Here is a 71,634-nt window from a genome sequence, read left to right as displayed (position 1 = left end):
AGAAACTAATAAAAAAAATAAAAAAATAATCGCAGTCCTTGGGCTTGGCTAATCAAGTGCCTATTCCTATCGGCTTCCTTCCACTATAGAGGCTGTGTAGCCAAATATCCACCTGTTCAGCTTCTTCTACAGCTGTGGGGACACATGACATACTGCTGGTCAATATGACATAAGCCAAAGCCAGCTGGCAGGAAGTTTTTGCTACTCTAATAACAAGGGCAGCAGTGGCTGGAGCTGCCTTTCCTCACTTTGTCTTGCGTTGTACATATAAAAAATTAATGAACAGAAACCTCGATTAAAGGGAGTCAAGAGACCAGAACGGGGAGCCCTCACAGCCTGTGATGGTAGCAGAGCAACAGGAAGAAGAAAGACTCTTCTTCTCTCCTAGCAAGGACTCAGACAATGAAAAACCACGGACATTTTGTTTCCTACAGCCCTCCCAATTCCTTCTCCTCTCTATAAAAGTGTTTTCCTTTCCTTGCTGTGCAGGGAGTTGCATGTGGCTCACCGTGGTTGCGGACCCCAAGTTGCAATTTTCTGCCGATTCTGAATAAACCCATCTTTGCGGGAGAAATATCTAGCGGTCTGTTTACTTCAGGTCAATGAAAACAAGCCTGATGCTTGGAGCATGGACCGTCTTGCAACCCTGAGGGAAAGGCCAAAAAAATCATCATGACATTAGCTCTGACATTGTTAATCAGCTGAATTCCTGCCTTCAGACTTCTTCCTAAAGAGAAAAATAAGCCTCTATTGTTTAAGCCACTGCATTAAATTCCCTGTTACTTGCAGCAGAAAGCATTCCTGACTGCTGCACCTCTCTGTCAAGTCCCCATAAAATCTCTGGGAAGGCATCACATTGGCTCCAGTGGGGTCCTGTTCCTACTGCTGGACCAACCGTGGTGGCCGCAGGGATGGGATATTGCCAGCTAACCACCCTGGAGGCCACCTTCACCACACAGGTTGAGAGTGGGCAGCGATGGCTCCCCCATGGGTGAGTGGGGGGCTGTCAGCAGAGGAGGGAAATGGTGGCTGCTCTCCCTACACCCCAGGATCCAGGGAGACAACAGACTCCTTGTTCTTTTTTTTTTTTTTTTTTTTGCGGTATGCGGGCATCTCACTGCTGTGGCCTCTCCCGTTGCGGAGCACAGGCTCCGGACGCGCAGGCTCAGCGGCCATGGCTCACGGGCCCAGCCGCTCTGCGGCATGTGGGATCTTCCCGGACCGGGGCGCGAACCCGTGTCCCCTGCATCGGCAGGCGGACTCTCAACCACTGCGCCACCAGAGAAGCCCAGACTCCTTGTTCCTGGTCTGAGTTTCCGTCCATTATTTCCTGGGAAATGAGGGAGATAACAGCTCGTTTATCCTGCAAATGTTTTTTTGGGAAGATGGAGGGAGGATAATGCAGGGCAACTGTCCAGATAGGGCATCTTCCTGGGGGTAAAGGACAAGCCGTAAAGCGTGTACAGGACCAGGCTGTGGCCTTCCTGAATTCATCTTATCACATCGCAATCCTTGCGTTCCTGAAAGTAGAGGAAGACAGTCCTTTCCCTCCTCAGTCCTCTCCGCTTTCCCTGTAAGACTTCTGAGCCAGTCAGGCCCTGGGCCTCACCTCAAAGCACCTGCATCTCCAGCATGGGGGACAGAATGGCCATTCGGTGGAGGACGGCATGAGAGACAGTGGCTGGCCCCAGTAGCCCTGTTCCAGCAGCAACAGCCGGTGCTTTCTCTGCAAAGCCTTCCCTGACAATCCTAGAATCCCAGGTAGAAAATCTGCTCCCACCAGAGGCAGGAACCACCCGGCGGTAAGCAAACCCAGGCAGGTGGTGAGGCCATATTCCCCAGCCTCCTTTGCAGGTAGCAGGGGGCGTGTCACTGAGTTCCGCTCCACCACACGCCTTCCCCTTCCGTGGGCTTGATGCATGCAGGCCTGGAGACCTCATGGTGGAAATGGTGTCTCACGAGATGGAAGGAGCTTGGGTCCTGGAATCATTGCTGGTGAGAGCCGCTCACTCATTGGGAGCATCTATGGTGGACTTCGGGTGAGTGAGAAATAAACCTCTATGGTGTTTGGTGCATTCTGTCTCCTGGGCTAACGTTGCCCTCACACATCCACTGCCCGGGGGTCCTGTAAAGTCTGTGGGGTGGGAGATGGACGGCCAGCCACGGAGGGCACACCATGTGGGCGCCAACGAAGTCGGTGGGGCAGGTGAGGAGGCCCAAGGAGCCAGCGGTGACCACATGGTTTGTGTTGAGACCAGACTCTCCTTGGGTCCTCCTCCCTTGACCGCCAGACAGCAGCCCATGACGTCAAGCCTGGCGTCGGGGTGAGAGACTAATAACCACAATAATGAGAGTTGCTGCCAGTGTTCGGGAGCGTCTGCCGCTTGCCAGGCGCCGGGCTCATGGCTTCCTAAGCCTGATCTCATTTCAGCCTCATGATGATGACCCAGCAAGGAAGGCACTGCCCCATTTTACAGATGAGAAAATGGAAGCTCCTTGGACATTCCAGGACACCTTGCAAAGGGCAGCATCTTTGGAGTGCAGCATTTTTCTGAGATAAGCTTCCTCCCCACAGCACGGCCTTTCCTTGGAGCTTGTGCCTTCACTCATTATGTGAGGGGCAATATTTATGGAGCTGAGGACATAGCAGTCAACAAAATAGGGGGAAATCCCAGACCCCATGGAGCCGATACCCTAATGGGGAAAACAAGCAATAAACACATAGGCCAAGAGATAAATGATGAGTTCAGGTAAGGATGAGTAACAGGAAGACAGTAAGTCAGGAAGATGTGGGTGGGTGAGGGGAGGAGGCAGTGCCCTGAATTCCAATGTCAGTGGAAACCTTCCTGACGCTGAGCTGAGAGCAAAAGGAGTGAGCCCCCTGAAGATCTGGGAAGGGTGTCCCGGCAGAGGGAACAGCACATGCAAAATGCAAGTGCAAAGGCCCTGAGGCTGGAATGAGCTTGCCACCTTCAGGGAACAGAAAGAAAGGCAGTGCAGCTGGAGTGGAGTGAGCAGGAGAGGGCGGGGTTGATGAGGCTGTGGAGGGGGCTGGGATGGGACAAAGGACGGGTTTGGGTGGGCAGTGGTGGGGGAGGGTAGAGGACTCCCCTGGAAGGGCTCATCTGGGTGTCAGCTCTGGGGTTGCAGGGAGGGGGTGTCCAAAGGAAGAGAGAAGACAGGATCTCAGCCCAAAGTTCTCTCTTCTGCTCCACTTGACTTCTTTTTCTTGTCACATGTGGAGGCTGGATCCCTTGGGAAAACGAGGCCCGGGCTTGAATCTACAGGCCCTTGGAATGCCAGCGGCACCCTCCTGCCCTCCTGGACATCTTGACACGGAGCAGAGGACAGGGACAGACAGCCCTGAGAGTCAAGCCCTCATAGCCTCTGCCCTGCCTCTAACTTGCTGTGTGACCTGGGGCTTGTCTCTGCCCGTCTCTGGGCCTCCCTTTTCTCCTCTGTTTGAGGAGGGGCTGGTCTGGCTCCACTCTTTTCCAGCAGTCGGTCCTTGGGCAAGCTATTTAACCCCCTGTGCCTCAGTCTCCTCATCTGTGCAGTGAGGACGGCCCAGTCCCCAGGGTTATGATGAGGATTAAATGTGCAGTGACTGGTGCTCAGTAACTGCTGGGAGTGACTATTATTACTCTATTGCTATTGTTATTGTTGCTATTAATATTAATGCAGATCCTTTCTGAGGCCCCTTCCAGCTTTCAGACTGACCTGGTTGCTGCCTATACCTCCACACCTCAGCCAGTGTCAAGGGACAGTGTTCACCTACCTCACTGGTGCTCTGGGGAATGGGGCTTGACCTCCTCTCCACGAGAGGGACCCAGTCCCTCCCTTCCTGCTCCAGCCTTGCCACTCTCCTTGTCCCAACTCCCTTCTGCTGGGACCCAAGATTGTTTCTACCATGAGGAGCAGTCAGGACCAGAAATCATCTCTGAGGCCTAAAGGACCATTCAGGCCAATTTCCTGAGAGCCTGGAGGGAGCAGGGAGGAAGTGAAGATGAGCCCCAAGCCCAGCTTTGCCTCTGGGAGGTCTTAGGGCCCAGGGGACCAGGTTCCCCACATTCTCTGAGCGTCCCTACCCGACCCTGGCTGCAGTCCCATCCTCCCACCCTTCCCTCCCCTTTCCTGAAGGGATTCTCCTTCTCTCCCCTGGGTCTTGCCCCAGCCCCACTGGAGAGTAGAAACTTGGGCTGGTCTCTTGAAGCCCCGCTTGATTAAAATGCAGAAGGCACCTCTGTCCAGAAAATGAGACTAGACCCTAATGGCTTCCAGTCTTGGCTGAGTGGCCACCGGCTTCTGGCTGCCCTCACCCAGCACTGGAAGGGGCTCACCGACAAGGGAGCAGAGGTCAGAGTTGATCACGAGCCAGGCTTCAGACTCCTGGCTCAGTGCTCAGGTTGGGTGGGAATGGAGGCTGTGAATGGAGGGTTGTGAGCAGAGGGTGTGAGTGGAGGGTGAGGTGGGCAGCCCATGGGTCACTCCCGGGCTTCAGTTTCTCCATCTGCAGAATGGGGATGATAATGTAAGATTTCATGCTTAGAACCTTACCTGACCCACTGCCGGCGTCGATCAATCCTCCATAAGACTTCAGCCCTCAGACTCCTGCTGTCCCCTCATCTTGGCCATTTCGCCACCTCCATAGACCCAGCTCTCAATCAGGCACTTGGGGCCACAGCGTAGGGAGGGGCTGCCGAGGGCCGGCCCTCGTCACAGCTCTCCCAGCTCAGCAGCCGCCAGGGGATCAGAACGCCTCCGCCCGTTTCAGTTGAGCCCCCTCTGTGTATTAGGCACAGTGCTGCCTGCTCTCTCTTTCTCTTATTCTGAGAAAACAATGACTGATTCAGTGAGGGAAGTTCTAGAAGGGTGTAAAGCAGAGTTAAAATCCTGTCAGTCGGTCCGCTCACGGCCCCCTTCCCGCCCCCACCAACTCTGTGCGCACAGACCCCACCCCTCCGCTGTTCCCGGCGCACGCTGCCCCGAAGCCCCTTTGACCAGCGCACAGCGGGGTTGGGACGGAGTCCCGGCAGCGCAGGACCCCTGTGTCAGGCTTTTCCACCACGATGTAGTTGGCCGCAGTGTGGCTGGGCCGCGGTCAGTGGGGCCAGTGCCCCTGGTGGACCTCTGGGCTGCAGCCCAGCTCCTTACTTGTGAAAGGGCTGCAGGGTCAGCCCTCATTCGTGTCTCTTTATCCACACGGCGCCGTTTCTCTAAGGCAGATCCCTGGACACCAGGCTGACGTGCTCTTAACACGTGCGGATACCGTCAAATCCCACCTCCCCAGCAGGCTGCTCTAGACTGGCACACTCACTCACCCAGCCTGTGTGTGAGGGTGACTGTCACCCCCACCCCTCCACCCTGGAAGGCCCCAGCCTCCCTGCCTCTCTGGCTTTCTCCTTAGCTTCAAGGTGACCAGAGGTCGAGCATCCTCTCTTGGCTGTGCTGTTGATGCTCGTCTCTCAGTCAGCCATCATGGGTTGAGATCAGTGTTCATCTCCATCTCAGGTGACACTGTCACAGGCACCCACAGGAATTGGAGATCAGTGGAGAAGAGGTTTGGGTCCATAGAAGTGGTGTAGGGAGCGCTTTGGAGTGGGGATTCTGGAGCCAGGTGGCCTGGGGTTCAAATCCTGGCTATGCCCATTGCTGGCTGTGTGACTTTGGGCAAGTTATTCAACCTCTCTGATCGTCAGCTGGGTCATCAGGAAAGCCAAGTTAGTAGGAGCATCTAGCTCTGATGGTTGTTGTGAAGAGTTAGTACGTACACGGTGCTCACAACAGTGCCGGGCACATTAGCTGTTGATATTTGGGCACCTACAGTACAGGAATGAAATGTGGAGGGGTATCAGGAGACAAGAACAGTTACTGTTTTTTTTGTGTGTGTGTGCTGTACGCGGGCCTCTCACTGTTGTGGCCTCTCCCGTTGCGAAGCACAGGCTCCGGACGCGCAGGCTCAGCGGCCATGGCTCACGGGCCCAGCCGCTCCGCGGCATGTGGGATCTTCCCGGACCGGGGCACGAACCCGTGTCCCCTGCATCGGCAGGCGGACTCTCAACCACTGCGCCACCAGGGAAGCCCAACAGTTACTGTTTATTGAGCGCTGATGTGCCGAGTGCTCTGTATGAACTGGCTTATTTAATCCTTACAGCGACAGGAACCCAAAGCTCTGAGAGGTAATGGGACCTGCAGCCTGGAACTGGAAACCCACCTCCTGCAGCTCTCAGGACCCTTGTTCAGGTCCTGGTGGGGAGGGTGGCTGGTGTGAGGGTGGCCTGGCCTGGCTGGAAAATGGGATTTCCAGGGCTGGAGACCAGTCCAGAGCTTGAGCCTTGATGAGGAACAGATGCACACAGAGTCCGGGCCCCGCCCACACTCCGCTGCAGCCCGGGGTGGGAGGTGGTAATGGCTTCCAGATGGGCTCCGCTCCGAGCAGTACCTTAAGTGACTCGGTCTGGGTCCCTGCGGGGCAAGACTGCAATCCTCCTCCCTGGCTCTTAGCCCCTCTGGTCCTGGTAGATACCTGACAATGTACCTTGGTTTGGGCCAGGTGACCTCAGGAATGTTGGCCCTGCTCAGAGCCTCAGTTTCTCCTTCTGAGAAGCAGGCATTCTCCCTCAGCAATCATTCTCCATCACGCCGGCCTGGCAGGGATGTCCTGTGCTGGGAAACCTGAGGAGGAGCATGAGAGGGTTTCCCAAACTGTGAAGGGCGGTGCACCTGGGGCAGAATCTTCCAGACCGAGCACCCCTGGAAAAGTAGGGACTTTGAGTTTGGCTTTTATTTTCTATTCATACTTATTTTCTGAATGTATAATTCATATCCATAGTACAAAATCTCGAAGGTACAAAAGGAAGGGGACATAGTGAAAAGTGAGTCTCTCTCCCACCCCCGTCCTCCAGACACCCAGACTCTCCTTCCCCAAGGCAACCCTGTCACCAATTTCTTGTGAATCTGCCCAGAGATATTTTATGCATTTGTAAGGAAATACACGGGGTTCTTTTTTTTTACCCAGCGATGGCAGACTTCACACACTATTCTGCACTGTCCTTTTGTTATCTAAAACTCCCTCTAGAGGTCTTTCTACATGCTCCATGAAGAGCCCCTCCTTCCTTTTTTTTTTTTTTTTTTAGATGTTGGGGTAGGAGTTTATTAATTAATTAATTTATTTTTGCTGTGTTGGGTCTTCGTTTCTGTGCGAGGGCTTGGCAAGTGGGGACCACTCTTCATCGCAGTGCGCGGACCTCTCACTATCGCGGCCTCTCTTGTTGCGGAGCACAAGCTCCAGACGCGCAGGCTCAGTAGTTGTGGCTCACGGGCCTAGTTGCTCCGCGGCATGTGGGATCTTCCCAGACCAGGGCTCGAACCCGTGTCCCCTGAATTGGCAGGCAGATTCTCAACCACTGCGCCACCAGGGAAGCCCCCCCTCCTTCCTTTTGACGCCTGACCAAGGTGATAGTCAAAGTTTCATACAACTATTTAGCATGGACACTGACAAATCAGAATGGAGTCCAGCAGTGCACAGCCCTTACACATGTACGGTGTTGGTGCTAGTGCCAGCTCTGAGTCTGCATAGTGTTTTCATTGCATGAGTGTGTCAATATATACTCAACCAGTCTTCAAGCGATGGGTACTTAGGCTGTTTCCAATATTTTACTTTTTCAATCAAGGTTGCAATTGCATTGAATATCCATTTTATACATTTGCATTCTGCATCCATATGTAAAAAAATTATTTTAACCTATACCTCACACCATACACAAGAATTAACTTGAAATGGGCCATAGATCTAAATGTCAAACTTAAACCCATAAAATATCCAGACAAAAAGTAGGAGAAAATCTTTGTGAACTTGGGTTAGACAAGGAGTTTTTAGACAAGACACAAAAAGCATGAATCAGAAAAAAAATAAAGTTTGACTTAATCAAAATTAAAAACTTCTCTTCTAATGGCACTGTTAAGAAAATGAAAATACAAGCCATGGATTGGGAGAAAATATTTGCAAAAGTAGTATCGGATAAAACACTTGTATTCAGAATATATATAAAGAGCTTGCACAACTGGATAATGAGAAAACAAATAATCCAGTAAAAATGGGCAAAAGATTTAAAAAGATACTTCACCAAAATATAGATATTGATGGCAAATAAGCACATGAAAAGACACTCAATATCATCAGTCATCGGTGAAATGCAAATGAAAGCCACAATGAGATACCACTACACACCTGTTAGCATGGCTAAAATTAAAAATACCACCAATGCCAAGGGCTAATGAGGGTACATAGCAACTGGAACTTGGGAAAACAATGTGGCAGTTCCTTATAAAATTAAACCTACAATTACCATAGGACCCAGCAATACTACCCAAACTTGATATCTACCCAAGAGAAATTAAAATTGTGAAAAAATCATGCACAAATAGTTATAGCAGCTTTTTCTCATAATCACCCCAAACTGGAAACAATGGTCCTCCAACCGGTGAATGGATAAAAAAATGGAATACTACTCGGCAAGAAAAAGGAATGAACTGTTGATACGAGCAAAAATACAGATGAGTCTCAAAGGCAAGATGTGGGGTGAAAGAAACCAGACTTAAAAAGCTATATACTGTGTGATTTCACTTCCATGACCTTCTGGAAAAGGCAAACCAAATGGACAGAGAACAATCCAATTAGTGTTTGCCCAGGGTGGGTGGGGGAAGGGGGAGGAGATCAACTGAAAAGGGGCAGGAAAGAACTTTCTGGGGTGATGAAACAGTTCTAGATCCTGATGTGGTGGTTACATGACTATCTGTTTGTTAAAACACAATAAACTTTACATCTCAAAGGGATGAATTTTATTTACTGGAATAAATTATATTCCAACAAAACAGTAATAAATTCAATAATGAATATTTTAGTATTGAAAAACATTTAAGAAGACCATACATATGTTTGTAAACTTAATAAGTACTTCAAATGCCCCACAGAGATAGAGGTCGTACTGGTTTGTTTACCCTCCTAGTGTGAGTGAGGGCAGGGCTCTGAAGGGCAGTAGGGGTTGGGAAGCGGGGGGTCACTGACCAGACAAGGCTGTGTTCTGGGGCTTTAGGGCCATGGCTGGACGCTGATCTGCTGCAACCCATGGATGGCACAGGCAGTGGCTGCTGACTCAGAGCTGAGTCAGACCCAGGCCTTATCCTCATGGGGCTCCCAGTCTAGGGCCGAGACAGACACATAGAGCAAGGAACCTCACAGGGAAGTTGGAGCAGAGCTGATGGGAGAGGCACCTGGCCTGCCTGGGGGGCTCTCAGGAAGGCTTCCAGGAGGAGGCAGAGTCAGAGCTGAAACCTCTAGGATGATGGCTTTAGCTAGGTGAAGAGGAGGGGGAAGGGGGCTGCAGGCAGAGGGCACAGCTGTGTGAAGGAGGTGAGGGGTAAGATCGGGGTGGGGCCTTTCAGGGCCTGGTTCGAAAGTTCTGCAGCCACCGGCTGCTTGCTCTCCCTTGCGGTCAGGGTCCTCATTTGGAGAATGGGGTCGTTACCCAGCCTCCGAAAGTGGGCAAGATGATTCAAGAGGATATGTGTAAAGTGACTGATGTACAGTTAGGTCTGCAACAGTGATGGGGGGAAGAGGAGGAAGAGGGGCATTTGGGGGCCTGGAGGAGGGGGAGAAGGGGGAAGCCCTGGTGGCAGCCTTTTGAAACTGGGTCAGAATCCAGGTGAGGGGGGAAGATGTAAAGAGGTCAAGAATTAGATAAACAAGATCCTTTAAATCACGATAAAGGCCATGAAGAAAAATGTCAAAGGTACTAAGTAGAGAATGACTTGTGGGGAGGGGCATGGTATTTAGATCAGATTATCAGGGAAGGCCTCTTTGAAGAGGTGCCATTTGAACTGAGAGACTTAGAGGAAGAGAAGGAGCCAGCCATGTGGAGATCTAGAGGGAGAGCATTCCAGGCAGAGAGGTTAGCAAGTGCAAAGTCCCTGAGGCCAGAATGAGAGTGGTGTGTTTAAGGAACAAAGGAAGCCAGTGTGGTTTAAGTGGGCAAGCACAAGAGGGCAGGAGACAAGGTCAGAGGGGGCATGGGGGCCGATTAGGTTGGGCCTTGGGGCCACCGTGAGCTTGTTTGTAGCAGCCCTGACATAGCGCAGGGTGTCCTCCGGATCCTTATTCCTGGTTGGCTCTTGGTCTCTTGCTTCCTCCTCTGTTCTTGTCAACGTCAGTGGACACGTTGGCCGTCCCCAGATCCCTCTCGTGCCCCTCCACCCGCCCCGCTCATCCAGCAGTGAGGTCCACCCTCCCCGGACCCCCTTTTCATAGGCTCCTCGATCCTCTTGCCTGTTGTTGAGTTAACACAGCCATCGCCCCTGACCACAGTCCCCCAAGACCATCAAGGAACCAGCAAACATTCATTGACTGAGTGGGCTATGAATGCATTGTTGCCATTGTTAGAGAGGTGGCCCAAGGGAGGGCTCCACCTTCTACTTCCTGGGTGCCTGAGCCTCAATTTTATGACCTGTAAAATGGGGGAGAATGTAGCAAACAAGTGTGTGAATAAATGCTCGTAAACCTCAGTAGTAATCACAGAAATGCAGGTTAAATGGTAAGAGGCACATCCCCTCTGCCTATACCTATCCGACTGGCAAAAATTAGGAAGTCAGGAACTCCCAAGTTAGTGAGGGTGTGGGAGATGGGAGTTTCATGTTCTGCTGGCACTTGGACTGGCACAGTACCTAGGGACAGTAAGCAGGAGAGACCCAGCCACCCGTCTCCTGCGTATAAAGTCCAGAGAGATTCTCCCGCAGGCTTAGAAGGGGACACTAAGAGGCGATGGGTCTCTCTCCTGTGCTGAGACGTGAGGAAGGGGGCAGTCAACGATAACCTACGTCTGATGCCAGGGTAAGTGAGGTGTAGGGGTGCAGCTAAGAAACACCAGGCGGATGAGGGGGAAAAAAGAAGATAGACATCTGTAGCACGAGGCCATTTCTGTAAATGAAAAACCACACAAACCACAAAACATCCCACGTGGTTCACAAGGATTCATGAGTATTCAAGGACACAGACAGGACTCATGAGAGTGGGTGCCTGTGTGGGAGGGGAAGAGGAAGTGCAGGAGCATCAAGAGGGAAATTAAAAAGAAAGAGAGGGGTTTGCAGGAATGGAGAATGATTAATGCAACTTCCTTGGCACCCACACTGTAAAAAAAAATGAAAAAGAAGATAAAGTGGGCATGATGGAAGGCTGGCCATAGCAACACCTTCCTGTAATGAGATAAAGCGGGCAGGGTACTCAGCGCGGTGCTGGCACATAGTCAAGCTTCATAGGTGTGAGCTTTGCAGCCACTGGCCCTAGAAGTCGGGGCCTTACTCCTCTGTCTTCCTGGGCAGTGCTGCCCTCTCGTGGCCAAAACAGTTATAGGACTCAGGCCACTCCCAGGGTATCAGACAGACAAAGGGTGTGGAAAGAGCGAAGGAGGGCGTCACAAGAGGCAGGGGACTTCCAATTGGGGAAGGATGGATCAAGTGAGGCTTCCTGGAGGAGGAGCATGTATGCTGAAGGAGAGATACTATTTGGAGTCTGGGATATTGATGAGCAAATGAAAGATTGTATGGAGTTATATTATCAAAAGCTACCATCACTAAGCCCTTCTGTGGGTCAGGACTTTACATACCTGATATCATTTTATCCCCTACCACCCTGGCAGTGGGTGTTACTGCTTTTGGCTTCATTTGCAGCTGTGGAAAGGGAGACTCAGGGGGCAAAGTGACACACCCAGAGTCCTGCAGCCTGCTGGGCACAGAGCTGGGATCTGCACCCAGGTCTGTGTAACTTGCTGGTATGTTCAATCATCCCCACTTTGGGGTGGATCAGAGAACTCAGTGAGCCCAGGCATAATTCACTCCTGAATCTTGGTATCTGAAAAACTCCTTAGCAGAATTTCACACCAGGTTTGCACAAGTAGTGGAAATGGAACCCTCAGAGACAGGGAGAAGCTCGTTGTGGGTTGCTGTGCAGGGGTTCACCCCGGAAGCTGGCTCTCGCTCTTTGGCAGGCAGCTGGGGCACCCACACTTGTGGGTGAAAGGTGGGGCCTCACTCTCCAGACTCAAGGACATGTCTCTAAGACACTGTCTGAAAAATGCTTCATTTCAGAATTTATGTCAAAGCCATCTGAATTTTTATTAGGAGTACTTAATGACCAGTTTGCACAATGTCTCCAGAGTATTTCATTTTTATTTTTTGGACTTGGTTATATATTCCCATACCTTAAAAGTCAAAAGGAACAAAAGAGAAAAGCAAGTCTCCTTTCCATGCCCTTCAACCCCAGCCCTGGTGCACACTGCACACTGTTGTGCAACTGGCCTTTCCTGGGTAACAATGTATCTTGGGATTGCTCCAGGCCAGCACACCACCCACTTCCTCAGGCTTCTGGGCTGCGTGGCATTCCATCACAAACTCTGCGATTATATGGTAAACAGATCTCCTACAGATGTTCAGGATGTTTTCAGATTTTTGTGATCACACACAGGCTGCAGGGAACAGCCGTGTACCATGTACACTTGTCACTTTGCATGTGAACGAGGCTAATTAGAGGATAAATCACTAGAAGTGGATTGCTGGGTCAGACACGTGCATTGTAATTTTGATAGAGGTCATCAACTCTCTTTGTGGAGGCTGGGCCATGTCCTCCCCTGAGGAAGGTAGGAGAGATCTCCAGAGGCTTGCCCACAGCCTGGCTGAGGCCCTGTGGTTTGAAATTCTGGCTCTTGACCAATCAGATAGGTGAAAAATAGTAGCTCTGTGTAATTTTATTGTCATTTAATTTGAGTGAGGTGGACCATCTTTTCCAGTGTGTAGGTAAGAGCCATTTGGAATCCCTATTCTGGACGAATGTTTTTGCCGTAAGGGAGCAATGATGAGTGGGACATGCCTCCATGGGTGTCTGTGCATGAATGAAGTGGCCGCCTGGTGGAGGGCAAAAGTTTGAGTTCCCATTCCACTACTTACTTTCTGAGCCTCAGATTCCTTGTCTGTAAAAAATAGGAATAATAATAAAATCTACTTCAGAGGGCTCTAGGAACCTAGGATGAATTTACGTTTTTAATGTTAAGTGCCTGGCACAGTTCCTGGCTCAGACTTAGTGCATAAGAAATGTTAGTTGAGTGAATAAACAAAATATATGTCATAATAAAAAATTTATTGAGTACTTACTGTGTATATAAACCCTTGCTCATATATTAACTTATTTAAACCTCACAGTGACAACAGGAGGGATACTCTTATTTTCCCCTTTTACAGATGAGGAAACTGAGGCACAGAGAGTACAGGGTCTTGCCTGAAGGCTCATAACTTGCCTGAAGGTCAGAGATGGAGGTGGGATTTGTGGCCTTGCCATCTGCCCCTCCACCCTAGGAGAAAGGTCCCACTGTCAACCCCTGCTCTTGTTGTCTATTGCTACAAAACGTCCCAACTTTAGAGGCGGAAAGCAACAACCATTTTATTGTGCTCATGAGTTCTGAGGATCAGAGTCCAGACAGGGCAGAGCAGGCCCAGCTTATCTCTGCTGGGGCCTTGGGGCTGGAAAGGCCAGGGCTGGCAGACCCACTCCGGAGATGGCTTCTTTACCGGCAGGTCTGGCTGGATGATCTATTCTGCCTTGTGGGTGGCAGGTTGAATGGAAAAGCACTTCTACAGGTGAGGCTTGCAGTCATGGACGGCAGGGTAGAGAGCCAGCAGACCCCAAGGCTGTGTCCCCGTGTTCCAGGGTCTGACAGCGTAAGAGGCTTAGAAAGTCTAAGCCCCTCTGCACCTGCTGTTTCCTCAAGCTGGGACCCTCCTCACCCATCTCATTCACACTCCCTCATTCTTCAGTTCCCAGCTTGGCTCTCTGGTGATGGGGGTGGAGCTCCCTGATCCCCATAGGCTGTAGGCAGATTAGCTGTCCCTCCTCCTAGATCCTGTCCCCTGTTCGGGGCCTTATCACACCATTGTATGGACTTGTCCACAGGGTGACAGCTCCAGGGACAAGGTCTGAGTCCTTATCACCAGCACCCACCACAGGCACTTTATACATATTTATTGAGTGGATGAAGAGATGAGATCAATGACTTTTGAATGACTTTAACTTGAGCCTCAATTTCCTCTTCTATAAGTTGGCTTTCAGGGATGCTGTGAAGGTGGCAGGAAATAAAGGATGTGAAAATGTATGTGCATAGGAAGCAGTCAGAAAAATGGGAGTTGGTATACTGCGGAGAGAAAAGCAAGGAAAATGAGATACTGCCCCTAAAGCACTTAGCAGTGTCTGGCATTATTAGTCATCATTATCATTATCACTATTATTTTTGTTATTATAAGAATGCACATTTCCTGAGCCAGAAGGACCACATAGGATGGTTTTCATATACGTGGAAAGGGAGATACATGAAGCTCCACGAGTGGGGGGCGGGGGCGCCGTGGGTCTTGGCAGGAGGACCATAATTGCCGCCATCATGGAGACTGGCTATGGGATGCTGGGCGGGGGTTCTCCGCTGAGTCGGTTACCCCTCTGTGCAAGAAATGGCCTCGGCCCTGGGCCTCTGAGGTCTGACCCTTTCCGCGCTGCGGCGAACGCCTGTCATCCGAAGCCACCATCGCAAGCGGTGTTGCTCGGTTATGAGCGTGTTCCTGGTTGGGTGACGCCCTCTAGTGACAGAACGTGGGTAGGACGGGCACCCTGGTGCCCCGTCAGGCAGGTGCGGAGTGAGCCCAGGCGGATGCAGAGCCGGGGCGAGAGGGCTTTAGCGGGCCTAGCTGGAGTGGGCCGCTGGAGGGGTCAGGCGGGAGCTCCTAAACCTGGGCTAAGCTGTTAATTCTCTGCCACTGGGGTAGCATCCAGAGGGGCCAGAAGCCGGAACCTCCCCCGTACTCTGCCTGACAGTCCTCTCTTGCTCGGTGGCCCCATCAGTTTCTTTCTTTTTTTTTTTTTTAACATCTTTATTGCAGTATAACTGCTTTACAACGGTGTGTTAGTTTCTGCTTTATAACAAAGTGAATCAGATATACATATACATATGTCCCCATATCTCTTCCCTCTTGTGTCTCCCTCCCTCCCACCCTCCCTATCCCCTCTAGGTGGTTACAAACCACTTAGCTGATCTGCCTGTGCGATGCGGCTGCTTCCCACTAGCTATCTATTTTACGTTTGGTAGTGTATATATGTCCATGCCACTCTCTCGCTTCGTCCCAGCTTACCCTTCCCCCTCTCCACATGCTCAAGTCTATGCTCTAGTAGGTCTGTGTCTTTATTCCCGTCTTACCCCTAGGTTCTTCATGACCTTTTTTTTTTCTTAGATTCCATATATATGTGTTAGCATATGGTATTTGTTTTGCTCTTTCTGACTTACTTCACTCTGTATGACAGACTCCATCCACCTCACTACAAATAACTCAGTTTTGTTTCTTTTTATGGCTGAGTAATATTCCATTGTATATATGTGCCACATCTTCTTTATCCATTCATCTGTTGATGGACACTTAGGTTGCTTCCATGTCCTGGCTATTGTAAATAGAGCTGCAATGAGCATTTTGGTATATGACTCTTTCTGAATTATGGGTTTCTCAGGGTACTGGGATTGCTGGGTCGTATAGTCGTTCTATTTGTAGTTTTTTAAGGAACCTCCATACTGTTCTCCATAGTGACTGTATCAATTTACATTCCCACCAACAGTGCAAGAGTGTTCCCTTTTCTCCACACCCTCTCCAGCATTTATTGTTTGTAGATTTTTTTTTTTTTTTTTTCGGTACGCGGGCCTCTCACTGTTGTGGCCTCTCCCGTTGCGGAGCACAGGCTCCGGACACGCAGGCCAAGCGGCCATGACTCACAGGCCTAGCCACTCCACGGCATGTGGGATCCTCCCAGACCGGGGCACGAAGCCGCGCCCCCTGCACCGGCAGGCGGACTCCCAACCACTGCGCCACCAGGGAAGCCCTAGATATTTTTATGATGGCCATTCTGACCGGTGTGAGATGATATCTCATTGTTGTTTTGATTTGCATTTCTCTAATGATTAATGATGTTGAGCATTCTTTCATGTGTTTGTTGGCAATCTGTATATCTTCTTTGGAGAAATGTCTATTTAGGTCTTCTGCCCATTTTTGGATTGGGTTTTTTTTTTGTTATTGAGCTGCATGAGCTGCTTGTACCCATCAGTTTCTGAGCTTCTCTCTGAGTTTGGCCTCTAAGAGGTGGTTACCTGAGAGGGTCTCCTTCCCAGTAAGGGGCCTAAATCCTCGGGAGAATGTGGGAGAGGCTGGGATTGGTGAGGATTAGGAGCTGGGGGTCAGGGAAACATCTGAGATCCAAAGGTTAGAGGAGGGGCTTAGGCCCTGAAGAAACTTTATCTCCTAATTTGAAAACGTTTAGAAAAAATCTTGTCCACAGCCCCCAGCTGGGGCAGAGGACCAGGCCCCCTGAGGGAAAGAACATGGCCAGGCGATTGCAGGACTGGAACTTTCTATTCCTATCTTTGTGTCTTAGAACTGTGGAATTTAGAACGTTCAGCATCCTAGAATTTGAATCTTATCAGAAAACTCCATGTAGAATATAAACTTTGTAGAATCAGATTATTGAGCCTCGAGGTCAGAATCAAAAGTGCAGCCCCCTCAAGTTTAGACCCAGTGATCTGGGACTGGAAGTCATCTGAGAGCTGCCCCCTCCCCCGATCTTGTCTTGGAATGAACGTTTGCTCTCACTGTCTGTTCCGAAATTTGTTCACAATTAGTAAGTCTGGGTGGGGCCCCGAAATCTGAATTTTTAGGAAGCACCCAGAGGATGTTGTTGGGCCACCCAGGCTGGGCAATGGATTTAATCCAGTTATGCCTCGTCTTCATCCATCAAACGGAGGAACCGAGGCCCAGAAAGAGGAAATGATTTGGCCTTGGCCCCGCAGATTGCCGATGACAGGCTGGGACTTGGACCTGTGCCTCCCAGTGCTGAGGCCCCTCTCACCAGCAGCCCAGGAAGTTTAGATGGCTCCGTGCAACTGTCACACCTCCTAGGTGTCCCTGACCCCTCAGACATGTCATATAGCACACAGATAGGTTCCTGGGGTCTCTCCTGTAATCTTGGGGCTGAAAGGCACAGGGTTGCTCTCTTCTGCCTCTGGCCGAGCCCCCTTCTTACAGGAGGCCTGGAGGGGTTGAGGGCCCAATTCTCCTCTCCCCCTACGCCCCCCACCCAGTCCCTGGCACACCCTGGCCTTCTTGGCCCCGGGCATTCCAGAGAAAACCACCCCACATCATTTAGGTTCGGCTACTCCAGACTCATCAGCATCATGATTTCGTAACACCTGCTTGATGCCCAAGAAGCATTTGCGAGTTTCTTTCTTTTCCCTTTATTAAAAAAAAAAAATAGTGGGGTATTGAAACAACAACAACAGAGCATTTCAGAGGCACAAACTTTTGCAGAAGAGAAGCTGGTGGCCTGGCCAGGCAAGGGGCTCTTGCTGACCTCAGGGAGGTGAGAGGGGGATTGAGGCCTGGGAAGGGGCAGGTTCCTCTGAATCTGTTGGAGGCAGTGCTAGGGGATCCCCATGCACCAGGCGGAGGGAGGCCTGCAGGTGGGCGCTGTCTCGGGTGGGGATGTGCTACTTCATCACCTTTAGCCTCTCCTCCAGCCGACAGCCCCAATTCCCAGGCCACCCTGGGCCCCTGGGGTCTCACGCTCTCCCTGCTCTTGGCTGCTGGAAATGCCAATGTGAATTGGGAGCACCGCTTCCTGGGGAGTCAGGGGAGCAAAGGAAGAAGGAGGCACTTGACGGCGGGACCACAGGCAGTGAGGAGATGCCTCCTGCTCTTCCGGCTGGCGTGCGGGGGTCGCAGGCTGGGGTGTCGGGGTGCCGTGGGTGAGTGGGGGGATCTTCCCCTGCTCCTGATCCGACAACTTCCCTCCTCACCTCCCCAAGGGCTCCCAAAGTTCCCTCTCAGCCGTGGGTGTGCTGAGCAGGGCAACCAACAGGTGGAAGGCACAGCCCCTGGGTTCCCTTTGTGACCTTGGGCAAGTCCCTTCTCAGGCCTCAGTTTCCCCAGCGGTACAACAGGCAGGAGGACCCGGGGGGACAGAGTGGCCTGGATGATCTCAACGTTCCTTTCGGCCTCCATGGCCTCTTCTAGGATGGGCTGGTGGTTCCTCCAGGGGTGACAGCCCCACCTGATGCAGGACATGGGTGTACCGTGGGCTCAGGACGCAGGGGCCAGGGAACCGCGAGAGGGAGGGTGCTGAGGGAGCACTGATGAGTGCAGCAGGCAGCTCCCAGGAGGGTGACTCTGCGCCACAGGAGGGCAGGGGGCTGGTTGACCAGCCAGAGGCCCCTTCGTGGCTCCTCCGTGGCCAGCTGGGGCAGCAGGAAGCCCTGAGACTCTTCCAGGGGCTTCCCAGGGGAGCTGGTGGCTGAGGGCTGTGGAAATGCCTCCAGGGATTGGCCAGAGCTGGAGGCACCCACAGCTCTGGGTTCTGGGGTCTCCTCTGGAGCAGAAGCGGGCCTCTCAGGACTCAGTAAGCCTGCCTGGGCTGTGGCCTGGGCCCTGCTCTTAGAAACACCTTCTCTGCAAAGGGGTCGGGGAGGGTCTGGGAAAGGCCTAGAAAAAGATGTTTGTTTTCTTTAAGGAGAAGACAGAGAGCGAGGGGGTGAGGGGTGGAGTGCACAGGAGCTGGTCTCTTAGTGTGTGTGTGTCGGGGGGCGGGGGGTGGGGGACGCAGTGAAGAACAGAAGAAAAACAGGAGGAAAGAAAAAGATAAAAGGAAAGAGAGAAAGAAGAGAAAGGAGGGGAGGGAGAAGGGGAAAACAGAAGTGGAAGGAATGCAGGAAACAAAAGAGGAAAAAAAGAGAGGACAGGTGGGTGAGAAAGAGAAGAGAGAAGGAAGAGAAAGAGCAGCAGCAAGAAAGCGAGGGGCGCGCGAGAAAGCTCGGAGCTGCCGGCGGTCTGGCTGCCGGCGGTCTGGCTTCGGGGGGCGTGCCTAGGCGGGCGCTGGGCGGGGCCTCCCTTCCCCTCTGCCGTCCAGCTTCCGGTCCTTGCGCGGGCGCCGGTCTTTCCCGATCTTCTTCTGGTTGGGCTTGCTCTCTGCAAAGAGAGCGCGGGGCGTTGTTGCTGAGGCCATCCTGACAGACGAGGGTGCCCCCCGCTCCCCACAGCAGGCTCGGAATGACATGGGGGTGCTGACCTGACAATCACTCCTTTTTGGAGTTGGGACGGCGGCATCACTTACCCCAAACCGGACACTCCTCTGAGTTCCTCGGCGGGGGGCGGGGAGGGCGCTGACCTGCTGAGCACCACCCATGCTGGGCATCTGCCCCACCAGGCCTGGAGGTCCACTTTTGGGACCCCAGTTGGGACTTACGGTGGCCTCGAGGGGGGCCCATGACACTCCCACGTGCACTCACTGCGAGGTTTACAGGGCTCTTCGCGGGAGACTCAACACCTTTCACCTGGGTCCCGGCACCAACCTTCCCACTCAGCTTGGGCCCAGCTCTGCCCTCAAAACGACAACAGTGACGTCAGTACTTAGCTGATGCTCCCGCTGAGTATGTCACCCTCACAACAGCTGGGAAGCAGGCGCAGGCCCACTGCCCCATCTGACGCCGTCACCGGGGTCTGTGCCTCACCCAGTTCCCACCATGGGGAGTGGATGCAAACCCCAGACCTGCCTCGGGATCCTGACCCCATTGCGCCCCACTCCCCATCCCCCGTGGAGCTGGGGTGAGTTTCTAACACAAACATCTTATCAACTCCCATTTCTCAGGTGAGGTGACTGAGGCCCAGGTGGGGCCTCGCTTAACTCAGTGGCACAGCCTGGCCTGGAGTTCTGGGCATCACTTTCAAGTGACTCCTCACTCACTTGGAGGAAAAGACCATGTTGTCTCTGTGGCCTCCCCCCACCCGCCTCAGCCCCCTTGCTCACACCGTACTGGCCACTGGCAGGTTCATGCCACCTCCACACCTTTGCACTGGCTTTGCCCTCCGCCTGGAATGCTCTTCCCATTGTTTTTTGTCATTATTATTATCAACAGGTGAGAAGACTGAGGCATGGTTGGGAGCAGGGCCAGCCCCAAATTTCTGTTTTAAAAGTGTCTCCACATCCAGGCCATTTTCACCCATCGTTGGCCCCATACTCTTCTCCCACAGGAGCTGTGTGCCCCCTTGAACATGAAGGAACCGAGGCTCAGGGAACCACTTCCCAAGGTCACAGGGTGAGGCAGTTAGAGAGCTGGGAGTGGCAAGGGGAGGGCAATTTATTACCTGAGTATCAGCTGTGTGCCCGCCTCCTCTGGAGTCAGGGCTCCTCCCTTCTCAGGGTCATCCCCTGAGACCTGGCTGCCCGCTTCTGGGGCCCCCTACATCCACTCCTGGGCCCTTCGGGGGCGCTGAAGCCAGGCACCCCTCTAAGCTCCTGCTGACTGTGTCAGCCCTCAGGGGAGGACAGCATCTGGGGGATGGGGTGGGGGGCTGCCTGAGGGGCCCTTGCCAGCTGTGAAGGTGGGAAATGGGGTGAGAGGCTTTGGGTCCCCACCCCTTCCCTAGGCCTGCCTACCCACCCACACCTGCCATCCACAAGTGTTGACTGAGCACCTACTATGTGCCAGGCCCTGTTCTAGGTGCTAGAGAGGGAGCTGGAAATAAAGCAAAGAGCTTGCTTTCACTGGAGGTCCCACTCTATCGAGGAAGACAGACATTAAACAAGCAAAGAATGTGCATGATCATTTCAGGAAGATTTAAGAGCTGTGACGTGATATGATAGAAAGTGACTCTTGGTTGGGGGAAGCTCACGGAAGGCTCTTTGAGGAGGGACATTTGAACAGATGCCGCAGGGAGCCCACAGGAGGGCTGTTGTGAGGATCAAAGGCATCATATTTACAAAGCACTTAGCACAGTGCCCAGCATGTGGTCAGCGCTTTATGGATGTTTGCTGCTGTTGCTATTGTTGTTATTATTCTTATCGTTATTATCTGGGGGAAAAGCTTTCCTCTCTCAATGCCTCCACAGCCAATCAGCCACTAGCTCTCAGATGCCATGAGAGATGTGGCCATAGTGCTACGGAGACCTGTCCGTCAGTGTGGGTGCTTCCTCAGGTCTGGGGTCTCTTAGTTTCTCTGGTCCCATCTCAAACTCATCCTCTGTCCCCAACTGCCCACTATGGCCCTGAGGTGCCTCCATCTCTGTTACCTGCACTCCCAACCCAGACACCACAAGCCCTTCTGAAACCAGGGGTGCCCCTGGGTTTAAGTCCTGACTCCACCCCGACTCAGTGAGCCCCATGTGACCTGGCTCCAGGGCCCTCACCCTTACCGTGACTGTAGATTCTTCTTTGCACACAGACCTATGTTTGAATTCCAGGTCCACCCTTCCCTAGCTGTGTGACCCTTGAGCAAGTGGCTCAACCTCTCTGGGCCTTAATCTCCTCATTGGTAAAACTAGAATAATAACAATACCCACCTCATAGTGTCATTGTGCAGATTAAATGACTTAATGAATGTAGAGAATTATCACAGTGCCCTGTGCATAGTAGGTGCACAGTTAACATTAGCTAATGCCACATTATTACTACTCACTGTTTACATCTTACTCACACACTCTGCGGCCTCTCTTCTATTTAAATCAGTGGTTCTTCATAGCCCCTGGGGTATTCTGGAACTCTGCGGTGATCTCGGTTGTTACAACGAAGGGGTTCCCTGGGGCATTCAGTGGAAGGGGATGAGGGGGGTGCTGCATGGGACAGTCCCCCAGGAAGAAGGCCCCATCCCAGCCAGTTCTCTAACGGCTACTCCAGCCTCACGTAGGGAGCTCAGAGTCGAACTCTGTCTCGTGTGTGAATGCCAAGTGTTTGCGAACACTTGTCCCATTACTGAATATTCTAGGGCTGCCAGCGTTGTGTCAATCGAGAAGTCAGACAGTTTTGTCGGACTTTACTAAGAGCTGGTCGCCATCTGGGAATCTGCGTCTCTGATGGCAACACAGCCGTGCGTGAGGCCCTGACTGCGGATGGCTACCACTTTCACTGTGATTTGACTTCGGTCAGTACTCTCTGGTGTGTTGGGCCCAAGCGCTGCCATAATGAAATTTCTTTTATTTCTCTTTTATAGTTAAGCACTATACTGAATTAAAAAAAAAATGACCAGTGCAAGTGGGTCACATTATCCATGACTTTGTTTCAGAGTGTAAAGAGGGCGTCCCAAGTCCTTTGACAGGAGGTGTCAGTCTGAAAGGGTCGCAAACTCCCACTGGAAAGGGCAAACTTGATCTTCCCCAGGGGTCCGGGACTGACCCCAGTAGGAGGACACCAGAGGGGGCAATGCTCAAGGCACAGAAAGGTGTGGCTAGTGGGGGGCTTTCAGGCAGCCTTACAGGGACTCTTTGTGGGGGCTGTGTCCCAAGGCCACTCAGAGCCACCCTGGGCCCTGCCTGCTGCTGCCCCCCGTGCCCGGCCTGGTGCTCACCTCCTGGGCAGGGCCTCTGAATGGGACATTGCCTTGACTCAGACAGCACCTGGCAGGTGGCTGCCTCCTCCCGCACGGCCCGGCTGGCCTCCCGCACGCGGGTCTCCAGGCCCCAGGCTGAGCCGCAGGTCTTCCCGTTGTGTGTGCAGGGGCTCCAGCTGCCCCAGGGGCCCAGCTCACACTCCTCTGTGAGGTGGAGAGACAGACAGACAGATGGGGTCAGCCGGCAGTGAGGGTTCCTCAGCTCAAGGGCAGGGTCTGAGCGGTTCAGTTCCCTGAAGACACCACCTCCTCATGCAAAGGAGTCATAGGCTATTACAAGCAGCAGAGGGGGACGTTTAAACAGCTATTTGTAAGAGCCTGGGATGAGAGCTGTACTAGAGCAAGCACAGGCTGCTGCGAGCCAGAAGCCTGAGGGACCGGTTGTGTGGCTTTAAAGGGGAAGGCTTCCCTGAGGAGGTGACAAAGGAGCTAAAGGGAGAGAGGACTTCTTCATCAGGTTGTGATGGAAGGAAGTGCAAGCGGGGCAGCTGTGCACAGCCCGGGGGCCTGGCCGCCCTGTGTCAGGGACAAGGAAGCTGCAGTGGGGGTGGAGTGAAGGTTCAAGGTCAGCTGGGAGGCCCTCGGGGCCAGGACCTGGATTTTGAACTTGATCGTGTGCCTTTGATCAGCTGTACGAGGTGGGACCTACACTGGGCTGTTGTGAGGAAAAATGAAGTCATGGACATAAAAGGTCTTAGTAGGGAGAAATTTTCAAAATATATGAACATACATAGTATTCTTTCACATTTGATTCTTTTAAGAGTCCCTGAAAGGTAAGCAGAGAATAGGGCAGCTATTAATACCCCATTTTGCAGATTAGGACACTGAGGTCTAGAGCAGGTGAGGGGCTTGCTAAGGGAACAGAGAAGGAGCTCACAAGACAGAACTGCAAGTGTTTAAGATCCAGTTGGGCCCAGAAACCAGCTCTCCAGACCTTAGAATGATGGTCCTTCACAGATGCATTCATTTGGGAAGCAAAGACTGAGCACCTACTGTGTGCCACATGCCGTGCTGGGTGCCGAGGTGCATCAGGGACAAGACAGACCCTGCCGGTCTGTCTGCTGGTTTTGGCTCTGCCTCCCAGAGTTCACTGTCTAGAGCGGTCAGGCTGGAAGGCAGGGTGCTCTGACAGTGATGGGGAAAAACAGGCAGCTGTGGGAGACCAGAGGGTCCCAGCCTGGGTGACCTGGAAGGCTTCCTGGAGGAGGAGACTCCTGATCTGAGTCTTGAAGTAGGGGTGGGGAGGTCAGCCAGGCTCAGGGAGGGGAAGAAAGGAGGAGTGCTCCAGGTGAAAGGAATAACCCTAGCAAAATCCTCAGGATGACTCTGCCCTCCATGGGGAAGTTGGAGCATGGACTCAAATGGGGAAGGAAAAAAATGATAGGGGTGGAGAGGTGGCAGATGGGGTCCAGACTGCCCATAGCCTGGGGGGTCTACCTGAGGACTCTACCTGAGGACAATGGGAGCCACTGAAGGGCCTTGAGCAGAAGAGAAGCCTGATCAGATTGTCATTTTGAAATAATCACTCTTGCTTCTGAAATGAGCCAGCTGGGCTAGACGCAGTGAGACCAGAGAAAGGCAGGTAGGCAAGAGGCTGTGGCCAAGATCCCAGCAATGGGCAGAGGGTGGGGAGAAAGGGATCTGTGGGGATGGGGTGGGGAAAAGGGGGAAGGAGGGGTGGGGCAGGTTTGGGAGCTTTATTCTGCTTCATTTTCCCCAGAGTTCTTTTTACCACCTAACATCTGTATTTATTTTTGTGTGTCTTCCGTCTCCCCACTAAAATGTCACGTCTATGAGGGCAGAAGCTTTGTCTGTTTTGTTCACTGATATGTCCCCAGCAACTTTGAAAGTGCCTGGAGCGTAGAAGATGCTCTAGTAAATATTTCCTGAGTGAAAGAACGAGATTGGATTGGATGTAGGATGAGAGAGAAGAGCCCACAGTGATGCCCGGAGCTGGTTATTGATGGAGGAAACCCAAAGGAAGCACCAGGCTGGGGATGGGGAGGGAGGGAAGGAGGCATCCATAGAGGAGGTGAGGATGTGAGTCTGCTGCCCATGGAGAAATGCAGCTGAGGACAGTGAGTTAGGAGCCATCAGCTTTTGGAATGACTGTGAACATGTGCCCAGAGAGAATGTATAGGCAGAGTTATGTCATTTAGGTGAGAACACTGGAGAATAGCCTTGTGTAAGGACAGATCACAGAGGAGGGGCTCACACAGGAGTCTGAAAAGGAGTGGTGGGAAAACAGAACAGTAATGACAGCTAATATGATGTGTAATAATAATGACATGTATTGAGCATTTGCTGTGTTAGTTACTGTATTAAGTACTTTAAATTGTATTAATTTACCCCTTACAACAACCCTCCCCCATGAAGTAGGTTCTATGTTCTATTGTAATTTTTTAAACATTTGGAGAAACTGAGGGACAGAGAGCTTAACTGACTTGCTCAAGGTCACTAATGGTGAATTTTAGAGCTAGCATTTGAACCCAGGCCTTATTCCAAAATCCACGCTCTTCTTCTGTGCTCTGTGGCCTCTCTTGGCAATAATATTGATGTAGATGTTGGTAGTAATAGTAGTAATAATAGTGGTGCTTATGATGGGTCTAGTGTATTGAAGGGTTCATATGTGTACCTGACATGGTGTTGGGCTTCCCATCACCACGTGACATTCTCCTATGATTTCTTCCAAGTCTCCTGACACCCCTCACCAGCCCCTGCTCCAGGGAGGGAGGGGACAGGGCAGGGTGGGGGTGCCCCCACTCACCCTGGCACTCCCGTGTGCTCTGCTGGGCTGTGGTGCCCAGCGGGCAGGTGGGCAGACACTTTCCCTTGTACAGGTAAAACCGCCTCTTGCACTGGATGCAGAAGTCCTGGCTGAAGCAGCTCTCACATGTGGCCCCACATTCTGTAATACAGCCAGGGCCACCCTTGGTGAGGGTGGCTGCCCAGGGAGGGGATCCTCTGGGACTGCCTGGGACTGGGGAGGGCCTCTGAGTAGCCCCAGCTCTGTAGCACTGGGGTCTGCATTCAGTGTGTCCTTTGAAGCCCAGACTTGTCCAGGGTCAAACTGGGCTGCATTCAAGAACTCTTGCTCTCATTTGAACTGAGGCTCAGTGGGGTCAGGTGACATGTCCAAGGTAACATGGTTATTTTGAGTTCCTTTCTCATTTTAGCCGAGGCTCAGAGAGGGCAAGTAACTTGCCTAAAGTCACACAGTAAATCTGGACTGGGAGTGAGGACTCCCTACTCCATTTCCATCAAAGCTCAGAGATGGTCATGATTTGTCCAGGTCACAGTGAAAATTAGAGTTAGGAGTTAGGGCTCCTTTTCCCATTGAGCTAGGCCCAGAGAGAGTGAGTAGCATGCCAAAGGCCACAAAGCCAAACTAGGGTAGAAGTGAAGGTCCCCTGTCCCATTAGTGTTGAGCCCAGAGAGGGCACCGACTTGCTTAGGGCTTCACAGCCAGCCTGAAAGCAAGCAAGTATCTCAGAGTCTGGGCTCAGGCATATACTACTTCCCCTGGGGCTGCATTGGGCTAGAGGTAGGATGTGGGCCAGAGATCTCAGGAGCACAGTGCTAGCACAGGACAAGGGATGGGCCACATACTTTTGCACCTGTTGACCTCCTGGCCGCGGACGCCGAAGTAGCCGGGGGGACAGTCATGCACACACTTGCCGTACTGGCGGATACCTTCCCGGCGGATGAACAGGAAGAGCCTCTGCTGGCAGGTGGAGCAGCCATTCTCCTCTGAGCAGATGACACAGCCTGTGCAGTTGCCCCCCAGACCAGTGCCCACTGCCAGCCAGACCAGGGTGGAGGGTGGGGAAAGGAAGAGAGAGATAGTCAAACCATATGCGTGAGCAGCTCAGGCTGTCTCATTGGTATAGCAATTGAGCACATGGCCACCCAGATGACTACATTTCCCATGCAACTAGATGTGGTCATGTGACCAAAATCTAGTGTGTTTTAAGGTAAAGCAGCGTGTGCAACTTCTAGAGAGCTTAAAGGGCAGGGGCATACCCTTTGTCATCCCCTCATCCGTCCTGTTCGGTGGAATGTGAACATGATGGGTGGATTGTGAACGTGATTGCTGGAGCATGAGCATCTATTTTGGATCATGAGATAGAGATCACGTGTTAAGGATACTGGAGAAATAAGATAAAAAGATCCTGGGTCCTCGAGGAAGGTAGAATTGCTGCATCAGCCCTCTTCTGCCTGTGCAGACTGTTACATGAGAGAAAAATCAGTATCTATTTTGTTCATACCACCGTTATTTGGAGTCCTCTGTCACTCACAGACAATCTTGATCTTCACTAACATAGTGCGTATGTTTGACTGTGTGTGAGGTGCACATGCCTGTGGAGGAGCCCCTCACCCTCCTGCTGCCTTTCTGAACGATACCCCATTCCTCACTGCCACCATTATCAAAGGCTCCCCAAGTCATCAAGTATAGCAAGTGGAGGAAAGGACCTTTTTGTTGTTCCAGAATTGGCAACCAGGGCCCAAAACTGGGAAGAAAGAGGTGGAAAATACCCTGGAAAGAGAGCTCCTCCAAGGCTTATAGGGAGTCTCTGCTGTCTGACCACCACCTGATTAAGCTGACCACCTAGAGAGGGGGACTCAGAGGACTTAGGAGCTGTCAGCCTGGGGAAGGGGGAGCGCTGTGGCTTCCCCTCTGTTCCCAACCCCCAAACCAAGAGGGAGGAGATGCAAGGGTACCCCTCACAGAGACAGATGCCTGCAAAAAGGGGTGACCAGCACCTCATGCCTTGGTTGGACATGAATCTGTGTGGCAGCCCTGCAGGTCTGCCCCGTCCAACGCCTCTTTGAGCAGAGAAAAGAGACCAGGAGAGAGAAGGGCCAAGTTGGGAGGGGGAGGCAACAGAAGAACCTGCACATCCTTCATGGCAAGCAAGGGGGTTCTCAGCAGCAAGGGCCCCCTAGGAGTAGCCAGGCTCAAGTGCTGTCGCTGCTGCCTCCCCAAGAAGGCTGGTTGCTGGCAGGTGCCCCAGCAAGAGGCAGCAGGGCAGACCATCGGGGGTAGATGGTAGTTGGGGAGAGTCAGAAAGTGACCAGGTGTCATTAAGGGACAGAAGAGGACCAGGCAGCTTCTTAGACACAGCAATTAGGGAAACAAGAAGCTGTTTCATGTACGTTAATACTCCATCAAGGTCCGCCTGTTTAACAAACTACTTATACACTTTGGCTCACCCGAGCCCATGGCCACCTAGCAGGGGACATTCTTGACTCTCCAGCCTCACCCCCACCCCCTTCCTATTGGTGCCCCATCTTCCTTTCAGAGGAATTCCCTGTTGTGGGAGGCCCTGGAGAAGGGCAAATCCTGGGGCCTGTCCCCAGGGACAGGATCCATGGAGGCCTGGCCCTTCTTCAAGTCGACAGTGAGTGGGCATTGACCAAAACCTGGCCAATCAGATACGCCTGGTAGTAGGGCTGAAGCCCACAGAAGCGACTGTAATAGCAACGCAGATGGTGACAAAGCAAAACTCTTACTAACCACTGTCTCTTGGAAGAGCTTAGGGGTCACTCAGCCCAACCCCTGCCACTTCACTGGGGACGCTGAAGCCAGAGGAGGTGCAGCCTTCCCCAAGGTCAGGTAGCCAAACAGCAAAGAAATTCTGATTAGAGCTACAGCACTATTTGTAGAGTGATATTTCAACATGCTGCAGAAAAAAGAACCCAACAAGGACCCTCCCCTGACCTCGGAGGGTGCGGTGTGTGTGTGTGTGTGTGTGTGTGTGTGTGTGAGTGTGTGTGTGTGTGTGCGTGCGCACACACGTGCACGGGTGATGGGTCTCAACTAGCATCATTCATCACCGGGTTTTTGTAGAGTTGTCTCTGCCTCCTGCTGCATCCTTGGTCCCGGCAGTTGGTAGGGTGCCCTCTAGTGCCTCTATGTTGTAATGGCACCTCTGACTTTTTGATTCTGACGGCCTCACTCAGGCTTGTCATCATATCTCTAACTCACTAGAAAGAGCAGTACTGTTCCTCCCACTTCCCCAAGGTCACGGGTATAGAGACCTGAATGCTAATTTTATGAATAAGTGACGACAACTAGAGTTTGTAAAATGCTGCTTTAGAAAGATCCAAACTTGATGGTTCTTAAACTTGACTGCGCGTAAGAGTCCCCAGGGAGGCTTGTAAAGTATATAGGCCCAGGGATATGCATTTAAACAAGACCAAAATAGATGTAATTGGCATTGTGGAAGTGTCTTCCCTGCTCACAGTCTCCTTTCCCTGAGAACAATCTCCTTTCCCTGAGAACCAGACGTGGCAAATATTCTTGTACTGCATGACCCTGTCCCCTGGCCAGTGGTGGACAGGCTGTACCAGGGCCTGACAGTTCATCCAGGCTGGGACAATTAGACCATCTCTCTTGAAAATTTTGACTGTGGGCCAACAGACAATGGTCTAGGATGGCCTCTTGACCTAAGGACATTTGTAGGAGGGCAGGGTGGCCTGTGCGAGAAGCTTTGGTGAGCACTAGCATCTGTGGCACCTTTCTTTGCTAACAGAGGCCCCATCTTTGACTTTGAGGTTCATGTGGAACCACCTCTGTCCAGATGCATTTAACCTGGGATTCGGCAACCAGAGAACCAGGTCCCCTTGACTGCAGTGATTGGTTCAGACAAATGTTTCAACTAGAGCTAGTCTTAGGACTGCGAGTGTGTGTGTGTGTGTGTGTGTGTGTGTGTTTACACTCTGTTTGGATTTGAGAAGATGTAGACCAGAGCTGGTGGGCAACGCATGAGGGGTGAGTGTCCCGAGAATGGAGGCCACACAAGAGATTGTCTGTGCACCTGGATCCACCCCTAGGAGGGACCATAAAGTCTCTTCTTTTCTAAAGCCATTTTGAGTAGGGTTTTCTGTCATGTGCAGCCAAAGACTCCTGACTACACAGAAGCAGAGAGAGAGAGAGAGAGAGAGAGAAAATAAATCAGATGCGGGGAGAGAAAAAAAAGCAACCAGAAACTTCATGGGCCCTAGATGGTCAGACAGAGTTTCTGACCATCTTCCAAGCCCAGGTTCCAGTCCCCCAAGGCTCGGCTCACCCCATAGCTCCAAAGAAAGTCACTAGTTCACTTGAGCTAGCTCTCCTCCTGTCAAATTGCAATCAAAATGATGTATCTCGGGCTTTCCTGGTGGCATAGTGGTTGAGAGTCTGCCTGCTGATGCAGGGGACACGGGTTCGTGCCCCAGTCCAGGAAGATCCCACGTGCCGCGGAGCAGCTGGACCCATGAGCAATGGCCGTTGAGCCTGCGCGTCCGGAGCCTGTGCTCCGCAACGGGAGAGGCCACGACAGTGAGAGGCCCGCGTACCGCAAAAAAAAAAAAAAAAAGACGTATCTCACCAGATAGGTGGAGCCCAACAGATCATGGTGGAGCAGCTCTGCTTCAGCAAGGCCAAGGGACCTGAAGCACTGCCCACCCAGCCTGACCATGGCACGCCAAGGGACCCTGGGATTGTAGGGAGCACAGTTTGAAAACCCCTGGCTCCTTCTACACCTCAACTGCATGCTGGCCTTCTTTGCTGCCCTCTAGCCGCTCTGATGCACATTTCTAAATGAAGTATTTGAGCTCTGATTGCAAGTTCCCTGAGCTTTCTTGGGGCATCAGAGGGGATGGCACCCCCTGTGATTTCCCTTAAGTATCTCCCATAATCAAGACCATCCTCCCCTGGTCAAAGTGCCAGTTGTACCAAAAAGGATGGCCTTGTGTTGCTCCAGCAGCTGGAGGGGCTTGGAATGACATCTGAGTCATATTGTCCTTCCCCAAGCACCCAGGGGATAAGCTGAGACTTGGATGTCCATGTTATGGAGAATGACAATGGGGTTGTCAGTTTACAAAGGGATGCAGGCTTACAACAACTCTGAGTATGTGCGTTAGCCCAAGGTTGAGTGATCCATCCATCCATTCATTCAACAGTTACTGAGCCCCTACCTTCTGTGAGGTCCAGTGCTGGGGGCTCGATGGTTATGAAATGTGGCAGCAGCTGTGTTATCATGAGCAAAGTACTTTAACTCTCTGGGCCTCAGTTATTCTAGCTGTAAAAGGGGGGATAATGCTTAACTTGCAGTGTCGTTGTGATGACAGGAGATGGTACCTGGAAAACTCTTAGCTTAAAGCCTGGCAGCAGACTTCTGATAAACTGGATATCTTGTTATTATATTGTCTTCTGCCCTCGAATACCTGAGGACATGTATTATGGTCCAGGTGCCCAGGTTCAAATCCTGGCTCCACCACCCACTGACTGACCTTGGATAAGTACCTTCATCAATGTGGGCCTCAGTTTCTCCATCTGAAAAACTGTGGCAACAACCCCTACTCCCACACATTTTGTTATGAGGTGTGTGCAAGCAGCAAGTGCCTGGCATGTAGTAGGTCCTTCTCCATAAATATAAGTTCCTTTCCTGTTCCCTCACTGTCACGATACACGGTGGGATTGTCAGCCCACATTTGGACCCTCCTCCCCTTTCACTGGTGAGACAACGGAGGCCAGAGGCATTGGTGGAGGACAACCACCAACCACCATCTCCAGGGAGATGGTCTTTCATCCTCAGGATGGTGAAGGCTCAGGGAAGAGACAGAGGAGGCAGATTTGGCCTTGGGTGAAGGGCAGGTTTTTCTTTCCGTTGGGATCAGGGAATGACCTGTGCTCTTTGAAACGAGGGCTCCCAACCTCAGAGTCATCCACATCCTGAGAATGACCCCAAGCCCCTTGTTTTTTTTTTGTTGTTGCGGTACGCGGGCCTCTCACTGTTGTGGCCCCTCTCGTTGCGGAGCACAGGCTCCGGACGCGCAGGCTCAGCAGCCATGGCTCACGGGCCCAGCCGCTCCGCGGCATGTGGGATCTTCCCGGACCGGGGCACAAACCCGTGTCCCCTGCATCGGCAGGCGGACTCTCAACCACTGCGCCACCAGGGAAGCCCTCCGAGTCCCTTGTTTTGATAGGAGTCAATGGTTCAGTGTTTGCAAGTGATCTCTATATTTTTTCATTTAGGGATTTGAGTGGATTCAGGGTCATCTCTGCATTATCATGCCTCCCACCCACCTTCACTCTGCAGAGCTTTCCTTGACGGGGTCAAAAGGCACAGGGAGACATCTTGGACCCCGAAAATTACCTGTTTTCCCCAGACAGGCTCATCTCCTCAGCAGCCCACAGTGAGTCTGTCAATGAAAAATCCTCAATACCCAAGCCAAGAACTCCAGCTACACAGTTAAAAAAAACCAAAAAAAAAAAAAGATTTGCCAACATTAAAAAAAATCAGATTTCACATAAGAAGCTGGAATTTGGACTTCTCTGGAAAAGGTATGAATACCTGCTAACACTGGGCCTGCATTCCTGCAGGGCAACATTTGTTTGGAGTTCCATAGATGGGGCATGTGCTCTCCAGTTTGCCAGTCACCCCCGCCACTCCCTATTGCTACCCCTGACACTGAGGGCAAAGGTCAGCTGCCATGTATTATCCCCCTCGAGCTGCTGATTATCTTTTCTTTTTGTTTTGTTTTTTTTGTTTGTTTTTTTTTTCGGTACGCGGGCCTCCCACCGCCGCGGCCTTTCCCGTTACGGAGCACAGGCTCCGGACGCACAGGCTCAGTGGCCATGGCTCTAGGCCTTCTCCCAGAGTTGCTGATCCAGTAAGTCTGGGGTTGGTGGTGGAGGGGGGGCGCTGAGAATCTGCACTGCTAACAGGTTCCCACTATAAAGTGGAGTAGGGTTAAGAGCCAGACTGCTTGAGTTCAAATCCCAGCTCTACCCTTTATCCTTGCCCATGTGACCTTGAACTAGTGCCTTAATCTCTCTGTGCTTCAGTCTTCCCATCTGTAAAATAGAAATCATACTGGCCAACCTTACAGAACCTTGAGGACCTGAGCAGGCTTGACACTTAACGAGGGTCTCGGTAATGTTACTATCGCCACCTGCCACACCTCCACTGGTGTTTGTGATCTTGGACTTGCTTTGGCAATCAGTGCAGAACTTTTAATTTGATGTCAACATTTTTGGGGTAGAGTTTCCTCATAACTGGGATGTGCCCAGGGAAGTGTGTTTTGCATGAGAACATTGTGTGCCATGGTGGACTAAAGGATTTAACACAGCTGTCCCCAAGGCCTCCCTGTGGGTGAGGAGGATGGGGAAGAAGAAAAAGAGACCGCTGCTCCCTGCCCTGGGCCCTGCTATGTCCTTGAGAAGGATCCAGAACCATGTAGGGGGGCCCCATGCAGAGAGTAATGGGCAGTGCCTTCTCCGATCCCTGCCTGGCAGTGTGGGATGCATGTCACCGATAACCAGAGGAAATAAACAACATCTGGGCTCCCGTCTGCCTGCTCAGACCGCCACATATGGGAGGCAGTCACTGCCACTGGAGGCTGGCTCAGAGGACCCCAGGCACATTCCTGCCTCGGGGGCAGATTGCACCATCCTCAGCAAGGCACGGGCCCTAGAGATGACTCCAGGTTTGGAGACTCCTGCAGGTGTGGGGACACTGAGATGATCTCAGCTTTGCAGCATGATAAAACACCATTTTCTGGCTGCGTGATCTTAGGGAAGTGGCTTCACTATTCTAAACCTCAGTCTCCTCTTCTGCAAAATGGGGACAATGGTAGTAGCAATCACCTCCCAGGCACTTGTGAGCTCATCCATGCAAAGTACTTAGCACAGCTCATGGCTGATGAATGAGTATTATTTTATTACTTGATTCATGGGAGATACATGAGAGGCACCCCGAGGTGCTCACTTGAGGGCTGGGGCCCAGCTTGGCTCATTCTCCTTCAAATTTCCACAGTCTTGTACATTGTAGGTGCCCACTATTTCTTAAAAGAAAGAATAATGCATGAATGAATGAATGAATGAATGGTGGCTTAATAAAAGTTCTCAAAAACTGTTCTCAGGGAGGCTGCAGTCTAGTTGGGAGAACTAGGCTCATACATTGCAAAGAAAGCTGATGATGTCTGCCCAGCAGAGCTCAGAGCCAGGGGCTGGGCACAGACTGCAGTCATCAGGGATGGTTTTCTGGAGAGGCAGATGTGGGGACGAGAGCAGGACTAGTCTGTGTGGGAGAGGTGAGTACATGACAGTATATAAGTTGGTGGCAGGGAGGGAGCTTGGGCAAGGAGCAGACAGTGAATCCCTGCTAAGGTGTCTGTACGTGACACCAAGGGGTTAATGGGTAGGACCCTCAGAATATAGTAACAATAGGCACACATCCGAAATGGAAATTTGTAATCCTTTCCCCTCCTTCCCCGCAAACCTGCCTCTCCTGTCCATCTGGGTGAATGGCTACTCCACTCATGGGCAGAAATCTTGGAGTCACCCTGCCTCTTCTCTTTCCTTCCTGTCCCACATGGAATCCATCAGAAACTGGTCTGCACCAACACGTGTTTCCCCCTCCCTCCCAATCATCGCTTGCCCTGCTCCAGTCATGCTGGCCTCATCCTTGCTGTGCCCCAAACATGCCAAGACCACTCCCTCCTCAGGGCCTTTGCACTTGCCCCTCCCTCTGCCTGGAATGCCCTCCCCACATTCATCCTCAGGGCTTGCTCCACTTCAGGTCTCTGCTGGAACGGCCCCTTCTCTGTGACACCTCCCTGACCACCTCGCCTGAAGTAGCACCCATCCCTGCATCCTTGTCTCACTCTGCTTTGTTTTTCTTTGGCATTTACCCCCACCTGATATGTGATGTGTTTGTTTGAATTTTTGGTGTCTCTTTCCCACCACTGAAAGGTGAGCTCCAGGAGGGCAGGGGTAAACCACAGCACGCTCCACAGACTCTTCAGCGCCATGCTTTGCTCACTTAAATGATCCCGGTGAATGTTGCACATCACTGCCTCATCCATTTTTTTTTTTTTTTTTTTTTTGCGGTACGCGGGCCTCTCACTGTTGTGGCCTCTCCCGTTGCGGAGCACAGGCTCCGGACGCGCAGGCTCAGCGGCCATGGCTCACGGGCCCAGCTGCTCCACGGCATGTGGGATCCTCCCGGACCGGGGCACGAACCCATGTCCCCTGCATCAGTAGGCAGACTCTCAACCACTGCGCCACCAGGGAAGCCCCCTCATCCATTTTTATAACTCCTTACCATTCCATATAGAGATGCTGCAAAATTAATTTATTATATCTATTTCAGAGAGGAGGAAACTGAGGTCCAGGGCGGTGCTGCTGCTTGCCTGAGATCACTTAGTAAGAGGACCCAGGCAGTGTGACTGCAGAACCTGAAGGCTTCATCTCGAGGGCACACGGCCTCCCAGCTGCCAGTGTATCCCAGCACCTCCTTTAATCCTCCACACAGAATAACAGGTCCCCTTGCTAAGGCCTTGCTAGGCTTCCAGTGCTGTGCTAAGGCTACTGCCTCCTTCAATGTCCATTTGACCTTGACTGAGACAGGAAATTAGCCAAACAGTGGCAGTACATGTGTTCCCAGGACAGACCCTGCCTCTTCTGCATCTCTCATTCATTTTCCCCTCATCCTGTGCTCATCTCCCCTCATTTCCACGATGTGGGGCAGATCAGTACCTGTGTGTTCAATCAGGGGTGACATGCCTATTTCCCTGTCCTTCAGGTCCCCTCTAAGCTCTCAACAAGTGATTCTCTTGCCACCCACCTGGGCCTGGGGAAGTGGGGAAGTGCCCTGCCCCAGCCCCTGCTCGAAATCCACACAGAATCCTTTTCAGACATCGGCTTCCATGGGCTGGGGAGGTGGGGAGATGGAGGCTGGTAGTGGAGCCAGGGTTCATACCCACATCTGCTGTTTCCCAGCCAGTGGTGATCCTGAGATTTAAATGCACATCAGAATCACTTGGGGCTGCTTATTAAAAGCAGAGGCACCTCCATCCCTCGATGTATGCTGTTGGTTTAACGTGTACAGTGGTGTGCCTGGTGTCATATGTGTAGGAACTTGCGTGATTTTCAGAAACCACTCTGTGAGGTCAGCCAGGGCTTCCCAAACTCTAAGGAGCACACAAAGTGCCCAGGGACCTCGGGTACAAGTGTAGATTTTGAGGCTAAAGGTCTGGGCTGGGGCCTGAGATTTTGCTTTTGTACAACGCTTCTGGGGGATGCTGATGGTGCAGGTCCCCAGACCTCATTTTAAGAAGCAAGACGGCAGGTGCTGTTATAACTTCTTACTTTACTGAGGAGCAAACTAAGGCTCAAAGGGTAACAACTAGAAGTCACAGAGTTAGACAGAGCCCCCAAACTCTACTGTGTCACAGTGCCTGGCCCTGCTGGCCTGACGATGGATGAGAGGTTGCGCTGATATTTGGAAGGGGCACCTTGGCCCCTCTTACCACTCATAGGAGGGGTATTTTCCCAAAAGGCCCAAGTTGAGGACAGTCCCTGCCAAGCCCAGCATGGCAAGAAGAAGAAGGGCTGGGTTCGCGTGTCCTGAGCATGTGTGTGCCTCTGAGACAGTGGCAGGTGTGTGCGGACAGATGAGACCCATACCAAAAGGATTCTAGTGTCTGGAGGTTGAAGCATGGAGAAGGCCTTGGCTGTGCTGCCCCTGCCCAGCCCTCCTGCTAGGCGGGGGAGGGTGGACAGTCCAGAGCGGGCTGCTTGTGCCTGGAATACCTCCCCGCATCAACCCAAACCTCTGCTTCCTTATCCCTTAACGACCCACCCTGGATCCACAAGATACGGTCTGCCTTCATTAGCTATTCATTAAGGGAGGTCAACTTTGTGCTCCTGATGGGAGCACTGGGAGCCCTGAGCAGCCCAGAGCAGCTGCCAGAGACCTTCAGAAAATCATCACTGCTTTAAAAAAAGAATTGTTGGCAGACAGCAGAAGCAAGAAGAACTACAATCCTGCAGCCTGTGGAACAAAAACCACATTCACAGAAAGATAGACAAGATGAAAAGGCAGAGGGAGGAACAGATGAAGGAACAAGATGCCAGATGAAGGAACAAGATAAACCCCCAGAAAAACAACTAAATGAAGTGGAGATAGGCAACCTTCCAGAAAAAGAATTCAGAATAATGATAGCGAAGATGATCCAGGACCTCGGAAAAAGAATGGAGGCAAAGATCGAGAAGATGCAAGAAATGTTTAACAAAGACCTAGAAGAATTAAAGAACAAACAAACAGAGATGAACAATACAATAACTGAAATGAAAACTACACTGGAAGGAATCAATAGCAGAATAACTGAGGTGGAAGAACGGATAAGTGACCTGGAGGACAGAATGGTGGAATTCACTGCTACAGAAAGGAATAAAGAAAAAAGAATGAAAAGAAATGAAGACAGCCTAAGAGACCTCTGAGACAACATTAAACGAAACAACATTCACATTATAGGGGTCCCAGAAGGAAAAGAGAGAGAGAAAGGACGAGAGAAAATATTTGAAGAGATTATAGTCGAAAACTTCCCTAACATGGGAAAGGAAATAGCCACCCAAATCCAGGAAGTGCAGCGAGTCCCATACAGGATAAACCCAAGGAGAAACACACTGAGACACATAGTAATCAAATTGGCAAAAATTAAAGAAAAAGAAAAATTATTGGGAGCAGCAAGGGAAAAATGACAAATAACATACAAGGGAACTCCCATAAGGTTAACAGCTGATTTCTCAGCAGAAACTCTACAAGCCAGAAGGGAGTGGCACAATATATTTAAAGTGATGAAAGGGAAGAACCTACAACCAAGATTACTCTACCCAGGAAGGATCTCATTCAGATTTGATGGAGAAATCAAAAGCTTTACAGACAAGCAAAAGCTAAGAGAATTCAGCACCACCAAAGCAGCTCTACAACAAATGCCAAAGGAACTTCTCTAAGTGGGAAACACAAGAGAAGAAAAGGACCTACAAAAACAAACCCAAAACAATTAAGAAAACGGTCATAGGAACATACATATCGATAATTACCTTAAACGTGAATGGACTAAATGCTCCAAGCAAAAGACACAGGCTTGCTGAATGGATACAAAAACAAGACCCATATATATGCTGTCTACAAGAGACCCACTTCAGACCTAGGGACACATACAGACTGAAAGTGAGGGGATGGAAAAAGATATTCCATGTAAATGGAAATCAAAAGAAAGCTAGAGTAGCAATACTCATATCAGATAAAATAGACTTTAAATTAAAGAATGTTACAAGAAACAAGGAAAGACATTATATAATGATCAAGGGATCAATCCAAGAAGAAGATATAACAATTATAAATATATACGCACCCAACATAGGAGCACCTCAATACATAAGGCAACTGCTAACAGCTGTAAAAGAGGAAATCAACAGTAACACAATGATAGTGGGAGACTTTAACACCTCACTTACACCAATGGACATATCATCCAAAATGAAAATAAATAAGGAAACAGAAGCTTTAAATGACACAATAGGCCAGATAGATTTAATTGATAGTTATAGGACATTCCATCCAAAAACAGCAGATTACACTTTCTTCTCAAGTGTGCAGGGAACATTCTCCAGGATAGATCACATCTTGGGTCACAAATCAAGCCTCAGTAAATTTAAGAAAATTGAAATCATATCAAGAATCTTTTCTGACCACAACACTATGAGATTAGAAATGAATTACAGGGGAAAAAAATGTAAAAAACAGAAACACATGGAAGCTAAACATTACGTTACTAAATAACCAAGAGATCACTGAAGAAATCAAAGAGGAAATCAAAAAATACCTAGAGACAAAAGACAATGAAAACACGACAATCCAAAACCTATGGGATGCAGCAAAACCAGTTCTAAGAGGGAACTTTATAGCTATACAAGCCTACCTCAAGAAACAAGAAAAGTCTCAAATAAACAATCTCACCTTACACCTAAAGGAACTAGAGAAAGAAGAACAAACAAAACCCAAAGTGAGCAGAAGGAAAGAAATCATAAAGATCAGAGCAGAAATAAATGAAATAGAAACAAAGAAAAAACAGCAAAGATCAATAAAACTAAAAGCTTGTTCTATGAGAAGATAAACAAAATTGATAAACCATTAGCAAGACTCATCAAGAAAAAGAGGGAGAGGACTCAAATCAATAAAATTAGAAATGAAAAAGGAGAAGGTACAACAGACACCGCAGAAACACAAAGCATCCTAAGAGACTACTACAAGCAACTCTATGCCAATAAAATGGACAACCTGGAAGAAATGGACAAATTCTTAGAAAGGTATAACCTTCCAAGACTGAACCAGGAAGAAATAGAAAATATGAACATACCAATCACAAGTAATGAAATTGAAACTGTGAATAAAAATCTTCCAACAAACAAAAGTCCAGGACCAGATGGCTTCACAGGTGAATTCTATCAAACATTTAGAGAAAAGCTAACACCCATCCTTCTCAAACTCTTCCAAAAAATTGTGGAGGAAGGAACACTCCCAAACTCATTCTATGATACCAAAACCAGACAAAGATACTACAAAAAAAGAAAAGTACAGACCAATATCACTGATGAATATAGATGCAAAAATCCTCAACAAAATCCTAGCACACAGAATCCAACAACACATTAAAAGGATCACACACCATGATCAAGTGGGATTTATTCCAGGGATGCAGGATTCTTCAATATACGCAAATCAATCAATGTGATGCACCATATTAACAAACTGAAGAATAAAAACCATATGATCATCTCAATAGATGCAGAAAAAGCTTTTGACAAAATTCAACACCCATTTATGATAAAAACTCTCCAGAGAGTGGGCACAGAGGGAACCTACCTCAACATAATAAAGGCCATATATGACAAACCCACAGCAAACATCATTCTCAATTGTGAAAAACTGAAAGCATTTCCTCTAAGATCAGGAATAAGACAAGGATGTCTGCTCTCACTGCTATTATTCAACATAGTCTTGGAAGTCCTAGCCGTGGCAATCAGAGAAGAAAAAGAAATAAAAGGAATACAAATTGGAAAAGAGCAAGTAAAACTGTCACTGTTTGCAGATGACATGATACTATACATAGAGAATCCTAAAGATGCCACCAGAAAACTACTAGAGCTAATCAGTGAATTTGGTAAAGTTGCAGGATACAAAATTAATGCACGGAAATCTCTTGCACTCCTATACACTAATGATGAAAAATCTGAAAGAGAAGTTAAGGAAACACTCCCATTTACCATTGCAACAAAAAGAATAAACTACCTAGGAATAAACCTACCTAGGGAGATGAAAGACCTGTATGCAGAAAACTATAAGACACTGATGGAAGAAATTAAAGATGATACCAACAGATGGGGAGATATACCATGTTCTTGGATTGGAAGAATCAATATTGTGAGAAAGACTATAGTACCCAAAGCAATCTACAGATTCAATGCAATCCCTATCAAATTACCAATGGCAGTTTTTATGGAACTAGAACAAATCATCTTAAAATTTGTATGGAGACACAAAAGACCCTGAATAGCCAAAGTAGTCTTGAGCGAAAAAAACGCAGCTGGAGGAATCAGACTCCCTGACTTCAGACTATACTACAAAGCTACAGTAATCAAGACAATATGGTACTGGCACAAAAACAGAAACATAGATCAATGGAACAAGATAGAAAGCCCAGAGTTAAACCCACGCACCTATGGTCAACTAATCTATGACAAAGGAGGCAAAGATATACAGTGGAGAAAAGACAGTTTCTTCAACAAGTGGTGCTGGGAAAACTGGACAGCTACATGTAAATGAATGAAATTAGAACTCTCCCTAACACCGTACACAAAAATAAACTCAAAATGGATTCGAGACCTAAATGTAAGACCGGACACTATAAAACTCTTAGAGGAAAACATAGGAAGAACACTCTTTGACATAAATCACAGCAAGATCTTTTTTGATCCACCTCCTAGAGTAACGGAAATAAAAACAAAAATAAACAAATGGGACCTAATGAAACTTCAAAGCTTTTGCAGAGCAAAGGAAACCATAAACAAGACGAAAAGACAACCTTCAGAATGGGAGAAAATTTTTGAAAACAAAACGAATCAATGTACAAAGGATTAATCTCCAAAATATATAAACAGCTCATGCAGCTCAATATTAAAAAAACAAACAACCCAATCAAAAAATGGGCAGAAGACCTAAATAGACATTTCTCCAAAGAAGACATACAGATGGCCAAGAAGCACATGAAAAGCTGCTCAACATCACTAATTATTAGAGAAATGCAAATCAAAACTACAATGAGGGGCTTCCCTCGTGGCGCGGTGGTTGAGCGTCCGACTGCCGATGCAGGGGACGCGGGTTCGTTCCCCGGTCCGGGAAGATCCCACATGCTGCGGAGTGGCTGGGCCCGTAAGCCATGGCCGCTGAGCTTGCGTGTCCGGAGCCTGTGCTCCGCGACGGGAGAGGCCACAACAGTGAGAGGCCTGCATGCCGCGGAGAAAGTAAAAAAAAAAAAAACTACAATGAGGTATCACATCACACCAGTTAGAATGGGCTTCATCAGAAAATCTACAAACAACAAACGCTGGAGAGGGTGTAGAGAAAAGGGAGCCCTCTTGCACTGTTGGTGGGAATGTAAACTGATACAGCCACTATGGAGAAGAGTATGGAGATTCCTTAAAAAACTAAAAATAGAATTACCCTATGATCCAGCATTCCCACTACTGGGCATATACCCAGAGAAAACCACGATTCGAAAAGACACATGCACCCCAATGTTCATTGGAGCACCATTTACAATAGCCAGGTCATGGAAGCAACCTAAATGCCCATCGACAGATGAATGGATAAAGAAGATGTGGTACATATATAGAGTGGAATATTACTCACCCATAAAAAGGAACGAAATTGGGTCATTTGTTGAGACATGGATGATCTAGAGACTGTCACAGAGTGAAGTAAGTCAGAAAGAGAAAAACAAATATCGTATATTAACGCATATATGTGGAACCTAGAAAAATGGTACAGATGAACTGGTTTGCAGAGCAGAAATTGAGACACGGATGTAGAGGACAAACGTATGGACACCAAGGGGGGAAAGCCGCGGGGGGGTGGTGGTGGTGGTGTGATGAATTGGTTGATTGGGATTGACATGTATACACTGATGTGTATAAAATTGATGACTAATAAAAACTTGCTGTATAAAAAAATAAATAAAATAAAATTCAAAAAAAAAAAAAAGAATTGTCACGAATCTGCCCAGAGTGCAAACCTATCACAAAATCCATCTGTCTGTGGAACTGTCACAAAACTCTCTTGCATGTGAAAGTGTCAAGTATGTGAAATTGTGTAAGGAATTGTCTTGCAATTGTCCTACATGTAAAACTGTCATGAAGTGTTGGGTACGTGAAGTTGCTATTCTTCTGAAAATATACGGAGAGGACAGTTCCTTTTCTTTTTGTGTTAGAAGAATAGGTTTGCTGTGTGCGTGACCTTGAACAAGTTGCTGAAATCCTCTGTGCCTCAGTTTCTTCTTCTAGTGACTTTTACAGGGCTATTTTGCAGATAAAATGCATTATGCTCAAAACAGTGCCTGGCACATAGTAGGTGCCCAAGAGACCCTGCTACACCACACACACACACACACACACAAATGTAATCTCTCTGAGGCAGGTGTTTCTGACTTGTTCATGTCTGTAGCACCGGTACCTGGTACACAGTGGGTGCTCAGTGAGAACTTGTGGGCTGGGGAGTGGACTCAGACAGGTTTTGGCTTTGCCTGTGGTGGCGCTGTCTGGCCATGTGGCGTCGGACAGGTCTCTTGCTTCTCTGATTCTCTCTGAGCCTGCCTTGGGTACTATAAAGTGCCCCAAGAGCTGTGTATAAAGCACCTGGCAATACTGGGGACAGGAAACACTAGCTGCTAATTCCCTTTCCCTCTGTGGGGGAGTTCATGGTTCCTGGGCTCTTTATGGCTGTGGAGGCCTCCTGTGGCTCTTTGGGAGGCTGTGAAAGCTTCAGCTTCGGCTGAGTGGGAGGATGCTGCAGCAGTCAGGACCTGGTGGGACATGTCCAGCTAATCTGGAGACCTGATGCCACAGGCTGGGGGTAGGGGGGATGGTGCCCACTAATCCAGTCCAGGGGCCCCCCACGAGCCGTGGGGAGGATGAGTGCCAGGATTCCAGGAAAGGTGGGGGAACTTCCTAAGAGGAACTGAGAGCACATGATTCCTAACATGCACGAGACTGAGAGGTACCAGGTCTCGCAGTTTGCTCCACAAATGACCCCTTCACCCCACCATGCTGAAGACCCGCAATGAACAGAGCTCGGGACTAGGAGCCAGGACCGTGCTTCCCGTCTCGGCTGGGACTCAGGCTCACTGTGTGACCTTGGCAGCCTCAGTTTCCCCAGCAGAAAAACAAGGGATTGGTCTTGACAGAGGACTTTCAAACTTTTTTCAGCCAAGCAAGCTTTCTTTTTCCCAAGATAGGATGTGATCTGGGAGCTCGATTAATAGGGCAGCTAAGAGTTTAGCTGCTTTGGCTGAGGCTTGCATAGGGGGAGGATCTCGAGCCAGTCCTCTTGGTTTCGTCTGCTCACTTCCGGGGGCATCCCCTAAGGGCATGGATAATCTCTAAAGACTTTCAGACCCCGAAGTCCCTCAGCACCAATGGCAGGAGAGGCACTACAGCATGGTGTAGCAGTTAAGTCGGCCTCTGCAAGCAGACAGCCTGGGTCTAAATCGCAAACTAAGCCTCAGTTTTCCCATCTGTAAAATGGGCATAATCATTGTCCTCATGCATTGCTGAGAAGGTTCAGTATGCTGGCGTGTCTGACATGCTCAGAACAGGGTTTGGCAGATGGTAGGTGCACAGCAATGGGGTAGCTGTGAGCAGTGTGGAGCTCTTACAAGGCCAGACTCTGTTGCAACAACCCTACGAGGTATTATTATCTCCTCTTACAGACAAGGAAGTTAAGGCACAGAGAAGGTAAATAATTTGCTAAGGATCACATAGCGGCAAGCTGGGATTTAAAGCCAGGGAGTCTTAGTAACTGGTAGCTATTATTAAGTACTGCGGAGAACCCAGCCCCTAGAATATGTCCCATGTAAACACCCTAATTGCCTCTTACAATTAAGCCCTAAGGAAGCTTTGGATATACCATCAGCTCCCAGTGCAGAGAAAACCGGGGGCTCTGCTGCCAGTGAGCATCAGGGAATGGGGCTGGGCCTCAGCACTGGACCCTCTCGGTGTTCCAGGGATAGCCCCAGCCCCTCTCATCCAGCACCCGGGGTAACTGGAGGTTCCGAGCGGTGACAAAGAGTTGGGAATCCAGTTTGGACCTCCAGACATGGGGTGAACATCTTTAGGGACCCTATTCTGGGTCTGGTCTCTCCCCACAGGCTCCCTCCCCCTCTGAAAACCTTGTAGAAGGGAGAGTGCACCAGATATGGACTCTTATCCCAGTTCCGTGGGTCCTCAGGCAAGTCCCTCCCTGTCTTTGGGCCTCAGTTTCTCCATCTGTCAAATGGATGGTTAAACTCAGTGTTTCTAAGGGCCCAATAGCCATCCATCCACCCATCCGTCCATCCATTCAGTAGGTGTTTCTTGAATGCCTACAGTATACCAGGCCCTTGTCTAGACTCCAGTGAAAACAAGAAACAAAAACGTTTTTCTTTTATTTGATTTATTGGACAAAGTTAAAAGACAAATCACAGACCTGTGGAAACATTTTAGAAAGATGTGCAAAATGATACTAGATCAGGAAGGGAAATTTCCCAGGCACCTTGTCTTGTTCACCCACGCCTCCCAGTGCCATGCACAGTGCCGGGGTACACTGGTGCTCTGTAAGTGTCTATTGGGTGAACGAAGGAACAAGATGTATCTTGCTGCTCCAAAACTTGCGACTAAGGGTGGAAACAAAGTCTGAGCCCTCCCCTCCCCTTACCACTGTGTTCTAAAGAAAGCTGCCTCGTGAGTGTGGAATTGGAGCCAGACACCCCCTTCAGAACTTAGCAAGGGGGAGGCCAGATATCTTTGCACCCTCCATCCCCTCCCCCTCCACTGCCTACCAGCTGGTGTAAACCGATGTCTGAAGAGGATCCAGGAAGGATTGTCTAGCAGGGGCTGCGGCGGGGCAGGGCACTTCCCCAATTCCCTAAACGCAGGTGGGGTGGCAAGAGAATCACTCACAGTGTGGAGGGAACCCGATGAGACACGGAAATGGGCATTTCATCCCCTGACTGAACACACACTCGCTGATCCTTCCCATGTCTATTGGGGGAGGGGGGAGAATGAATGAGAGATGCAGACGGGGAGGGGTCAGTCTCTCAGAAGCCTGCGCTGCTACCATTTGGCCAATTCTCTGTCCGGATCACGTGGACACTGAAGGAGGCCGTTGAACTTGATCCAAAATTTCCAACCCAAAGGTGCTGTAGGGGTACCATGGGGTAGTGAGGGAGCTGGGAATATGCGAAGAGGTCGAGGCCATGCTCCTCCCCTAATAAGTCACAGCCGTGCCACAGGTAGGGCACCTGCCACACACAGAGGGTGTGGAGGGAGGCATAGGAACGTTTAGACCCAATCGCTTCCCTGTGCTCACTGGTGATGCGGCCCTGAGTTTTCTCACTGCTGGGACTTGTGAGGCCACAGCAGCACCAGAGAAGTAAGACACAGCTGTTCCTGTCCCCATCCCTCTTCTGCTCCCCAGCACACAGGAGGGAGGATGACACATCTCTCCACAGGGCAGATCAATGGAGTCAGGAGCCAAGTCAGTGATGGGGAAGGAGACAGCGCTGAATTAGACCTGTGTTTTCAAAAATTTAGCACCAAACTGAGCTTTTTAATACCAGAAACTCTGAGATCTACCCAAAGTTATTAAGGATTGGGTTTTAGAGATATAACAGAATTAGAGAGAGAGAAAGCAAATGTCATGTTTGTGATCCTCTGTTACATGTCCACGCTGATCATTATGCCTCACAAAAGAAGGCCAAGGATTACCATCCTTAATATACAAAGAGTGCTTAGAAATCAAGAAGAAGAAAAACAGCAACAACCCAAGGTATAAAATGGGCAAAAATATTACAAGTAATTAAAAAAAGAAAGACAAATGGGCCAGTAACCTCAGGAAGAACTATTACATTGCACTAATAATTTTCAAAATGATGTTTAGAATAAAAACAAAATATTACTTGTGGCCTACCAGAAAGGTAAACTAAAAGACTGACAACATCCAGTCCTCACTTTAAAAAAGGATTTGGGCAGTGTCTATTAAAGTTTGAACTCTGTAGTATACGGATAGTAGTATTATGGTGCCCTGAGGCTCAGAGAGGGGCAGGCACTTGTTCAGAGCCACACAGTGGGTCACTGGAAGGCAGGGCTGGAACCCTGGTCTCTGGATGGGTGCCTTTGGCTTTTTATCTCCAGCCAGCTGGCTCTCCCTGTCTGGCCTTGTGAACAGCCTGGTCCCTGGCCTCTGACTGGGGAGGCCAGGCCTACTATACCCACTGCTGCACCTGCTTTGGGACTGAGGATGGCTGGCTCTTGCTGTTCCAGGTGACACATCTATCGTCACCCCTTCCCCACAATAGATGAGGCTCCCAATCAGTCTTGCTCAGCAGTGAGGCATAAAGAGTGGAGATGGGAACCCAAGGCTTGGGATCAGACAACCCCGCCTTCAAATCCCAGCTCCACACTTCACTCCCTGGGCCCGTTATTGAACCTCGGTTTGCTCATATGTAAGATACAGGCAATCACCCACTCACTGGAAAGCTTGTTCCTTTCACAAATGTGCTTGAGGGCCTACTATGTGCCAAGAACTGTTGTAGGCACTGGGGATACATCAGTGGACAAGACAGCCCTTCCCCTCAGGGAGTTTGCATCCTAAAGGAGAGAGAGGTCATTTGAGATAGTGACAGTGAGTGAATGACAGTAAACAGAGTGAGGAAAGGAGAGGAGGGTCCTGGCCACAAGACAGGACTCGCTGAGACATATAAGGAAAGCATTCTTGGCAGAGGGACCAGCAGGTACAAAGGTCCAGGGGTTTAGCATGCAGGAGCGCAGTGAGGCCAGAGCTGGTCGGAAAGGCGGATCAGCCCAGACCTGGGTGGTAGGCTCAGAAGGAGTGTGGATGGCGCTGGGCTTTCCTGGAAGCAAGATGGGAAGGCCCTGCGTGGTGCAGGCCAAGGAGGGTCTGCCATCTTGAAAGCTCCCTCTGGGGCTGAGCAGAATGAACAGTAGGGGGCAGGAGTGGGAGCTGGGAGCCCAGGGCGGAGGCCTGTGGTCACCTAGGGGGTCTGGACCAGGCTGCTGGCTGTGAGCAGCAGATGGACAAGTCTTGCTTGTGGGATATTATGAGGATTAAAAGGTACGTGGCCTAGCCCGTGGTGCAGCAGGTAGCTGGCGTGAGCAGACCTCAGCTACCCGTCCTCAGCTCTCAGGGGACCTAACCCAAGAATCCCATGACTGTGTCTGCCCCGCAGCCTTCTCCAGAGATGCCTGAATCACTTCTGCTCCTCCCTGCCACTGGCTCGGGTTGTGACTCTTTGACCTGCTGTGGCCTCTCGAGTTTCGCAGGCCACCAGGACAAGGTCTCATTCAAGGTTCCCTCTGGTTGTTTCAAGCCGGCTTGCTGTTCAGTGGCTCCCTAAACCAGCTGTATACCACCGCCCCCAAGCTGGACTGAAACCCGAGGCCCTGTCTGAAGTCATTCTTGAAGGTGAGAATAAGTGGTGAGTCACAGTGACATCTGCCCGGGCCAGGCCCCCAGACCAACTGCCCAGGAAATGGGAGATGGGAGGGAGGCAGTGCTGGGCAGGCGGGAGTCCAGGTCACACACATGTGGGTATGAACCCCAGCTCTGCCACCTTGACTCTGGGAAGTCCCTTTCACCTCTCTGAGCCTCACACTTCAGCTGCAAAATGAGAATGATGCTATCGAAGGGGTGCCCGGAGGATAAAGGGAGGTAATAACCTGCAGAGCCCCTGGCTCTGTGCCCAGCTCATATGCCAAGGACATCAAATGGGAGCCAACTTTGTCCTTATGCTCTGCCCTGGGCTCTGCTCACCAATTCCTGGCACAGTGAAAAACAGCTCTGGTTTCGGAGCCCCAGCTTGGCTTCCAACCCAGACTGTATGGGGGCTGTGGAAACCTGGGCAAGTGGCTTCACCTATCTGGATTCTACTTTCCTCTTCTGTAAAATGGGTCCTATCTTCGAAGGCTGTGGGTAACTAATGCACACAAAAATCACCCGGCACATAGTAGGTGCTCAAGAAATGGTGTGATGCCAGCAGGGAGGAGCTGAATGGAAGAAGGGGACACAGGCACATATGTGGTGGGGCTCTACCTTGGAAACCTCTCGTGGTCCTGGGGCACTGTCTCCACCACACTGAAACCCAGCCAGTTGGAGGGACCTAGGCTTTCAGGGCCTGGAAATTCTACAACCACTGTCAGTGGGTCCCAGTTTCCTCACGTGCAAAATGGGAACCATAATCCTTCTTGCCCAGTTAAAACCAGGATTAAGGGCTGGATCCAAGATGAGCAGCCACAGCCAGAGGTGCTGGTCTCTGTGAGCTCCTGTAGATCCTCTGAGGGACCAGGTCTGCAGGTGGGCAGAACCAGGTTGATGCCGTCTGCAGCATGCAGGATCCTGAGCTACCAGGTCCTGTGTTAAATCACTGCAAACCCATCACAGCCCTGAAAAGCTGGGCTACATTTACATGTTTTCATGGATGAGAAAACTAAGGCTCAGAGATGTTAGGGTTAGGGTTAGGGTTAGTGGTTGACCCAAGAACCCACAGTGAAGAGTCAGGTGGGATGCAAACCAGAGTCCTAGCTCCTGACTGCTGGGAGCCATGCCTCCCTGATGGCCTCTCAGCCCCTCCCTGCTGCCTAATGCCCAGTGGCTCTCCAAAGGCAGAGAAGTGCCACTGAAAGTCATATGTCTCTCAGGGCCAAAGAGGAGCCCCGAGCTGTGTGCAGGGTCAGACAGGAGGAGAAGAGCAGAGGCTGCAGGGGCAACCCAGTGGTCTTAAGTCTGAAACCATGGAGCCCTTAGCAGCATCCCCAGACCTTCAATAAAGTCTGTTACCCAGAAATGTCCTGAGTGCTCGGTTTTTTTCTTTTTCTTTTAATGGGGGAGGTGGTTGGAGGGAGGGTTATTGATGCAGGGGAATAAGATGGTCTACGAACTGAAGCTATTCAGCCAAAGCAGCCCTGGGAGAACGGCAGCCATTGTGGGGATGCTCCGCTCTCAGGGAGGACGTCAAGCCAACGTCCCCTGTCCCAGGGGCGGGGGTCTCCAGCTGACACCTCTGCTATTCACTCTATTGGGCCTCCCACCTTCATCAGTCTGGGGCCCCCAAGGACAGGGGCCAGCTGACAGCAAGTGTTCAACAGACATGTGCTGGCTGAAATGCGATGACTCAGGGGACATCCAGGAATGAGGGTGGACAGAGAAGCGTCACCTGAATTTGAGTTCCAGGAATGTACTCAGGAAGGGCTGAGGGCTGCTGCATCAGGACTGTCAACACTTGTCAGGGAAGAATCACTTGCGGGAAGGGTGATCCGCTCAAGGGATAGAGAATCAGGGGCTCACACCCTTCTCATGAGACCATCTTATGAGGACTTTTTGTAAAATCAAAAAGCCCAGAACATACTGCAGAAACAATGCCCTCCTACCTAAAAAACCTTCAAGGGATTGATCACATGAACAGTATTATAAGTAACAATTTCTGTTCTCTAAAGGACATACAAAGTTAGCAGCTGGGTATCAGATTGAAGAAACGTATCTTCCATGTCAAAACCAACAGGGGATTAATATGTAGGTAATACAAAGAAGTCCTATAAACTGACAAGAAAAATTCAGGAAACCCAATAAAAAAGTGGGCACATAAAAATACAATAAAAATTTTAAAATGAAAAAACCCGAAAAGTAAAATTAAAAGATTTAAAATAAAAAATGACTAAAATTAATAAAAAATTTAAAATAAAATGGCATTTTAAAACTAAATGATAAAGTTAAAAACTTAGAAAAATAAAATGTAAGAATAAAATAAAAATACATTTTAAAGTAAATTTAAATAAATTACATTAAAATTAATAAAAATTAAAACTTTAAAAATAAAATTAAAATGTTTAAATAAAATAAAAATGAAAAAATTTTAAATAAGTGAAATAAATTTTGAGTAAAATTAAAAATTGCCAATTTGTAACCATTTAAAAATAAGGAAAGAGAAATAAAATAATACAAAACAAGAGTACTATCAGCTCGGCTGATGCTGATAATGCGTTATGAATTAAGTCTGATTGACTCAAATGCCTGTCAGAAGCGGGGCAAGAGGGGAGGAGGAAGGAAAATCAGGTCTGAAAGACAGCATTTGACTGGGTTTTTCCAGCCTGCGATGGGCAGAGGGCAGGATGTCAGGCCCCATCATGGCCTCATCCACAAATAGCCATCATATCATTTATACATTTGTAATGTGCCAGCAACACACACACACACACACAAACACACACACATCCTTCCATCCTCACTGCTGTTCTCTGAGGTTCCCTTTCACAGAGGAGTGAACAGAGGCTCAGAGAGGGTGAGTCACTGTGCCATAGACACAGAGCACCTAGGACCTCCCTATCCTCTGAATCTGGACTCCCCAAAGTAACCTTCTTTTGGAGAGTTAGGTCTACAGAGGACTTTCAAACACAGGCAGGGGTATGTCTGACATCAGGCTGGAATGTCCTGGATGCTAGAAGGAGCCAACCTTCCCATGATGCATTACTGTGATCACCATTTATTAGCACCTACTGTCTCTCAGGTGGGTTATATGCACAATTTTGACCTTCAGGGCAACCCTATGATGTAGATGCTATTATCATCCCCATTGTATTGATAGACAACAATGAGAGTCAGGAGTGAAATATTTTCACCCAAGCATGGCAGTAGCAGAGCTGGGAGCTAAGCCCAGGCCTGTCACAGCCCAAATCCCACACCCACTGCCTGGCACTGGACACTTTTCATAGTCACTAACTGAGCACTCACTATGTGCTAGGGATGCGTTTCATGCCCCATTTTGCAAATTAGTCAACTGAGGCCCAGAGGGGAGAGGTGACTTGCTCAAGGCCACTCAGCTGGTGAGCAGTAGAGGCCGTGGCCTTCGTGACAGCCAGCCAGCCTCCCACTGCTCATCTGGCACTTGCTAGAGACAACTGTGCCTGCCTGCCAACACCAGAGCAGGCTGCAGAAGGGCAGTTGTGACATTCCTTTCTGGGTGTCTCCACCCCTGCAGAAAGGGAGTGGTTTCCCTATGCAGTCTGGGTCCCCCAGGCTTGAGAATGCCTTTCTTCTGAGATGCTGAAACAGAACCCCCCACCCACAGCAGCACAGAGGAGTCCCCACCACGGGCCACAGAGCAGGGGCCCTATGAGTCACTCGGCATTACAAGAAATCATCCCAGAGGCAGGCAGTAGTGGCCTAGCCTGAGGCAGCAGTGCTCAAAATGAGTGAGCTTCACCCAGGCAATGGGGACAAACCATTCCCTTCGGGACTCCGGAGGAATCCCCAGGGGTGGGGCCAAGGGCTCATGTGTCCCGAGTGGCGCTGACTGCTGCACAGGGCTGAGAAAAGGAGGTTCTGGCTATGGAGACCTGGGGGGCACATTCCAACCTCTCCCCATCCTGGCTGTGTGACCCTGGCAAGTCGATTGCCCTCTCTGTGCTTGGAGGGCCTCTGGAGAATAAAAGGATCAAATCACCTCGTGGGCTATTATCTGGATGAATTGGGAGGAGGCCAGACAGGATGGCTATGCACCCAACCTTTGGAATCAATTGTCTGGGTTTAAATCCTGGCTTTGCCAAACTTACTTGCCAAGCTATTGGACTGGAACATATGAAATCGCTAATATTTGGCTGTTTTCAACCTACAAAAATGGCAGTTTCACATACTTCAACTAATGCTCCTCTCTTCTTAATTCAGTTTCCTCTTCCTTAAAATGTGGATAATAACAGTCCCTTTGCAAGTTGATGTGAGGACTAAATAAGGGTGGGAGGCAACTGAGCTCAGTAGTTGGAGCTTGGCTCTGGGACTAGGAAGGATTTGAACTTGGCTGTGTGTCCTGGGGAAAGTCACTTAACCCCTCTGTGCCTTGGTTTTCTCATATGTAAAACAGGGATAATAATAGTACCCACATCACAGGTTTATTAGGAGAATTTAGTCAGTTTATATGCATAGTACCTGACATTGACAAATAAAATAAAACAACACAGGTAACATCTGGCATAGAGTAAATGCTCAACCATAAAACCAAATCAAAAAGAGACTTTTCTAAACCTTTGGTGCCAGTGAAAATTAAGTACTTAAAAAAAAACAAATAAATGTTTTTAGGAACATATATGTGTATGGATATATACGTGAGGAGTGTGCTCCTGGGTGTCCACAGGGTCTGGGGCTGATCTACGTCCTGACAGTGTCCACAGCCTGGGGCTCTGATGCAAGGACTGCCCTCCAGGCCATGGTGGTTCTGTGTGGCCCAGGCCTCCACCAGGTCCCTCTTATGGAACCACACAGCCAGGCCACAGACCCCATGTGGCACGCAGGTAACTCTGGAGGCCCTTACGAGGCTCCTGGACCCCAGGCTGGCCTCTGGTTATTAAGAAACCTCTGCAGACAGCCTTCAAGCTGTGAAAGCCCTCTTGGTTCCATCCTCTCATCTAGCATTTCTTCTAGGCCTGGGAGAAAGGCAAAGCGGACTGAGCATGGCCAAGTCACACAGGGGAAACTGAGGCTCTGAGAAGCTCTAAACCAGATTCCAGGCCCTGGAGCAAGCTGCCTTACTCTGCCTATCCAAGGCCACCCTCACCACCCCCGTTCGCTTTCCTGCATCCTCACCTCCACTCCTGGCTGGATGGTCCTGGGTGAGGTACTTCCTCACTTGAGGCTCCATTTTTACAAGCGTGGGTCTCAAAGGTCTCAACTGGCCTTTTCAGTCCTAACATTCCATTATTCTACCTTCTCCAGAACTCCAGAGAAAAAATGAAAGTTGAACTGCTCTGCAAACGATAAAGTGCTATATAAATGACAGGGTGGTTAATGGCAGCATTAGATGGACTTTCTGGAGCAGTCTATAGTAGGCGGGATTTGCTCCTGTGGTTCTGGAATCAGGAACACTGGCTATGTGACCTTGGACAAGGCTGTTTCTCTCTCTGAACCAGCCTTCTTCTTCTGTAAAGGAAGAGGGGCAACCATATCCACCTGGCAGGTTTGGGGGAGGGTCGATGAGAAAGGAACATGCAATGTCCAGCGCTCACTGGCTGCTTGAGGGTGTCTAATGCAGGAGGGATATTTAGGCCCCCAATGGGTCCTAGGGCTAAAATCTACCTTGGGAAAAGAAAACATCTTGGGAAGGACGTGGCTGCCAGATCCTGGGCCATTAGAAACAAGCATAAGCACCAGGGCTTCCCTGGTGGCGCAGTGGTTGAGAGTCCGCCTGCCGATGCAGGGGACACGGGTTCGTGCCCCGGTCTGGGAAGATCCCACATGCCTCGGAGCGGCTGGGCCCATGAGCCATGGCCGCTGAGCCTGCGCGTCCGGAGCCTGTGCTCCGCAACGGGAGAGGCCACAACAGTGAGAGGCCCGCGTACTGCAAAAAAAAAAAAAAAAAAAAAAAGAAAGAAATAGAGGTTTGCAAAATGTGTCGAGGGCAGTTGCTACTTATAAAGGCAATTCGGTGTCCTGTTTGGGGCTCCAGAGCCAGACTCTCTGGGTTCACATGCCTATGGCTGTGTGACCCATGGGGGCTTCGTCTCCCCATCTGCAATACTGGGATCCCCTAGAACCCGCCTCTCAGAGCTGTCAGGAGCACTGCATTGGGTTCAGCCAAAAGCTCCACACTTCTGGGGGAATGGTAAAAATTACATTTTTACATCAGTACACACACAGTACACAGAGTACACACACACTCATTCACACACTCCCACACACACCCACATCCATGTGCACACACATGCACCCACTCATACATTCACATACATATGTAAGCCGAAACCCATTTCTCAAAATGATAATTAATCTTAACACTTGCAATGCATTCTGATATCTTCTAAAAAGGGGGCTGGCAAACTATGGCCCATGGGCTAACTGGGCTATGGCCTCTTTTTGTATGGCCTGTAGGCTATGAATGGTTTAATATTTTTAAATGCTTGTAAAAAAACAAAACAAAACAGGAAGAATATGTCCCATGAAGTCTAGAATAGTAACTACCTGGCCTTTTGCAAAAACAGTTTGCCGACCCCACTCTATTTTATTCTACTCTATACTATTCTGTTCTGTTTTATCCATTCTACACCATTTCGGCATTCTAAATGCTAGCTGCATTTACTAAATTTATCTCCCTCATCTGCTATGGAAAAACTCTGCATCAACATGAGCTTCAGTTTTTTCACTAGATGAAAGGATGGAAAGATGGATGAAGAGACAATGGACTGACAGATGGACTAGAGGAGGCAGGGGAACAAAGGGAAGAAGGTCCCCTTATCCTGTGACACCTCAGCCAAGTAACGTCCCACCTCTGAGTCTCAGATTCTAGGCTGCACTGAGGGATCCTGTCCATGTCAGTTTTTCTGATGGATCCATTCCTGACATCCCTAGTTGATGCTGGGCTCTGGCCTGTCTGCCATTGGACCTCCACCCCCTCTGCCACACAGCCCCTTCAGCCCTTCCCATCCGGCCAGACCCTCCCCTCCTCCTGCCAGAGTCCCCAGCTCCTATGCTGCTGCCACTTCTGCAGCCCTCTGATGGGGCTCTTCTCAGATGCCTCCTCCTTGCAGCCCCTGGCAAGTCTCTAGCAGAATTCATTTCTTTTTCTATGCACAGGCTTTGGAGCCTCCAAAACTCTGGGTCCACGTACCAGCTCAGCTGCTGGGAGTTCCTGGGCAGGTCCCTGCCCCTTTTGGAGCCTCAGACCCCTTGTCTAGGAAATAGGTGTAACACAGGTAGCGCCATAGTCAGTCAGATGTCGAAACCCACATGCAGAGCTCCCGGCACGTGGCTGGCCCCAAGTGGCCTCAAGGGTCTCCTTTGGTGTCTGGGCAGGGGTGGGGTGGTCTCCATCCATGGGAGAGGGAGGTGGGATACACCTTGTTCTGGGCCCAGCCATGGCCCTGACCTGGAGACTAGAAACCTGGGTCCTCCCCGATCGCCACCCCTGCCTCGGGTACTTGCTTGCTGTGTCTCAGCTTCTCTGTCTGTGTACAGGGGACAGTGCTGCTGGCCTGGCCATCCACATAGGGCTTTTCAATTTACAGAGAATTATTATATTCAGTCCACCTAACAGGACTCTGGAGTGGGCGCTGCCACAGTCCTTTTACAGATAAAGAAAAAGAGGCTCAGAGCGGGGAGAAGGGCAGAGGTGAGATTCAACCTGCATGAAACTCCCCTCCCCCAGCCCAGGGAGCATCCAGCTCTGCTGTAAAATGGGAGGGGGAAGTGGCTGAGTCCTCATGAAGCACCTACTCTATGCCTTTGGACACCTTCCCTCTGGGACTGTGGTGAATCGTCCCAAACACCAAAGAGGTAGGTACAACAATGTTCCCATTTCACAGATGTGGAACCAATGCAGAAGGTACACGGACTGCCCCAAATCACACATCCAGGGAAGGAGAGGGCCCTGAATTTCAGAGCTGCTCCCTCTGCCCTTTGCTGCCTCAGGTCTAGAAGGATCTAAAGGCACCACGTGAATGTGGGTGACAATTTCCTCCACCAAGCCCCCTCCCCAGAAGGCCTTGGACGCTGGGAAAGTCAGTCATGGCCTGTCCTCTCCTCATTGCCTAAATGAAGCTCCGTGTTGAGGCAGGGGTACAGACCAGGGTCCCCTCACCCTGCCCGAATGTCCTACTGCCGGGACACCCCAGCATGTTTCAAGAGAAACATCCCCATCTGGTTCTGATTCATTTATACTTAATTAATCAACATGTTGTTTTGTAAGAGTCACTTGAGATCCAAGAACCATTCTCAAGCCTTTTCTTTTAGTCTTTCTTGTCTTGGAAACAGAAGAATTAGGTTTCATCAAAAAACAGTGATGCTGGAGCTTGAGGAAGCATGGGTCTGTGGGAACCAGGCCCCGAGGGTGACAGCTCAGCCTGGGTGGCTGCTGGGCCCAGCGAGTGCTCCTCTTGACCTTGCAGAGTAGGCCAAATGCTGGGCCAAGCACTCGGGCATGGAGGGGAGGTAGGAGAGGGCCAGGGAAGGGCATCCCTCCACACGGGCAGCTCCTCAAGGGCAGGCCCCAGGTCTGTTCACCTCGGCACTCCCAAGGTTCCCAGCACAGAGCCGGGCGCACGGTCTGCCCTGTAATGCTTGTTGAATGAACAAGGGGAAGAGAGAGAGAGAAAGGAAGGGAGGAAGGGAGGAAGGGAGGGGGAAGCGAGGGAGAAAAAAGAAAAGAAAAGGAAAGGAAAGGAAAGAAAAGACACTGCCAATACCTAGGTGCCTTCAGGACACATTCTCCTGCCAAAGTTAGACCAGAATGTCAAAGCTGGTAAGACCCTCAGGGAGCTCATGTGCAATTTTCCAAGAAGCTGTCTTACGAAAAATGGTCTCTAATCTGTAACTGGTTTGGGAAAGGTCCTGCTCTCTATCCCCAGCCTCTTCACTATGAATCCTCTGATAAGTCCCACAGTTAAGAAATCTGCTAAAGCCAGCATCTCTCATACCTATTTGGCTGGGACTCCTATGACCACCTTGCAGAAGATGCTACAGGAAGCCTTCTGCTACCCTCCCACCTCCACCCCAGTGCCAATGGGGAAACCAAGGCTGTGGGCAGCGGGCAGGTGGTGGTGGGGAATCCACTTACCCAAAGGGGTTGGCGGTTGGACTGAAATCCAAGGCTACCTCCGTTGCACCTGACTGATAAATGGAGCCACAAGCCTCTTTCTGAAGACGCTGCGCTGGACATGCATGTGTCCCATATGCAAGAGACCACCTACCGTGGGGAGGGGTGCCAATAGCCCCTTCACCAAATGGTGGCTATGTAAGGCGCAGCCACGCCCGACCTCACTGAGCAACTGGGGATGCGGGGAGGGACTGGAAGTTTTCTTTTTCTTTATTCTTTGTGTGTGTGTGTCTTTTAGAACTGACTGAGAAGCATCTTAAAGATCTTCTAAACTAGCTCCTCTTCAGATGGGGAAAGTGAGGCTCTGAGAAGAGAAGACCAACACAGCTCAAGAGATATCTTCTCAGCGTCATGTCAGACGGATTGAGATTCAAGCCTGCTTTTCTACTAACCCTCTGTGCAACGTTGGACAAATCAGTTTTCCTCTCTGAATCTCAGTTTCCTCGTGTAAAAAATAAGCATCCCCCCAGCCCCACTAGGCTGTTATGAGAGGCAAAGGACGCAATGGACAGGAAAGGAGAATGACTATTGTACTTGGCTACTCATGTAACATACACACTAACTCATTCAGTCTTACCCACATCTGCCCTGTGAGTTGGGTACTGAAGATTATTATTCCTATTTTAAAGAGGAGTCGCTGAGGAGACAGTTTTTATTTATCTATGTTTTTGGTCTTTTTAAGAACTGGGAAAGATCTTAGAGAGCTTCTAAAAGACCGTCAGATGGGTAAACTGAGGCTCAGAGAGGCAAAGTGACTTCCCCAAGGTCACTCAGCTGGTAACTGGGGAAGCAGGGATTTGAACAAGGCAGGCTGACTCCAGAGCCCATGACCGTAACTACTATACAAGGGCCATTCGCAGAGCAGTGTCCCCATGAGGTCCCAGCTCATGTGAAGCCCACCTACCTCTCCTCTCCCTGGATCCCTCTGTCCAGTCACGCCTGGAGCTGGAGTCCACAGTCTCTCTATCCCACCCAATCCCACCCCCAGTTCTCCCACAGCCTCTCTCTGCCTCCCGTTTCACTCCAGGAGTGACTGTCTATTTAAGGCTTTTTCACTCAGGTGGACTAGAATCCCCCAGAGGGCAGACTCTCGCTCTCTTTCCCACGTAGCCAAGCTCAGACCTCACACCAGAGCTGCAAAGAAAGAAGACACAGGGTCTTCATTCACCCGTTGGTCAACTTAGCAAAGTTACTTAGCCTGTCTGAGCCTTGGCACCTGGATTTTAGAATGGGATAAGCCCTATGTCATGAGGATGTAGTGGGGATTCCCTCCTTGAGTAGAAAACCCTGGGCACAGTGGCTGGCTGTTGATTCTCAGACTGCCATCCGGAGGCCAAAGGGCTGCCGGCTCAGGTATGGGACTCGCTCACCTTCCTCGGCCCCCCAGGCTCTGCCAACCCCGGCTCTGCAGGGACAGCCTCAAACCCACCTCCTGAGGATGTTTTGACTCCTTCAGGGAGGGGCTGTGGCACAGGACCCCGAGGTGAGAGTGCAAGGGGCCCCTGGCTTTGTACCCCAGGTACATTTATGGTCTGAACCTTGGTACATCCTCCTAGTGGCCCTAGGAGGTCAAGATGGAAAAACAGGCTCTTAGAGGGGCTGGACCTCTTCCAGGTCATCCCAGAATAAATGTCTTCAAACTCAGGTCTCTTTGAGCTCATGCAGCTCATGCCCTCACCAGAGGGGAACCCACCCAAAATTACTGGCTTCTTGAAAGTGATGCCGGGGGATCAGGGTCTATAATGGGGCTGAGACCGGGGCATCTGGACTCCCAGCTCAGGGCTCTTTATGTCACCTCCTGGCTCAGTATGGATGCTTGGGATGATTTCTGAGCCACTAACTCTGTCCCCTAGGCCCTGCGACCTCTAGCCTGCCACCTGAGGCTTCCTGTCTCTGCAAAAGTCACTTCCCTCCCCGCCCCCCAGCAATGCTGTGATTATAGGGAGCGGGGGCAATGAGAGAGCCCTGGCAGCTCCTTCCCTCCCTGGAGAGCCTCTTGGTCCAGCTTGCCCCACGGGTGCCCTGGGGCCTCAGTTTCCCCATCTGTAAAGTGAGATTGACAGCAGTCTGGAAGAGTTAACAGCCCTGGGCGTCGGGCAGCAGGCAGATGCCCCAAGGGCGACCCCCCTGACTATCCCGCGGCGCCTTCCCGGCCACCCTGCCGGCTGCCCCTCGTACCTTGCTTCTTCCTTCGGTTCAGGGGGAGCATGTCCACGGCGTGGGCGACGAGCAGCAACAGGCAGAGTGACGCCCGCATCTGGGCAGCCTGGTCTGGGCGGGGGCGCGGGGCTCCCTGGGACGCCCGACGGCCCAGCGGCTACCGGCGGCGGCGACCGCACAGAGGGCGCGGGGGCTGCTCGGGGCGCGCCGGGCGCATCCGCGAGTGCGGGGTCGGTCCCGCCGCCAGGGACCCGCAGTCAGCCCAGGGTCCAACCTCCAGGTCTAGTGAGGGCGTCGGCGGGGCTGGGAGGCGCGGGCGGGGAGGAGTCAGCGAGGCGGGGGCGGTGCATTAACCCGCTTGGAGAAGGCGCGCGGTGGGGGCGGAGGGGGTCGCCCGGCCAAGTCGGTCTGTCACGCCGTGCGCGCTCTGGCGTTCCCGCGCCCGGCACTGTCCCGTGGCATACACAGGTACGGTCCTCCACGCCACACACAGAGGTACAGACGCGCGGACGCCAGGTGACCCCCTCCTCTCAGCATCTCCCTCCACCCCACTCTCCGCCTCGGATTTTCTTTTTCCGCTTTCTCTGTTTCCTCTTTCTCCTAAGCCCCGAAGTGACCAGCACCTGATAAGTTAGTCAGTGAAGGGGCCCAGGACCTGGACTGTGTTTCCTCCAGCCTTGTCTACAGGATGGGAGCAGCTGGTACAACTTTAACGCTTTCAGAGCCAAATCCCTCCTTCTCCCCAACAAACGGTGCACTCCTGCCTCCGGCCACCTTGCCCACTAAAAACAGTAAGAGTAAGAATAATACTGCCTATCACTTTGAGGCCTGTGTGCTTGGCGGTGTTCTAAGCACTTTACACATAATATAATCTTCAAAACAATCCAGCGAGGTTCTATTCTGATTAGCTCCTCTTTACAGGGGAGGAAAGGGAAGCTCAGAGAGGCCAAGTGACTTGCCTAAGGCCACACAGCAGGTCAGTGGTTTGTCTGGGTCCAGTGTCCACCCTTTTAGCCACTCTTGGGGCACAGAGGAACTTACCCTTGACAGTCTCTTGCTGACCAATTATCCTTCCTTTATCCTGTGTGTGTAGTTTGATAAAAAAAAAAAAAAAAGGAAGGTAAATGCCGGCATCTCCTTCTCCAGCCCCTTGTCCTCATCCTTAGTGAGGCCCCCAGTATAATGAGGACATTTGAGGCCATGTCGGGGGAGGGAAACAGAGAGTGAGGCAACTCTGCCCTGACTGTTCTTCTTCTGTAGGGCTCCACGAACACTGACAAACATCCTAGGGGCTTGGTAGAATGTCAGAGCCATCCCCCCAAAATGGCTCCATTCCACAGATGGGGCTACTGAGACCTTGGGATTGGAGGTGCCTAGCTCAGGCAGCCCAGCAAGTCTAAGGCAGAGGTGGGATGGGCAGCCAGGTGTCCCAGCATGGTCCCCACCCACCAGACCCTACAAAACCCTCTTGTTCTGACTCCTTTGATCTCCGTCTTCCCCTCTACCCCACCTTTCACCCCTTTAATCCCAGATCTCAACTCCTTGCAGTATTTCTCAGACACCTCCAAGCCTCTCACACCTCTGAGCCTTTCATGAGTGGCCTCTCCATGGAGTGTTGGTCTACATCCCATCCCCATCCCCACTGACTCATTCAGGACCCAGTCCTGCATATGCCCCTCATCCAGAAAGCCTTCCCTGATTCTCAGGCCAGGCCCAGTGTCTCCTCTGGGCTCCCACAATCTCTTTATTAAAGCTTGTATCACAGCAGGTGGTAACTATGGATGTGTCTGTCCCTTCCTCTGAACTGTCAACTCTTTAAGGCCAGAGATGAGGTCATATTGGGATGCCTGGAGCCTAGCTCATGCTGGACACAGAGCAGGTATGCAACATGTTTGTAGAATGAATGAATGAATGAGTTCTCCAGATGCAGGAGTCTCCCAGCTTATACATGGAATTTGCGTACTTGGAGAAATGAGGTGACCCTAGAAGTTCAAACTTTAAGAAGTTTGAAAGTCAGCCCCTACCCAGCCACCACCTGTCCTGAAGTCTCCAGGGTCCAGAGCAGGCCATCCCCCCAGGTGAGCAGGGCTGGGGAAGGGCAGGGTGCATGGGAGTCAGGCAGAGGCTGGGGCCACTTAGCAGCCACAGAGCTCTGCAGCCTGTAGCCTCTTGCCTCTTCTCCCCACCGACTCCCTCTGCTCCACCTACACCTCCCCCCGCCCACCGCCTTCTTCTGCTTCTCAAACTCTGCCATGTGTCCCCAGCAGGGCATTTTGCTGTTAACCTCTGCTTGGAAAATTCTTCCTCAGATATCCTCAGGGCCTGTGTCCACTCAAGGTTACCTCCTCTGAGGGGCCCTTTCTGATCACTCCAGACAAAATAGATGCCTGTGCCCTTTATCCCCTGGTCCTGCTTTATTGTCCATAGTACCGAGCACCACCAGGCCTGTTCATGTTTGTAATTTGCCTGTTTGTGAATTCCATGAGGGCAGGAATCTTCTGTTTTATCCTTGTGCCTGACACATAAAGTGCTAAATAAGTATCTGTGGAATGAATAAAAGAATGAATGAATGTTCACTCATCCCTTCATTCATTGTGGGATGTCAACTACCTCCTATTCTCTCTCAGGGCCTCAGTTTCCCCATTCATTCAGTGGTACAGATGGGATTTTGTGTTCTCCGAGAGCCCTTCCAATCCTTTCAGAATTTGGTATTTCCAGGGTTCTAAGAGCCAGAACTCAGGCCTCCACCCAACCTTGAGCTGCTCAGAGGGTCTTGGGTTCTCTGTAGCTGTAGAGGGCTGTCTGGGAATCCCAGCCTGCCATCCAGTCACCTCCCCTCAACATAGGTACACAGGGAGGACATCAAGACCAGTGGTGCTGATGGCAGAATAGGAGGTGTACACACCAGGGGTCATCAGTTAACGAACTACTGGACACCGTCACAAATAAATGAAGGTGGGTATAATGGCTGCAACGCATTATGCTCACAGTGCGTGTTCCTGATCAGCAAATCCCTCTCTGTGGGATAGCCAGGACGGAGGTTCCTTCCAGCTTGTGCTCTGTTCTCTGGTACATGGCTTAAAGCTCACTGAGGAAGGGGCAGGGCATGGAGGACCACATACTGGAGGCGAAGATCATGTCCCCCCACATCTCATTGGCCAGAACTCAGTCACGTGCCACATCTATCTGCAAAGGTGGCTGGGAAATACAGTCTAGCCATGTGCTCAGGTGGAAAACAAACATTTGGTGAACATCTGGCCAGTCTGCCACTCTGGCCCCATTGATGTAGTAGCTCCTGGCTGTGTCAGTTCTGGCCCCTAAAGCTCTTCTTCCTAAGCAGCCAGAGGACCTGGCTTTTCTTCCAGGTGAAGCCCAAACTCCTCCTCAGAGCTACAGGGGCTGCTGGATGGCCCCTGCTAGAGTGACCAACTTTCCTGGTTTGCCAGGGATTGAAGAGTTTCCTGGGGTGCAATTTTATCTCATGTATAGTTTCATGTAGCCACTACCCCATCAAGATGCCTACCTGGACCATCACAAGACTCGCAGTCTCATGCTTTCCTTTAGGATCCCACCCACTCCCTCCCCTCCACTCTAACCCCTAACAACCACCAATCTGTTCTCCATTTCTATAATTATGTTGTTACACTTATGTTATATAATAGAATCATGCAGTATGGGTCCTTTTGAGACTGTCTTTCTTCACTTAGCATAATTTCCTTGAGATTTGTCCAAGTTATTGCATGTATTAATAGTTGCTTTTTATTGCTGAGTAGTATTCCATGATATGGATGTATTATAGTTTGTTTAACCATTCATCCACCAAAAGACATTTGAATAATTTCAAGTTTTTGGTTATTAAATCTAAAACAACTGTGGACGTTTGTATACAAGTTTCTGTGTATCCTCTTCAGCAAAAATGTCTGTGCATGTCTTTCTGCACATTTTTAATTAGATTTTTTTATTGTTGCATTTTAAGACTTCTTTACTCTATATGTTATTTGCTAATATTTTCTCCTAGTCCATAATTTGTCCTTTCATTCTCTTACCAATGTCTTTCATAGAGCAGAGGTTTTACTTTTGATGAGGTCCACTTTATCAATTTTTCCTTTTATGGATCATGATTTTGGTGTTAAATCTAAGAACATTTGCCTGGTCCCAAGTCTCAAATATTTTCTCCTATTTTTCTTCTAGAAGTTATATTGTTTTACATTTAAGTCAATGATCTATTTCAAATTAATTTTTGTATAAAGGGTGAGGTGTAAGTCAAGGTTCCTTTTTTGCCTGTTGATGTCCAGTTACTCTAGTATTATTTGTTGAAAAGGCTGTATTACCTCTATTGAATTGTTTTTGCTCTTCTGTCAAAAATTAACTGGGTATATTTGTATGGATCTATTTCTAGGTGATCCATTTTATTCCATGAACTATGTGCTGTTCTGGCTGCCAGTACCACATTGTCTTGATTATGGTAGTTTCATAAGAAATCTTGAAATTGGGTAGACTGATCCTACCCATTTTATTCTTTTTCAAAACTGTTTTAGCTATTCTAGTTCCTTTGCCTTTCAATATAAATTCTATAGTAATTTTGTCTATGTCTTCAAAAAATCTTGTTGGGAATTTGATCAGAATTGCGTTAAGTATGTATATCTATTTGGGGAGAATTGACATCTTGACTATGTCGCGTCTTCCAATCCATGAGCATGATATGTCTCTCCATTTATTAAGATCTTCTTTGATTTTTTAAAAAATCAATGTTTGGTCATTTTCAGCATGTGCATATGTTTTATTAGATTTACACCTAAGTATTTCTTTTCCTTTTTTAAAAAGCAATTGTGAATGGTACTGTATTTTTAGTTTTGCTGCCTCACGTGTTCATTCCTAGTATATAGAAATGCAACTGATGTTTTAAAAACTGAAGTATAGTTGACTTACAATGTTGTGTTAGTTTCTGATGTACAGCAAAGTGATTCAGTTATATATATGTATTCTTTTTCATATTCTCTTTTAGTATAGGTTATTACAAGATATTGAATTTAGTTCCCTGTGCTATACAGTAGGACCTTGTTGTTTATCAGTTTTATATATAGTAGTTTGTATCTGCTAATCCCAAACTCCTAATTTATCCCTCCCACCCCCATTTCCCCTTTGGTAACCATAAGTTTTGTTTTCTATGTCTGTGAGTCTGTTTCTGTTTTGTAAATAAGTTCATTTGTATCATATTTTAGATTTCACATATAAGTGATATCATATGATGTTTCTCTTTCTCTGACTTACTTCACTTAGTATGATAAAATCTAGGTCCATCCATGTTGCTGCAAATGGTGTTATTTCATTCTTTTTTATGGAAAATTCAGATATATATATCACATATTCTTTATCCATTCATCTGTTGATGGACCTTTAGGTTGTTTCCATGTCTTGGATATTGTAAATAGTGCTGCTATGAACATTGGGGTGCATGTATCTTTTCGAATTAGAGTTTTCTGTGGACATATGCCCAGGAGTGGAACTGCTGGGTCATATGGTAACTCTATTTTCAGTTTTTTAAGGAACCTCCATACTGTTTTCCATAGTGGCTGCACCAACTTACATTCCCACCAACAGTGTAGGAGGGTTCTCTTTTCTCCACACTCTCTCCAGCATTTATTGTTTGTAGGCTTTTTAATGATGGCCATTCTGACTGGTGTGAGATGATACCTCATTGAAGTTTTGATTTGCATGTCTCTGACAATTAGCGATGTTGAGCATCTTTTCATGTGCCTATTGGCCATCTGTATGTCTTCTTTGGAGAAATGTCTGTTTAGGTCTTCTGCCCATTTTTGATTGGGTTAATACAACTGATTTTTATGTGTTGCTCTTTTATACTGCCACATTGCTGAACTCACTTATTAATTCTAGGAGTATTTTTAAAAAGATGTTTAGGGCTTTTCAGAATAGACAATCATGTCACTTGCAAATAAAATAAAAGTTATTATTTCTTTCTTTCTGATTTATGTTCCTTTTATTTCCTTTTCCTGCCTTATTGCATTGGCTAGAACTTCCAGCACTGGCTAAACAAGAGTGATCCTTGCTTTGTTCCCAATCTTAGTGGGAAAGCATTCAGTCTTTCACCATTAAGTATGATGTTAGCTGTAGATTTTCTGTAGATGCTCTTTATCAAGTTGAGGAAGTTCCTCTCTATTACTGCTATTGCTATTGCTATTTTTTCTGAGAGTTTTTATCATGAATTGGTGTTGGATTTTGTCAAATGCTTTCTTTGCATCTATTGATATAATCATGTGATTTTTCTTTAGCCTGTTGATATGGTACATTCATTGATTTTTGAATGTTGAATCAGCCTTTCCACCCTGGAATAAACCCCACTTGGCCATGGTTTATGATTCTTTTTATATATTACTGAATTCTACTGGACAATATTTTATTAAGGATTATTGCAGCTATATTCATGAAGGATATTGATCTCTATATATTTTTGTGTACTGTCTTTGTCTGGTTTTGGTATTAGGATAATACTACTCCAGTAACACCAGAAGAACAAAGCAGGCCAGAAGAGAACTGCAAGGGCTCTGGAAACCAAATGGTCATTGCAACTACAGCCCACAAAGTAGGTGAGAACCTATATGCTATACCTAAACGGTGAGACTGCATGCTAAAATGAAAGATTTAAATAGGACCTGGAGTTTTCTAATATAATAGCCCAAATGTCCAGGATGTATAGAAAATTACCTGTCATACCAAGAACCAGAAAACCATAGTTTGAATGAGAAAAGACAATCAGCCAATGCTAAACCATGATGATTCCGATGTTGGAATTATCTGACAAGGATTTTAAAGCAGCCAACAACAAAAAAAAATCCTTTGAGAAGAAATTATACAGTCTTTTGAAAAAAATGGAAGGAGAAAATCTCAACAAAGAAATAGAAGTTACAAAAAAGAACCCAAAAGAAATTATAAAGCTGAAAAATACAATAATTGAAACAAAAACTTTGCTAATAGACTCAATAGCAGAGTGGAGATACCCAGTGATGGACAGATATCCCCACTCCCTCCTTCAGTAAGTGAGAGAGCCTGAGACATGTTCTATGCTGTCTCCCAGAACTCCCCAGCACGGTTGAGCTCCAATTGTGCCCAGTGGTAACTGTCTTGATGAGCCATCCTTCATGGGCTGCCTTTCGGTCCTGTTTCACTCCTTATTCTCAGCCCTGTGTTTCTCAAGATCAATTCCCAGATAAACTTCCTGAACTCCAATCTGTGTCTCAGGGTCTGCTTCTCAGCAACCCCAAACCAAGACAGTATTTTACTAATTCTGTCCTGACTGCTTCTGAGGTAGTGCAGGTAAAAGCAATGCCTAATCCAGAGTAAATCTTCACTAATAATTTCCATTGTCTATACCTCAGTTTCATCATCTGTAAAAGAGAGGCATTGAACCCCCCACCTTCCTCCACCAGACTTCGTCTTGTTCTCCTCTTAAATCACAACCTCTGCAACCCCTGTCTTCATTCTTCACTTTGTCTGGTTTTTCCCAAGGGAAGGCAAGCAGCCTTGGCCCTGGGATGCTCAGGCAAACAAAGGAGCTGCTTCAAGTCAGCCACCCCTCCCTCACCAACCCCAGTGGAATCACAGCCTCCATGGTAGGTTGGGTTGTTGTTTTTAATACCAGTGTGAAATAAATTGAAAAATTACCCATAAAATACAGGTTTTCAGCAGCTGGCCCGAAATTTCTTTCCATAAACAAACAATTTTAAAGAGATGCCTTAATGCCACCTGCCAACTCCTCCCCCCAGCCTTTTATGTCCCTGTGTAGGAGTGGGGTCTGCTGAGAGACAGCCTCCTGGGCCCAGGCAGGCTGCTGGGGGCCATGGGTCATCCTTAGGCCTTTTGCTGACCTGCATCTCTTACCCCTGTCTATCTGTTCCATGAAGAATCCCCCAGACTCATCCCCCACCCTAGTTCCTATACACAGCATAGACTTGGGAGCCAAACTGCCTGGGTTTGAACCAGAGATTTCCTGTGTATTAAGTGTGACTTTAAGCAAGTTACTTATTTCTGCCTCAGTTTCCTCCTCTGAAAATAGGGATGATATTAATACCTACTTCATAGGGTTGTTTGAGGATTAGATTAAATATACATGAAGCTCTTAAAACAGTGCCTGGCACAAGGCCATGCTGTGTAAATGTTAGCTATTATTAGTTTTACAGACAGAAGGGAAAGTGGGATAGAAGATGGAGTAGGAGGCTTAGTGACATTTAGATTTTTCCACAATAAGCCTTGTTTGGGGTTTCCTCTGGGGTGTTTATATAAACATCTGCCCAGTGCCCTACAGTTTGCTAAGCTTGCTGACATCTGCTATTTCATCTGGCCCGACATTTAACTATGGAAGGATTCAGGACACGGGTTATGGTTAGCCCAGGTTACAGAAGAGGAAAGTGAGGCCTCGTAGGTGGACTGACTCACCCAAGGTCTCAGGAAGTGATAGACTCCTATTTGGTTGTTCAGGGACCCAAGATGAATCCTGATCCTGGTCATAACATTGAACCCCGATTCTCTCATCGTAGACTGAGCCTTGGTCCTTCATCACACACTGATACTTGACCCTGATCTTAGACTGAATCATAATCCTGGTCCCAGGTGGGGCTTTGACCCCATTCTTTTTTTTTAAAATAAATTTATTTATTTTATTTGTTTATTTTTGGCTGCATTGGGTCTTTGATGCTGTGCACGCGCTTTTCTCTAGTTGTGGCGAGCAGGGGCTACTCTTCATTGTGGTGCACAGGCTTCTCATTGCAGTGGCTTCTCTTGTTACGGAGCACGGGCTCTAGGTGCACGGGCTTCAGTAGTTGTGGCTCGCAGGCTCAGTAGTTGTGGCTCGTGGGCTCTAGAGCGCAGGCTCAGTAGCTGTGGTGCACGGGCTTAGTTGCTCCGCGGCATGTGGGATCTTCCCGGACCAGGGCTTGAACCCATGTCCCCTGCATTGGCAGGCGGATTCTTAACCACTGTGCCACCAGGGAAGCCCTGACCCCATTCTTGATCATGGACTGAGTCCCAGACTAAGCTACCATCTTGGTTTTGGTCAGAACCTTGAATGTTGTTTCACAGTAGACCCTGACTCCAGCCTCTGACTGAGCCCTGATCCTGTGACATGCTGAGCCCTGATCCTTCTTATAGACTGAGTCATACCCTGGGCCCCATACTGACTTATGATCTTGGTTTCATACTGAGCCCCTGCTTTGGCCCCAGACGGAGCCCCCAGTGGGGTCTCTAACCTGGGACTCCAGATCTAGCCTCATCCTGGATCTGCTGTATGAATCCAATTTCCCATCTTCCCCAGGCTTCAGTCCATCTCCCAGAAAAGGGTGGAAAAGAAAACTGCTCTCAGCACCCTTTGGAGAAGGTGCAGGCATCAGAGCAGGATTTACAACCTATTACTGGAGGCAAGACCCCCATATCCTCTCCTGTGTTTGCAAACCCCATAACCCCACCTGGGGGCAGCCTCAAAGACCCAAGTTCTCCTGATGCCAGAACTCTGAGGAGTTCTATTGTTTGGGTGGTTTTCAGTTCTGATTATTCAATGCAGTCATTCCTGGTTTTACACTCACAGCCTTTGTCCACTAGGATAGGGTTTTTCTTGTTCCTGTGGTTGCAGTTGTAACACGTTTTCAAACGAAGGGAAAATGTTTCAAACAATAGTGAAAATATTTCTAAAACATGTTCACAATCAAGTTGATCTCTCAGTAATTGTCTCGGGGAGAGAAGGGAAGGACAAAGAGAAGTTTTGCATAGTTGGGGGCAGCAGGTCTCTGGTGGGCTGGGGGCAGGGGTGCTGAGACCAGCCTTGGCTCTGAGAAGATGAGGGAGAACTGAGTGCAGAAAGGTGGAGGAAAAAGTCAAGGTTCAGGCCTCTGAACTTTCCCACTCTGGAAGGAGCTGAGAGCCAGAGCCTCTTACTTTCTGTGCACCCTTAAATCTGAGCCTCACTTTTCTCATCTATGAAATGGAGATAATACATGCCCAAGGAGGACTCTGGAGATCAGAAGATAACTGCAGAGCACCCAGACAAGTGCTGACCCTGGGAAGGTGCAAATTATAGCAGGTGGTGCCATCATTATTATTTATATCCATTGTTTGTCAGCTGAGAGGCAGTAGAGCTTGGTGACACATGGAGGCTGGCATCCAACTGCCTGGGTTCAAGTCCTGATTCTGTTACTTACTACTTATGTAACCTTGGGCAAGTTGCTGAACTCCTCTGTGCCTCAGTTTCCTCACCTGTAAAGTGGGGATGGTAATCAAGTTATTGTGAGGATTAAATGAGTTAATACATGCAAAGCACTTAGAACTGTGCCTGGCACATCATAAGTGCCTAATAAGTGTTAGCTACTACTATTTGTTCAAAAAATATATCATGCAGCCCTATTATGTGCCGCTTTTAGGGATAGAAAAATTACTTCACATGAAGTGCAGTGAGGGACACTGGGCCCCCAAGTTTTCTTGACCCATATCCCCTGTCTTGATTCCAACCTTTAGGAGTCGGATAATTGATTGATTGATTCATTCATTCATTACCTAACACCAACTGTGTGCCAGGGAGCAGTGAGAGTTAAAGACACAAGGTCCTCATGGCCTGGTGGGGAGCAGAGAGGGAAAGCAGGCAATTACAACAAAATTGGATAAATTCTAAAGTGCAGGCATGTTGCAGGGGTGATGGAGACCCCAGGAAGGTGCTGGAAGGAGGCCTGCAAGAGCTGATATCTGAACTGAGTCTTAAAGGGCTCCCAGAAGTTAAACATTCATTTATTCAACAAATATTTACTGAGCACTGGTCCACACGCTGAGGATTCAACCAACAACACGACAGGTCCAGATCCCGCCCTCCTGGGGCTTACAGTCCAGCAAGGGTGAGGGCGAGTGCTATGAAGAAAACGAGTGGGGTGAGGAGGCAGAGAGTGACAAGGGGTGGTCAGGGAGAGCTTCTCTGAGAGGTGACCCTGGCCAGAGACCTGAATGAAGTGAGGGAGCGAGTTGTGTGGAGATCTGGGGAGAGCATTCCAGGCAGAGGGAACAGCAGATGCAAAGGCTCGGAGGTGGGAATGAACTTGGGGTCAAGGCAGTGAAGGGAGGTAGAGTGGCTAGGATGGAGGGAGTGAGGGGGTGTGCAGGAAGGGGAGCGGAGCAGTGGCAAGGGTGGTGGGATTGGGGCAGGCGTGGCCTTGTCTGAGTGTATTCCCAAGGAGATGGGGAGGGGGCGGGTGGCTGGGGGTGGGTGGGAAGAGAGGAAGTAGGAGCTGCCGCCCTTGAGGGGGACTGGGGAGGGACAAGGTCAGACACTGGCCTTAGAAAGGCTGGAGTTCTGGGTCCTTCCACACTCTGTCCTTAGTTCTCATAACAACCCATTTCACAGGTGGGGAAATGGAGGCCCCAGAGAGTCACACGGAGAGAACACAGGTCTGGCTGCCTCTAGCTTCCGAGCCCTGGTTCCCAGAGCTCCCCACTGTCTTCTCTGGTGTCCGACTCCCAGCCCTAAGGATCCTCAGGACCCACAGCCTCCCCCAGCCAACAGAGTCCTCAGCCACTGCCTTCTCAGCCAGCTCAGCCAAAATTGGGCTGAGGAGGAAATGATAGGCACCAACCTTCTGATCTTCCTCAGCCCCTTAATCCCAGTCCCTACCTGGGCCTCAGTGGTCCCCCACCAATCCCTCATGACTTCTGACCAGTTCAGCTCCTGAGAATTCTTGGTAAAGGCAACCAGTCCCAAGTCTCTCCGTCCTGCCATTTCTCCGGCTCTGTCAGTGGGTGCCCTGCCCATACCATTTGGTGTTCATCATTCAGGTACTTGCTGTCCAGAACCCAGGGCTCCAGCCGCCCACCGGGCAGGCTGGGAGTGCTGGTAAGTTAACACACCTCCTCCTCGCCCCGCCCCAGGATGATACTGGGAGTTGTGGAGAAGCCCGCAGCTTCCTCGCCCCTTGGGTGGGATGACTCTGTCTCCAGACTTCCCAGTGGGATTGAAGCCGGGTTGCCCAACTTGATCTTCACTCCTTACATTCACTTCCTTTCCTTTCCTGTCTTCCTTCACTTCCTTGCTTTCTGGGGTCCACTCCCAAGTAACCAATGTGCACTTGAATCCTTATTTCCAGGTCTGCTAAGACAATGGCCATGACTCGTCAGTTTTGCCTGTGAAAAAGCTCTCAAACCAGCCCTTTGTGTCCATCACCTCTGTGACTGCCTGCTTAGTCCAGGCATCCAGCACCCCTGACTGCATACATGTAAAAGCCTCCCAGGTGGTCTTCTGGTTTTACCCCCACCCCCACTCCCACCCGGCCCCAGGAAGCCAAAGGGATCTGATATAAAGAGAACCAGGTCATCTTCTCCTGCTTAACACCTGCCATGGCTGCCCCTGGTTCTCCCCTTATCACGGCCCACAAGGCCCACAGGATCCAGCCCCGCTGGTGGCTTCTTTGTCTCTGCCCCAGGCCACACTGGTTGCCTTCCTGCTCTTCAAACACACCCGTTCATTACCATCTCAGGGCCTTTGCTCTTGCTGTCCCCTCTGCCTGGAACACTCCCCAAATCTCCAATGGTGAGCTCATTCTGGTCCTCCTGGGCTCATCTTGAACGCCACCTCGCCAGGGAGGCCTTCCCTGCCACGCCATCAAACACACCCGGTCCCTCATCACCACGCTCATCCCCTTAGCCTGCTTCGTTCCCTTTATGCCTTTCCCACCATCTGAACTGATCTTGTTGATTTGTTGTCTTGCTGACTGTGCCCCCCAAAGCAGGGACCTTGTCTGCACACATTGGGCTTCTTGCCCCAGGCCCTTGGCCAGCTTCCTTGTTTAGCTGTGAGTTTGGTGATGTCCCTGCCCTCCTGGAGTTGATAATCTGGTTGGACAGGGGCTGGAGGGAGGAAGGCAGATGATGCACCAGTTGTGGAAAATGCCACAGAGGAAAAGAACTTGGAGAGAGAAAGTAGACAGCTGGGGGAGCAATGGGTGCCTAGATCCTGTGTAAGAACCGAGAGCTGGGATAAAAGAATGATTTAAATAAGGTGCAAGTGTAGCTCCTCCCACAGCAGCCTGGGTGTGAGCAGCGCAGCCTGGTGCAGGGTCTGCATGGTGCGCGGCTCCCCGGGGGCTGCCCGAGATAGCCCCCAATACATCTATCCTCCAGCGGGTGGGACTGGTCAGCCCACCACCACATGGCTATGTCCAGCCGCAAGGGAGGCTGGCAAATGTGATACCATGCAGGG

The 71,634-nt window shown here is 49.7% G+C and overlaps 1 protein-coding gene across 1 annotated transcript; it reads right to left on the bottom strand.

The window, feature by feature from the left end:
* Nucleotides 1-17,623: 17,623 nt before the first annotated feature.
* On the bottom strand, nucleotides 17,624-58,491 carry RSPO4 (R-spondin 4; the record flags this gene model as incomplete). Its single annotated transcript, XM_079719076.1, has 8 exons — nucleotides 17,624-17,740; nucleotides 18,058-18,172; nucleotides 18,298-18,487; nucleotides 19,018-19,083; nucleotides 22,455-22,640; nucleotides 25,264-25,404; nucleotides 26,106-26,294; nucleotides 58,413-58,491. The coding sequence occupies 8 exons, from the start codon at nucleotides 58,489-58,491 to the stop codon at nucleotides 17,624-17,626; spliced, it is 1,083 nt and encodes a 360-aa protein (XP_079575202.1).
* Nucleotides 58,492-71,634: the final 13,143 nt, after the last annotated feature.

Source organism: Hyperoodon ampullatus (genome assembly GCF_949752795.1).
Source record: "Hyperoodon ampullatus genome assembly, chromosome: 14".
Taxonomy (NCBI): domain Eukaryota; kingdom Metazoa; phylum Chordata; class Mammalia; order Artiodactyla; family Ziphiidae; genus Hyperoodon; species Hyperoodon ampullatus.
Note: the sequence above shows the minus strand (reverse complement) of the source record. Positions and strands in the feature narration are given on the sequence as shown.